The sequence below is a fragment of the Myxine glutinosa genome (genome assembly GCF_964187855.1).
Source record: "Myxine glutinosa chromosome 6 unlocalized genomic scaffold, kmMyxGlut1.1 SUPER_6_unloc_1, whole genome shotgun sequence".
Classification (NCBI taxonomy): Eukaryota; Metazoa; Chordata; class Myxini; order Myxiniformes; family Myxinidae; genus Myxine; species Myxine glutinosa.
Genome location: NW_027616353.1, coordinates 125,052 through 197,140, shown reverse-complemented (window position 1 = coordinate 197,140; position 72,089 = coordinate 125,052). Strand labels below are relative to the sequence as shown.

General features: G+C 42.7%; 1 protein-coding gene across 1 annotated transcript; it reads left to right on the top strand.

Annotated features, from left to right (window-relative positions):
- The first annotated feature begins 38,867 nt into the window (after positions 1–38,867).
- Positions 38,868–61,411, top strand: LOC137415636 (uncharacterized). The gene is made up of 14 exons (XM_078768602.1): positions 38,868–38,918; positions 39,989–40,081; positions 41,077–41,169; positions 42,167–42,259; positions 43,258–43,350; positions 44,346–44,438; positions 46,212–46,304; positions 47,298–47,387; positions 49,359–49,451; positions 49,938–50,021; positions 50,942–51,034; positions 51,349–51,387; positions 56,915–57,047; positions 57,428–61,411. The coding sequence occupies exons 1-14, from the start codon at positions 38,868–38,870 to the stop codon at positions 57,703–57,705; spliced, it is 1,419 nt and encodes a 472-aa protein (XP_078624728.1). The 3' UTR covers positions 57,706–61,411.
- Positions 61,412–72,089: the final 10,678 nt, after the last annotated feature.

The window sequence follows — 72,089 nt, the reverse complement described above, 5'->3', positions numbered from 1 at the left end:
AAAACCACTTTTCGCACTTGTGTTAGTGTTGAAAAACCACTTTTTGCACTTGTGTTAGTGTTGAAAAACCACTTTTCGCACTTGTGTTGGTGCAGGAAACCACTTTTGCACTTGTATTAGTGTGGAAAAAACACTTTTTGCACTTGTGATAGTGTTGAAAAACCACTTTTCGCACTTGTGTTAGTGTTGAAAAACCACTTTTCGCACTTGTGTAGGTGCAGGAAACCACTTTTGCACTTGTATTAGTGTTGAAAAACCACTTTTCGTACTTGTGTTAGTGTTGAAAAACCACTTTTCGCACTTGTGTTGGTGCAGGAAACCACTTTTGCACTTGTATTAGTGTGGAAAAAACACTTTTCGCACTTGTGTTAGTGTTGAAAAACCACTTTTCGCACTTGTGTTAGTGTTGAAAAACCACTTTTCGCACTTGTGTTGGTGCAGGAAACCACTTTTGCACTTGTATTAGTGTGGAGAAACCACTTTTCGCACTTGTGTTAGTGTTGAAAAACCACTTTTCGCTCTTGTGTTAGTGTTGAAAAACCACTTTTCGCACTTGTGTTAGTGTTGAAAAACCACTTTTCGCACTTGTGTTAGTGTTGAAAAACCACTTTTCACACTTGTGTTGGTGCAGGAAACCACTTTTGCACTTGTACTAGTGTGGAAAACCACTTTTCGCACTTGTGTTAGTGTTGAAAAACCACTTTTCGCACTTGTGTTAGTGTTGAAAAACCACTTTTCGCACTTGTGTTGGTGCAGGAAACCACTTTTGCACTTGTATTATTGTGGAAAAACCACTTTTCGCACTTGTGTTAGTGTTGAAAAACCACTTTTCGCACTTGTGTTGGTGTTGAAAAACCACTTTTCGCACTTGTGTTAGTGTTGAAAAACCACTTTTCGCACTTGTGTTGGTGCAGGAAACCACTTTTGCATTTGTACTAGTGTGGAAAAACCACTTTTCACACTTGTGTTAGTGTTGAAAAACCACTTTTCGCACTTGTGTTGGTGCAGGAAACCACTTTTGCACTTGTATTAGTGTGGAAAAACCACTTTTCGCACTTGTGTTAGTGTTGAAAAACCACTTTTCGCTCTTGTGTTAGTGTTGAAAAACCACTTTTCGCACTTGTGTTAGTGTTGAAAAACCACTTTTCGCACTTGTGTTGGTGCAGGAAAAATACTTTTCGCACTTGTGTTAGTGTTGAAAAACCACTTTTCGCACTTGTGTTAGTGTTGAAAAACCACTTTTCACACTTGTGTTAGTGTTGAAAAACCACTTTTCGCACTTGTGTTGGTGCAGGAAACCACTTTTGCACTTGTATTAGTGTGGAAAAAACACTTTTCGCACTTGTGTTAGTGTTGAAAAACCACTTTTCGCACTTGTGTTAGTGTTGAAAAACCACTTTTCGCACTTGTGTTAGTGTTGAAAAACCACTTTTCGCACTTGTGTTGGTGCAGGAAACCACTTTTGCACTTGTACTAGTGTGGAAAACCACTTTTCGCACTTGTGTTAGTGTTGAAAAACCACTTTTCGCACTTGTGTTCGTGTTGAAAAACCACTTTTCGCACTTGTGTTGTTGCAGGAAACCACTTTTGCACTTGTATTAGTGTGGAAAAACCACTTTTCGCACTTGTGTTAGTGTTGAAAAACCACTTTTCGTACTTGTTAGTGTTGAAAAACCACTTTTCGCACTTGTGTTGGTGCAGGAAACCACTTTTGCACTTGTATTAGTGTGGAAAAAACACTTTTCGCACTTGTGTTAGTGTTGAAAAACCACTTTTCGCACTTGTGTTAGTGTTGAAAAACCACATTTCGCACTTGTGTTGGTGCAGGAAACCACTTTTGCACTTGTGATAGTGTTGAAAAACCACTTTTCGCACCTGTGTTAGTGTTGAAAAACCACTTTTCGCACTTGTGTTGGTGCAGGAAACCACTTTTGCACTTGTATTAGTGTGGAAAAAACACTTTTCGCACTTGTGTTAGTGTTGAAAAACCACTTTTCGCACTTGTGTTAGTGTTGAAAAACCACTTTTCGCACTTGTGTTAGTGTTGAAAAACCACTTTTCGCACTTGTGTTGGTGCAGGAAACCACTTTTGCGCTTGTGATAGTGTTGAAAAACCACTTTTCGCACCTGTGTTAGTGTTGAAAACCCACTTTTCGCACTTGTGTTGGTGCAGGAAACCACTTTTGCACTTGTATTAGTGTGGAAAAAACACTTTTCGCACTTGTGTTAGTGTTGAAAAACCACTTTTCGCACTTGTGTTAGTGTTGAAAAACCACTTTTCGCACTTGTGTTGGTGCAGGAAACCACTTTTGCACTTGTATTAGTGTGGAAAAACCACTTTTCGCACTTGTGTTAGTGTTGAAAAACCACTTTTCGTACTTGTGTTAGTGTTGAAAAACCACTTTTCGCACTTGTGTTAGTGTTGAAAAACCACTTTTCGCACTTGTGTTAGTGTTGAAAAACCACTTTTCGCACTTGTGTTAGTGTTGAAACACCACTTTTCGCACTTGTGTTGGTGCAGGAAACCACTTTTGCACTTGTATTAGTGTGGAAAAACCACTTTTCGCACTTGTGTTAGTGTTGAAAAACCACTTTTTGCACTTGTGTTAGTGTTGAAAAACCACCTTTCGCACTTGTGTTAGTGTTGAAAAACCACTTTTCGCACTTGTGTTGGTGCAGGAAACCACTTTTGCACTTGTATTAGTGTGGAAAAAACACTTTTTGCACTTGTGATAGTGTTGAAAAACCACTTTTCGCACTTGTGTTAGTGTTGAAAAACCACTTTTCGCACTTGTGTTGGTGCAGGAAACCACTTTTGCACTTGTATTAGTGTGGAAAAACCACTTTTCGCACTTGTGTTAGTGTTAAAAAACCACTTTTCGCTCTTGTGTTAGTGTTGAAAAACCACTTTTCGCACTTGTGTTAGTGTTGAAAAACCACTTTTCGCACTTGTGTTGGTGCAGGAAAAACACTTTTCGCACTTGTGTTAGTGTTGAAAAACCACTTTTCGCACTTGTGTTAGTGTTGAAAAACCACTTTTCACACTTGTGTTAGTGTTGAAAAACCACTTTTCGCACTTGTGTTGGTGCAGGAAACCACTTTTGCACTTGTATTAGTGTGGAAAAAACACTTTTTGCACTTGTGTTAGTGTTGAAAAACCACTTTTTGCACTTGTGTTAGTGTTGAAAAACCACTTTTCGCACTTGTGTTGGTGCAGGAAACCACTTTTGCACTTGTATTAGTGTGGAAAAACCAGTTTTCGCACTTGTGTTAATGTTGAAAAACCACTTTTCGCACTTGTGTTGGTGCAGGAAACCACTTTTGCACTTGTATTAGTGTGGAAAAACCAGTTTTCGCACTTGTGTTAGTGTTGTAAAACCACTTTTCACACTTGTGTTAGTTTTGAAAAACCACTTTTCGCACTTGTGTTAGTGTTGAAAAACCACTTTTCGCACTTGTGTTGGTGCAGGAAACCACTTTTGCGCTTGTATTAGTGTGGGAAAAACACTTTTCGCACTTGTGTTAGTGTTGAAAAACCACTTTTCGCACTTGTGTTAGTTTTGAAAAACCACTTTTCGCACTTGTGTTAGTGTTGAAAAACCACTTTTCGCACTTGTGTTGGTGCAGGAAACCACTTTTGCACTTGTATTAGTGTGGAAAAAACACTTTTTGCACTTGTGATAGTGTTGAAAAACCACTTTTCGCACTTGTGTTAGTGTTGAAAAACCACTTTTCGCACTTGTGTTGGTGCAGGAAACCACTTTTGCACTTGTATTAGTGTGGAAAAAACACTTTTTGCACTTGTGATAGTGTTGAAAACCACTTTTCGCACTTGTGTTGGTGCAGGAAACCACTTTTGCACTTGTATTAGTGTGGAAAAAACACTTTTTGCACTTGTGATAGTGTTGAAAAACCACTTTTCGCACTTGTGTTAGTGTTGAAAAACCACTTTTCGCACTTGTGTTGGTGCAGGAAACCACTTTTGCACTTGTATTAGTGTGGAAAAACCACTTTTCGCACTTGTGTTAGTGTTGAAAAAACACTTTTCGCTCTTGTGTTAGTGTTGAAAAACCACTTTTCGCACTTGGGTTAGTGTTGAAAAACCACTTTTCGCACTTGTGTTGGTGCAGGAAAAACACTTTTCGCACTTGTGTTAGTGTTGAAAAACCACTTTTCGCACTTGTGTTAGTGTTGAAAAACCACTTTTCACACTTGTGTTAGTGTTGAAAAACCACTTTTCGCACTTGTTGGTGCAGGAAACCACTTTTGCACTTGTATTAGTGTGGAAAAAACACTTTTTGCACTTGTGTTAGTGTTGAAAAACCACTTTTTGCACTTGTGTTAGTGTTGAAAAACCACTTTTCGCACTTGTGTTGGTGCAGGAAACCACTTTTGCACTTGTATTAGTGTGGAAAAACCAGTTTTCGCACTTGTGTTAGTGTTGAAAAACCACTTTTCGCACTTGTGTTGGTGCAGGAAACCACTTTTGCACTTGTATTAGTGTGGAAAAACCACTTTTCGCACTTGTGTTAGTGTTGAAAAACCACTTTTCGCTCTTGTGTTAGTGTTGAAAAACCACTTTTCGCACTTGTGTTAGTGTTGAAAAACCACTTTTCACACTTGTGTTGGTGCAGGAAAAACACTTTTCGCACTTGTGTTAGTGTTGAAAAACCACTTTTCGCACTTGTGTTAGTGTTGAAAAACCACTTTTCACACTTGTGTTAGTGTTGAAAAACCACTTTTCGCACTTGTGTTGGTGCAGGAAACCACTTTTGCACTTGTATTAGTGTGGAAAAAACACTTTTTGCACTTGTGTTAGTGTTGAAAAACCACTTTTCGCACTTGTGTTAGTGTTGAAAAACCACTTTTCGCACTTGTGTTGGTGCAGGAAACCACTTTTGCACTTGTATTAGTGTGGAAAAACCACTTTTCGCACTTGTGTTAGTGTTGAAAAACCACTTTTCGTACTTGTGTTAGTGTTGAAAAACCACTTTTCGCACTTGTGTTAGTGTTGAAAAACCACTTTTCGCACTTGTGTTAGTGTTGAAAAACCACTTTTCGCACTTGTGTTAGTGTTGAAACACCACTTTTCGCACTTGTGTTGGTGCAGGAAACCACTTTTGCACTTGTATTAGTGTGGAAAAACCACTTTTCGCACTTGTGTTAGTGTTGAAAAACCACTTTTTGCACTTGTGTTAGTGTTGAAAAACCACCTTTCGCACTTGTGTTAGTGTTGAAAAACCACTTTTCGCACTTGTGTTGGTGCAGGAAACCACTTTTGCACTTGTATTAGTGTGGAAAAAACACTTTTTGCACTTGTGATAGTGTTGAAAAACCACTTTTCGCACTTGTGTTAGTGTTGAAAAACCACTTTTCGCACTTGTGTTGGTGCAGGAAACCACTTTTGCACTTGTATTAGTGTGGAAAAACCACTTTTCGCACTTGTGTTAGTGTTGAAAAACCACTTTTCGCTCTTGTGTTAGTGTTGAAAAACCACTTTTCGCACTTGTGTTAGTGTTGAAAAACCACTTTTCGCACTTGTGTTGGTGCAGGAAAAACACTTTTCGCACTTGTGTTAGTGTTGAAAAACCACTTTTCGCACTTGTGTTAGTGTTGAAAAACCACTTTTCACACTTGTGTTAGTGTTGAAAAACCACTTTTCGCACTTGTGTTGGTGCAGGAAACCACTTTTGCACTTGTATTAGTGTGGAAAAAACACTTTTTGCACTTGTGTTAGTGTTGAAAAACCACTTTTTGCACTTGTGTTAGTGTTGAAAAACCACTTTTCGCACTTGTGTTGGTGCAGGAAACCACTTTTGCACTTGTATTAGTGTGGAAAAACCAGTTTTCGCACTTGTGTTAATGTTGAAAAACCACTTTTCGCACTTGTGTTGGTGCAGGAAACCACTTTTGCACTTGTATTAGTGTGGAAAAACCAGTTTTCGCACTTGTGTTAGTGTTGTAAAACCACTTTTCACACTTGTGTTAGTTTTGAAAAACCACTTTTCGCACTTGTGTTAGTGTTGAAAAACCACTTTTCGCACTTGTGTTGGTGCAGGAAACCACTTTTGCGCTTGTATTAGTGTGGGAAAAACACTTTTCGCACTTGTGTTAGTGTTGAAAAACCACTTTTCGCACTTGTGTTAGTTTTGAAAAACCACTTTTCGCACTTGTGTTAGTGTTGAAAAACCACTTTTCGCACTTGTGTTGGTGCAGGAAACCACTTTTGCACTTGTATTAGTGTGGAAAAAACACTTTTTGCACTTGTGATAGTGTTGAAAAACCACTTTTCGCACTTGTGTTAGTGTTGAAAAACCACTTTTCGCACTTGTGTTGGTGCAGGAAACCACTTTTGCACTTGTATTAGTGTGGAAAAAACACTTTTTGCACTTGTGATAGTGTTGAAAACCACTTTTCGCACTTGTGTTGGTGCAGGAAACCACTTTTGCACTTGTATTAGTGTGGAAAAAACACTTTTTGCACTTGTGATAGTGTTGAAAAACCACTTTTCGCAATTGTGTTAGTGTTGAAAAACCACTTTTCGCACTTGTGTTGGTGCAGGAAACCACTTTTGCACTTGTATTAGTGTGGAAAAACCACTTTTCGCACTTGTGTTAGTGTTGAAAAAACACTTTTCGCTCTTGTGTTAGTGTTGAAAAACCACTTTTCGCACTTGGGTTAGTGTTGAAAAACCACTTTTCGCACTTGTGTTGGTGCAGGAAAAACACTTTTCGCACTTGTGTTAGTGTTGAAAAACCACTTTTCGCACTTGTGTTAGTGTTGAAAAACCACTTTTCACACTTGTGTTAGTGTTGAAAAACCACTTTTCGCACTTGTTGGTGCAGGAAACCACTTTTGCACTTGTATTAGTGTGGAAAAAACACTTTTTGCACTTGTGTTAGTGTTGAAAAACCACTTTTTGCACTTGTGTTAGTGTTGAAAAACCACTTTTCGCACTTGTGTTGGTGCAGGAAACCACTTTTGCACTTGTATTAGTGTGGAAAAACCAGTTTTCGCACTTGTGTTAGTGTTGAAAAACCACTTTTCGCACTTGTGTTGGTGCAGGAAACCACTTTTGCACTTGTATTAGTGTGGAAAAACCACTTTTCGCACTTGTGTTAGTGTTGAAAAACCACTTTTCGCTCTTGTGTTAGTGTTGAAAAACCACTTTTCGCACTTGTGTTAGTGTTGAAAAACCACTTTTCACACTTGTGTTGGTGCAGGAAAAACACTTTTCGCACTTGTGTTAGTGTTGAAAAACCACTTTTCGCACTTGTGTTAGTGTTGAAAAACCACTTTTCACACTTGTGTTAGTGTTGAAAAACCACTTTTCGCACTTGTGTTGGTGCAGGAAACCACTTTTGCACTTGTATTAGTGTGGAAAAAACACTTTTTGCACTTGTGTTAGTGTTGAAAAACCACTTTTTGCACTTGTGTTAGTGTTGAAAAACCACTTTTCGCACTTGTGTTGGTGCAGGAAACCACTTTTGCACTTGTATTAGTGTGGAAAAAACACTTTTCGCACTTGTGTTAGTGTTGAAAAACCACTTTTCGCACTTGTGTTTGTGTTGAAAAACCACTTTTCGCACTTGTGTTAGTGTTGAAAAACCACTTTTCGCACTTGTGTTGGTGAAGGAAACCACTTTTCGCACTTGTGTTAGTGTTGAAAAACCACATTTCGCACTTGTGTTGGTGCAGGAAACCACTTTTGCACTTGTGATAGTGTTGAAAAACCACTTTTCGCACCTGTGTTAGTGTTGAAAAACCACTTTTCGCACTTGTGTTGGTGCAGGAAACCACTTTTGCACTTGTATTAGTGTGGAAAAAACACTTTTCGCACTTGTGTTAGTGTTGAAAAACCACTTTTCGCACTTGTGTTAGTGTTGAAAAACCACTTTTCGCACTTGTGTTAGTGTTGAAAAACCACTTTTCGCACTTGTGTTGGTGCAGGAAACCACTTTTGCACTTGTGATAGTGTTGAAAAACCACTTTTCGCACCTGTGTTAGTGTTGAAAACCCACTTTTCGCACTTGTGTTGGTGCAGGAAACCACTTTTGCACTTGTATTAGTGTGGAAAAAACACTTTTCGCACTTGTATTAGTGTTGAAAAACCACTTTTCGCACTTGTGTTAGTGTTGAAAAACCACTTTTCGCACTTGTGTTGGTGCAGGAAACCACTTTTGCACTTGTATTAGTGTGGAAAAACCACTTTTCGCACTTGTGTTAGTGTTGAAAAACCACTTTTTGCACTTGTGTTAGTGTTGAAAAACCACTTTTCGCACTTGTGTTAGTGTTGAAAAACCACTTTTCGCACTTGTGTTGGTGCAGGAAACCACTTTTGCACTTGTATTAGTGTGGAAAAAACACTTTTTGCACTTGTGATAGTGTTGAAAAACCACTTTTCGCACTTGTGTTAGTGTTGAAAAACCACTTTTCGCACTTGTGTTGGTGCAGGAAACCACTTTTGCACTTGTATTAGTGTGGAAAAACCACTTTTCGCACTTGTGTTAGTGTTGAAAAACCACTTTTCGCTCTTGTGTTAGTGTTGAAAAACCACTTTTCGCACTTGTGTTAGTGTTGAAAAACCACTTTTCGCACTTGTGTTGTTGCAGGAAAAACACTTTTCGCACTTGTGTTAGTGTTGAAAAACCACTTTTCGCACTTGTGTTAGTGTTGAAAAACCACTTTTCACACTTGTGTTAGTGTTGAAAAACCACTTTTCGCACTTGTGTTGGTGCAGGAAACCACTTTTGCACTTGTATTAGTGTGGAAAAAACACTTTTTGCACTTGTGTTAGTGTTGAAAAACCACTTTTTGCACTTGTGTTAGTGTTGAAAAACCACTTTTCGCACTTGTGTTGGTGCAGGAAACCACTTTTGCACTTGTATTAGTGTGGAAAACCAGTTTTCGCACTTGTGTTAGTGTTGAAAAACCACTTTTCACACTTGTGTTAGTTTTGATAAACCACTTTTCGCACTTGTGTTAGTGTTGAAAAACCACTTTTCGCACTTGTGTTGGTGCAGGAAACCACTTTTGCGCTTGAATTAGTGTGGAAAAAACACTTTTCGCACTTGTGTTAGTGTTGAAAAACCACTTTTCGCACTTGTGTTAGTGTTGAAAAACCACTTTTCGCACTTGTGTTAGTGTTGAAAAACCACTTTCGCACTTGTGTTAGTGTTGAAAAACCACTTTTCGCACTTGTGTTGGTGCAGGAAACCACTTTTGCACTTGTATTAGTGTGGAAAAAACACTTTTTGCACTTGTGATAGTGTTGAAAACCACTTTTCGCACTTGTGTTGGTGCAGGAAACCACTTTTGCACTTGTATTAGTGTGGAAAAAACACTTTTCGCACTTGTGTTAGTGTTGAAAAACCACTTTTCGCACTTGTGTTAGTGTTGAAAAACCACTTTTCGCACTTGTGTTAGTGTTGAAAAACCACTTTTCGCACTTGTGTTGGTGCAGGAAACCACTTTTGCACTTGTATTAGTGTGGAAAAAACACTTTTTGCACTTGTGATAGTGTTGAAAAACCACTTTTCGCACTTGTGTTAGTGTTGAAAAACCACTTTTCGCACTTGTGTAGGTGCAGGAAACCACTTTTGCACTTGTATTAGTGTTGAAAAACCACTTTTCGTACTTGTGTTAGTGTTGAAAAACCACTTTTCGCACTTGTGTTGGTGCAGGAAACCACTTTTGCACTTGTATTAGTGTGGAAAAAACACTTTTCGCACTTGTGTTAGTGTTGAAAAACCACTTTTCGCACTTGTGTTAGTGTTGAAAAACCACTTTTCGCACTTGTGTTGGTGCAGGAAACCACTTTTGCACTTGTATTAGTGTGGAGAAACCACTTTTCGCACTTGTGTTAGTGTTGAAAAACCACTTTTCGCTCTTGTGTTAGTGTTGAAAAACCACTTTTCGCACTTGTGTTAGTGTTGAAAAACCACTTTTCGCACTTGTGTTAGTGTTGAAAAACCACTTTTCACACTTGTGTTGGTGCAGGAAACCACTTTTGCACTTGTACTAGTGTGGAAAACCACTTTTCGCACTTGTGTTAGTGTTGAAAAACCACTTTTCGCACTTGTGTTAGTGTTGAAAAACCACTTTTCGCACTTGTGTTGGTGCAGGAAACCACTTTTGCACTTGTATTATTGTGGAAAAACCACTTTTCGCACTTGTGTTAGTGTTGAAAAACCACTTTTCGCACTTGTGTTGGTGTTGAAAAACCACTTTTCGCACTTGTGTTAGTGTTGAAAAACCACTTTTCGCACTTGTGTTGGTGCAGGAAACCACTTTTGCATTTGTACTAGTGTGGAAAAACCACTTTTCACACTTGTGTTAGTGTTGAAAAACCACTTTTCGCACTTGTGTTGGTGCAGGAAACCACTTTTGCACTTGTATTAGTGTGGAAAAACCACTTTTCGCACTTGTGTTAGTGTTGAAAAACCACTTTTCGCTCTTGTGTTAGTGTTGAAAAACCACTTTTCGCACTTGTGTTAGTGTTGAAAAACCACTTTTCGCACTTGTGTTGGTGCAGGAAAAATACTTTTCGCACTTGTGTTAGTGTTGAAAAACCACTTTTCGCACTTGTGTTAGTGTTGAAAAACCACTTTTCACACTTGTGTTAGTGTTGAAAAACCACTTTTCGCACTTGTGTTGGTGCAGGAAACCACTTTTGCACTTGTATTAGTGTGGAAAAAACACTTTTCGCACTTGTGTTAGTGTTGAAAAACCACTTTTCGCACTTGTGTTAGTGTTGAAAAACCACTTTTCGCACTTGTGTTAGTGTTGAAAAACCACTTTTCGCACTTGTGTTGGTGCAGGAAACCACTTTTGCACTTGTACTAGTGTGGAAAACCACTTTTCGCACTTGTGTTAGTGTTGAAAAACCACTTTTCGCACTTGTGTTCGTGTTGAAAAACCACTTTTCGCACTTGTGTTGGTGCAGGAAACCACTTTTGCACTTGTATTAGTGTGGAAAAACCACTTTTCGCACTTGTGTTAGTGTTGAAAAACCACTTTTCGTACTTGTTAGTGTTGAAAAACCACTTTTCGCACTTGTGTTGGTGCAGGAAACCACTTTTGCACTTGTATTAGTGTGGAAAAAACACTTTTCGCACTTGTGTTAGTGTTGAAAAACCACTTTTCGCACTTGTGTTAGTGTTGAAAAACCACATTTCGCACTTGTGTTGGTGCAGGAAACCACTTTTGCACTTGTGATAGTGTTGAAAAACCACTTTTCGCACCTGTGTTAGTGTTGAAAAACCACTTTTCGCACTTGTGTTGGTGCAGGAAACCACTTTTGCACTTGTATTAGTGTGGAAAAAACACTTTTCGCACTTGTGTTAGTGTTGAAAAACCACTTTTCGCACTTGTGTTAGTGTTGAAAAACCACTTTTCGCACTTGTGTTAGTGTTGAAAAACCACTTTTCGCACTTGTGTTGGTGCAGGAAACCACTTTTGCGCTTGTGATAGTGTTGAAAAACCACTTTTCGCACCTGTGTTAGTGTTGAAAACCCACTTTTCGCACTTGTGTTGGTGCAGGAAACCACTTTTGCACTTGTATTAGTGTGGAAAAAACACTTTTCGCACTTGTGTTAGTGTTGAAAAACCACTTTTCGCACTTGTGTTAGTGTTGAAAAACCACTTTTCGCACTTGTGTTGGTGCAGGAAACCACTTTTGCACTTGTATTAGTGTGGAAAAACCACTTTTCGCACTTGTGTTAGTGTTGAAAAACCACTTTTCGTACTTGTGTTAGTGTTGAAAAACCACTTTTCGCACTTGTGTTAGTGTTGAAAAACCACTTTTCGCACTTGTGTTAGTGTTGAAAAACCACTTTTCGCACTTGTGTTAGTGTTGAAACACCACTTTTCGCACTTGTGTTGGTGCAGGAAACCACTTTTGCACTTGTATTAGTGTGGAAAAACCACTTTTCGCACTTGTGTTAGTGTTGAAAAACCACTTTTTGCACTTGTGTTAGTGTTGAAAAACCACCTTTCGCACTTGTGTTAGTGTTGAAAAACCACTTTTCGCACTTGTGTTGGTGCAGGAAACCACTTTTGCACTTGTATTAGTGTGGAAAAAACACTTTTTGCACTTGTGATAGTGTTGAAAAACCACTTTTCGCACTTGTGTTAGTGTTGAAAAACCACTTTTCGCACTTGTGTTGGTGCAGGAAACCACTTTTGCACTTGTATTAGTGTGGAAAAACCACTTTTCGCACTTGTGTTAGTGTTGAAAAACCACTTTTTGCTCTTGTGTTAGTGTTGAAAAACCACTTTTCGCACTTGTGTTAGTGTTGAAAAACCACTTTTCGCACTTGTGTTGTTGCAGGAAAAACACTTTTCGCACTTGTGTTAGTGTTGAAAAACCACTTTTCGCACTTGTGTTAGTGTTGAAAAACCACTTTTCACACTTGTGTTAGTGTTGAAAAACCACTTTTCGCACTTGTGTTGGTGCAGGAAACCACTTTTGCACTTGTATTAGTGTGGAAAAAACACTTTTTGCACTTGTGTTAGTGTTGAAAAACCACTTTTTGCACTTGTGTTAGTGTTGAAAAACCACTTTTCGCACTTGTGTTGGTGCAGGAAACCACTTTTGCACTTGTATTAGTGTGGAAAACCAGTTTTCGCACTTGTGTTAGTGTTGAAAAACCACTTTTCACACTTGTGTTAGTTTTGAAAAACCACTTTTCGCACTTGTGTTAGTGTTGAAAAACCACTTTTCGCACTTGTGTTGGTGCAGGAAACCACTTTTGCGCTTGAATTAGTGTGGAAAAAACACTTTTCGCACTTGTGTTAGTGTTGAAAAACCACTTTTCGCACTTGTGTTAGTGTTGAAAAACCACTTTTCGCACTTGTGTTAGTGTTGAAAAACCACTTTCGCACTTGTGTTAGTGTTGAAAAACCACTTTTCGCACTTGTGTTGGTGCAGGAAACCACTTTTGCACTTGTATTAGTGTGGAAAAAACACTTTTTGCACTTGTGATAGTGTTGAAAACCACTTTTCGCACTTGTGTTGGTGCAGGAAACCACTTTTGCACTTGTATTAGTGTGGAAAAAACACTTTTCGCACTTGTGTTAGTGTTGAAAAACCACTTTTCGCACTTGTGTTAGTGTTGAAAAACCACTTTTCGCACTTGTGTTAGTGTTGAAAAACCACTTTTCGCACTTGTGTTGGTGCAGGAAACCACTTTTGCACTTGTATTAGTGTGGAAAAAACACTTTTTGCACTTGTGATAGTGTTGAAAAACCACTTTTCGCACTTGTGTTAGTGTTGAAAAACCACTTTTCGCACTTGTGTAGGTGCAGGAAACCACTTTTGCACTTGTATTAGTGTTGAAAAACCACTTTTCGTACTTGTGTTAGTGTTGAAAAACCACTTTTCGCACTTGTGTTGGTGCAGGAAACCACTTTTGCACTTGTATTAGTGTGGAAAAAACACTTTTCGCACTTGTGTTAGTGTTGAAAAACCACTTTTCGCACTTGTGTTAGTGTTGAAAAACCACTTTTCGCACTTGTGTTGGTGCAGGAAACCACTTTTGCACTTGTATTAGTGTGGTGAAACCACTTTTCGCACTTGTGTTAGTGTTGAAAAACCACTTTTCGCTCTTGTGTTAGTGTTGAAAAACCACTTTTCGCACTTGTGTTAGTGTTGAAAAACCACTTTTCGCACTTGTGTTAGTGTTGAAAAACCACTTTTCACACTTGTGTTGGTGCAGGAAACCACTTTTGCACTTGTACTAGTGTGGAAAACCACTTTTCGCACTTGTGTTAGTGTTGAAAAACCACTTTTCGCACTTGTGTTAGTGTTGAAAAACCACTTTTCGCACTTGTGTTGGTGCAGGAAACCACTTTTGCACTTGTATTATTGTGGAAAAACCACTTTTCGCACTTGTGTTAGTGTTGAAAAACCACTTTTCGCACTTGTGTTGGTGTTGAAAAACCACTTTTCGCACTTGTGTTAGTGTTGAAAAACCACTTTTCGCACTTGTGTTGGTGCAGGAAACCACTTTTGCATTTGTACTAGTGTGGAAAAACCACTTTTCACACTTGTGTTAGCGTTGAAAAACCACTTTTCGCACTTGTGTTGGTGCAGGAAACCACTTTTGCACTTGTATTAGTGTGGAAAAACCACTTTTCGCACTTGTGTTAGTGTTGAAAAACCACTTTTCGCTCTTGTGTTAGTGTTGAAAAACCACTTTTCGCACTTGTGTTAGTGTTGAAAAACCACTTTTCGCACTTGTGTTGGTGCAGGAAAATACTTTTCGCACTTGTGTTAGTGTTGAAAAACCACTTTTCGCACTTGTGTTAGTGTTGAAAAACCACTTTTCACACTTGTGTTAGTGTTGAAAAACCACTTTTCGCACTTGTGTTGGTGCAGGAAACCACTTTTGCACTTGTATTAGTGTGGAAAAAACACTTTTCGCACTTGTGTTAGTGTTGAAAAACCACTTTTCGCACTTGTGTTAGTGTTGAAAAACCACTTTTCGCACTTGTGTTAGTGTTGAAAAACCACTTTTCGCACTTGTGTTGGTGCAGGAAACCACTTTTGCACTTGTACTAGTGTGGAAAACCACTTTTCGCACTTGTGTTAGTGTTGAAAAACCACTTTTCGCACTTGTGTTCGTGTTGAAAAACCACTTTTCGCACTTGTGTTGGTGCAGGAAACCACTTTTGCACTTGTATTAGTGTGGAAAAACCACTTTTCGCACTTGTGTTAGTGTTGAAAAACCACTTTTCGTACTTGTTAGTGTTGAAAAACCACTTTTCGCACTTGTGTTGGTGCAGGAAACCACTTTTGCACTTGTATTAGTGTGGAAAAAACACTTTTCGCACTTGTGTTAGTGTTGAAAAACCACTTTTCGCACTTGTGTTAGTGTTGAAAAACCACATTTCGCACTTGTGTTGGTGCAGGAAACCACTTTTGCACTTGTGATAGTGTTGAAAAACCACTTTTCGCACCTGTGTTAGTGTTGAAAAACCACTTTTCGCACTTGTGTTGGTGCAGGAAACCACTTTTGCACTTGTATTAGTGTGGAAAAAACACTTTTCGCACTTGTGTTAGTGTTGAAAAACCACTTTTCGCACTTGTGTTAGTGTTGAAAAACCACTTTTCGCACTTGTGTTAGTGTTGAAAAACCACTTTTCGCACTTGTGTTGGTGCAGGAAACCACTTTTGCGCTTGTGATAGTGTTGAAAAACCACTTTTCGCACCTGTGTTAGTGTTGAAAACCCACTTTTCGCACTTGTGTTGGTGCACGAAACCACTTTTGCACTTGTATTAGTGTGGAAAAAACACTTTTCGCACTTGTGTTAGTGTTGAAAAACCACTTTTCGCACTTGTGTTAGTGTTGAAAAACCACTTTTCGCACTTGTGTTGGTGCAGGAAACCACTTTTGCACTTGTATTAGTGTGGAAAAACCACTTTTCGCACTTGTGTTAGTGTTGAAAAACCACTTTTCGTACTTGTGTTAGTGTTGAAAAACCACTTTTCGCACTTGTGTTAGTGTTGAAAAACCACTTTTCGCACTTGTGTTAGTGTTGAAAAACCACTTTTCGCACTTGTGTTAGTGTTGAAACACCACTTTTCGCACTTGTGTTGGTGCAGGAAACCACTTTTGCACTTGTATTAGTGTGGAAAAACCACTTTTTGCACTTGTGTTAGTGTTGAAAAACCACCTTTCGCACTTGTGTTAGTGTTGAAAAACCACTTTTCGCACTTGTGTTGGTGCAGGAAACCACTTTTGCACTTGTATTAGTGTGGAAAAAACACTTTTTGCACTTGTGATAGTGTTGAAAAACCACTTTTCGCACTTGTGTTAGTGTTGAAAAACCACTTTTCGCACTTGTGTTGGTGCAGGAAACCACTTTTGCACTTGTATTAGTGTGGAAAAACCACTTTTCGCACTTGTGTTAGTGTTGAAAAACCACTTTTCGCTCTTGTGTTAGTGTTGAAAAACCACTTTTCGCACTTGTGTTAGTGTTGAAAAACCACTTTTCGCACTTGTGTTGGTGCAGGAAAAACACTTTTCGCACTTGTGTTAGTGTTGAAAAACCACTTTTCGCACTTGTGTTAGTGTTGAAAAACCACTTTTCACACTTGTGTTAGTGTTGAAAAACCACTTTTCGCACTTGTGTTGGTGCAGGAAACCACTTTTGCACTTGTATTAGTGTGGAAAAAACACTTTTTGCACTTGTGTTAGTGTTGAAAAACCACTTTTTGCACTTGTGTTAGTGTTGAAAAACCACTTTTCGCACTTGTGTTGGTGCAGGAAACCACTTTTGCACTTGTATTAGTGTGGAAAACCAGTTTTCGCACTTGTGTTAGTGTTGAAAAACCACTTTTCACACTTGTGTTAGTTTTGAAAAACCACTTTTCGCACTTGTGTTAGTGTTGAAAAACCACTTTTCGCACTTGTGTTGGTGCAGGAAACCACTTTTGCGCTTGAATTAGTGTGGAAAAAACACTTTTCGCACTTGTGTTAGTGTTGAAAAACCACTTTTCGCACTTGTGTTAGTGTTGAAAAACCACTTTTCGCACTTGTGTTAGTGTTGAAAAACCACTTTCGCACTTGTGTTAGTGTTGAAAAACCACTTTTCGCACTTGTGTTGGTGCAGGAAACCACTTTTGCACTTGTATTAGTGTGGATAAAACACTTTTTGCACTTGTGATAGTGTTGAAAACCACTTTTCGCACTTGTGTTGGTGCAGGAAACCACTTTTGCACTTGTATTAGTGTGGAAAAAACACTTTTCGCACTTGTGTTAGTGTTGAAAAACCACTTTTCGCACTTGTGTTAGTGTTGAAAAACCACTTTTCGCACTTGTGTTAGTGTTGAAAAACCACTTTTCGCACTTGTGTTGGTGCAGGAAACCACTTTTGCACTTGTATTAGTGTGGAAAAAACACTTTTTGCACTTGTGATAGTGTTGAAAAACCACTTTTCGCACTTGTGTTAGTGTTGAAAAACCACTTTTCGCACTTGTGTAGGTGCAGGAAACCACTTTTGCACTTGTATTAGTGTTGAAAAACCACTTTTCGTACTTGTGTTAGTGTTGAAAAACCACTTTTCGCACTTGTGTTGGTGCAGGAAACCACTTTTGCACTTGTATTAGTGTGGAAAAAACACTTTTCGCACTTGTGTTAGTGTTGAAAAACCACTTTTCGCACTTGTGTTAGTGTTGAAAAACCACTTTTCGCACTTGTGTTGGTGCAGGAAACCACTTTTGCACTTGTATTAGTGTGGAGAAACCACTTTTCGCACTTGTGTTAGTGTTGAAAAACCACTTTTCGCTCTTGTGTTAGTGTTGAAAAACCACTTTTCGCACTTGTGTTAGTGTTGAAAAACCACTTTTCGCACTTGTGTTAGTGTTGAAAAACCACTTTTCACACTTGTGTTGGTGCAGGAAACCACTTTTGCACTTGTACTAGTGTGGAAAACCACTTTTCGCACTTGTGTTAGTGTTGAAAAACCACTTTTCGCACTTGTGTTAGTGTTGAAAAACCACTTTTCGCACTTGTGTTGGTGCAGGAAACCACTTTTGCACTTGTATTATTGTGGAAAAACCACTTTTCGCACTTGTGTTAGTGTTGAAAAACCACTTTTCGCACTTGTGTTGGTGTTGAAAAACCACTTTTCGCACTTGTGTTAGTGTTGAAAAACCACTTTTCGCACTTGTGTTGGTGCAGGAAACCACTTTTGCATTTGTACTAGTGTGGAAAAACCACTTTTCACACTTGTGTTAGCGTTGAAAAACCACTTTTCGCACTTGTGTTGGTGCAGGAAACCACTTTTGCACTTGTATTAGTGTGGAAAAACCACTTTTCGCACTTGTGTTAGTGTTGAAAAACCACTTTTCGCTCTTGTGTTAGTGTTGAAAAACCACTTTTCGCACTTGTGTTAGTGTTGAAAAACCACTTTTCGCACTTGTGTTGGTGCAGGAAAAATACTTTTCGCACTTGTGTTAGTGTTGAAAAACCACTTTTCGCACTTGTGTTAGTGTTGAAAAACCACTTTTCACACTTGTGTTAGTGTTGAAAAACCACTTTTCGCACTTGTGTTGGTGCAGGAAACCACTTTTGCACTTGTATTAGTGTGGAAAAAACACTTTTCGCACTTGTGTTAGTGTTGAAAAACCACTTTTCGCTCTTGTGTTAGTGTTGAAAAACCACTTTTCGCACTTGTGTTAGTGTTGAAAAACCACTTTTCGCACTTGTGTTGGTGCAGGAAAAACACTTTTCGCACTTGTGTTAGTGTTGAAAAACCACTTTTCGCACTTGTGTTAGTGTTGAAAAACCACTTTTCACACTTGTGTTAGTGTTGAAAAACCACTTTTCGCACTTGTGTTGGTGCAGGAAACCACTTTTGCACTTGTATTAGTGTGGAAAAAACACTTTTTGCACTTGTGTTAGTGTTGAAAAACCACTTTTTGCACTTGTGTTAGTGTTGAAAAACCACTTTTCGCACTTGTGTTGGTGCAGGAAACCACTTTTGCACTTGTATTAGTGTGGAAAACCAGTTTTCGCACTTGTGTTAGTGTTGAAAAACCACTTTTCACACTTGTGTTAGTTTTGAAAAACCACTTTTCGCACTTGTGTTAGTGTTGAAAAACCACTTTTCGCACTTGTGTTGGTGCAGGAAACCACTTTTGCGCTTGAATTAGTGTGGAAAAAACACTTTTCGCACTTGTGTTAGTGTTGAAAAACCACTTTTCGCACTTGTGTTAGTGTTGAAAAACCACTTTTCGCACTTGTGTTAGTGTTGAAAAACCACTTTCGCACTTGTGTTAGTGTTGAAAAACCACTTTTCGCACTTGTGTTGGTGCAGGAAACCACTTTTGCACTTGTATTAGTGTGGATAAAACACTTTTTGCACTTGTGATAGTGTTGAAAACCACTTTTCGCACTTGTGTTGGTGCAGGAAACCACTTTTGCACTTGTATTAGTGTGGAAAAAACACTTTTCGCACTTGTGTTAGTGTTGAAAAACCACTTTTCGCACTTGTGTTAGTGTTGAAAAACCACTTTTCGCACTTGTGTTAGTGTTGAAAAACCACTTTTCGCACTTGTGTTGGTGCAGGAAACCACTTTTGCACTTGTATTAGTGTGGAAAAAACACTTTTTGCACTTGTGATAGTGTTGAAAAACCACTTTTCGCACTTGTGTTAGTGTTGAAAAACCACTTTTCGCACTTGTGTAGGTGCAGGAAACCACTTTTGCACTTGTATTAGTGTTGAAAAACCACTTTTCGTACTTGTGTTAGTGTTGAAAAACCACTTTTCGCACTTGTGTTGGTGCAGGAAACCACTTTTGCACTTGTATTAGTGTGGAAAAAACACTTTTCGCACTTGTGTTAGTGTTGAAAAACCACTTTTCGCACTTGTGTTAGTGTTGAAAAACCACTTTTCGCACTTGTGTTGGTGCAGGAAACCACTTTTGCACTTGTATTAGTGTGGAGAAACCACTTTTCGCACTTGTGTTAGTGTTGAAAAACCACTTTTCGCTCTTGTGTTAGTGTTGAAAAACCACTTTTCGCACTTGTGTTAGTGTTGAAAAACCACTTTTCGCACTTGTGTTAGTGTTGAAAAACCACTTTTCACACTTGTGTTGGTGCAGGAAACCACTTTTGCACTTGTACTAGTGTGGAAAACCACTTTTCGCACTTGTGTTAGTGTTGAAAAACCACTTTTCGCACTTGTGTTAGTGTTGAAAAACCACTTTTCGCACTTGTGTTGGTGCAGGAAACCACTTTTGCACTTGTATTATTGTGGAAAAACCACTTTTCGCACTTGTGTTAGTGTTGAAAAACCACTTTTCGCACTTGTGTTGGTGTTGAAAAACCACTTTTCGCACTTGTGTTAGTGTTGAAAAACCACTTTTCGCACTTGTGTTGGTGCAGGAAACCACTTTTGCATTTGTACTAGTGTGGAAAAACCACTTTTCACACTTGTGTTAGCGTTGAAAAACCACTTTTCGCACTTGTGTTGGTGCAGGAAACCACTTTTGCACTTGTATTAGTGTGGAAAAACCACTTTTCGCACTTGTGTTAGTGTTGAAAAACCACTTTTCGCTCTTGTGTTAGTGTTGAAAAACCACTTTTCGCACTTGTGTTAGTGTTGAAAAACCACTTTTCGCACTTGTGTTGGTGCAGGAAAAATACTTTTCGCACTTGTGTTAGTGTTGAAAAACCACTTTTCGCACTTGTGTTAGTGTTGAAAAACCACTTTTCACACTTGTGTTAGTGTTGAAAAACCACTTTTCGCACTTGTGTTGGTGCAGGAAACCACTTTTGCACTTGTATTAGTGTGGAAAAAACACTTTTCGCACTTGTGTTAGTGTTGAAAAACCACTTTTCGCACTTGTGTTAGTGTTGAAAAACCACTTTTCGCACTTGTGTTAGTGTTGAAAAACCACTTTTCGCACTTGTGTTGGTGCAGGAAACCACTTTTGCACTTGTACTAGTGTGGAAAACCACTTTTCGCACTTGTGTTAGTGTTGAAAAACCACTTTTCGCACTTGTGTTCGTGTTGAAAAACCACTTTTCGCACTTGTGTTGGTGCAGGAAACCACTTTTGCACTTGTATTAGTGTGGAAAAACCACTTTTCGCACTTGTGTTAGTGTTGAAAAACCACTTTTCGTACTTGTTAGTGTTGAAAAACCACTTTTCGCACTTGTGTTGGTGCAGGAAACCACTTTTGCACTTGTATTAGTGTGGAAAAAACACTTTTCGCACTTGTGTTAGTGTTGAAAAACCACTTTTCGCACTTGTGTTAGTGTTGAAAAACCACATTTCGCACTTGTGTTGGTGCAGGAAACCACTTTTGCACTTGTGATAGTGTTGAAAAACCACTTTTCGCACCTGTGTTAGTGTTGAAAAACCACTTTTCGCACTTGTGTTGGTGCAGGAAACCACTTTTGCACTTGTATTAGTGTGGAAAAAACACTTTTCGCACTTGTGTTAGTGTTGAAAAACCACTTTTCGCACTTGTGTTAGTGTTGAAAAACCACTTTTCGCACTTGTGTTAGTGTTGAAAAACCACTTTTCGCACTTGTGTTGGTGCAGGAAACCACTTTTGCGCTTGTGATAGTGTTGAAAAACCACTTTTCGCACCTGTGTTAGTGTTGAAAACCCACTTTTCGCACTTGTGTTGGTGCAGGAAACCACTTTTGCACTTGTATTAGTGTGGAAAAAACACTTTTCGCACTTGTGTTAGTGTTGAAAAACCACTTTTCGCACTTGTGTTAGTGTTGAAAAACCACTTTTCGCACTTGTGTTGGTGCAGGAAACCACTTTTGCACTTGTATTAGTGTGGAAAAACCACTTTTCGCACTTGTGTTAGTGTTGAAAAACCACTTTTCGTACTTGTGTTAGTGTTGAAAAACCACTTTTCGCACTTGTGTTAGTGTTGAAAAACCACTTTTCGCACTTGTGTTAGTGTTGAAAAACCACTTTTCGCACTTGTGTTAGTGTTGAAACACCACTTTTCGCACTTGTGTTGGTGCAGGAAACCACTTTTGCACTTGTATTAGTGTGGAAAAACCACTTTTTGCACTTGTGTTAGTGTTGAAAAACCACCTTTCGCACTTGTGTTAGTGTTGAAAAACCACTTTTCGCACTTGTGTTGGTGCAGGAAACCACTTTTGCACTTGTATTAGTGTGGAAAAAACACTTTTTGCACTTGTGATAGTGTTGAAAAACCACTTTTCGCACTTGTGTTAGTGCAGGAAACCACTTTTGCACTTGTATTAGTGTGGAAAAAACACTTTTTGCACTTGTGTTAGTGTTGAAAAACCACTTTTTGCACTTGTGTTAGTGTTGAAAAACCACTTTTCGCACTTGTGTTGGTGCAGGAAACCACTTTTGCACTTGTATTAGTGTGGAAAAACCAGTTTTCGCACTTGTGTTAGTGTTGAAAAACCACTTTTCGCACTTGTGTTGGTGCAGGAAACCACTTTTGCACTTGTATTAGTGTGGAAAAACCAGTTTTCGCACTTGTGTTAGTGTTGAAAAACCACTTTTCACACTTGTGTTAGTTTTGAAAAACCACTTTTCGCACTTGTGTTAGTGTTGAAAAACCACTTTTCGCACTTGTGTTGGTGCAGGAAACCACTTTTGCGCTTGTATTAGTGTGGGAAAAACACTTTTCGCACTTGTGTTAGTGTTGAAAAACCACTTTTCGCACTTGTGTTAGTTTTGAAAAACCACTTTTCGCACTTGTGTTAGTGTTGAAAAACCACTTTTCGCACTTGTGTTGGTGCAGGAAACCACTTTTGCACTTGTATTAGTGTGGAAAAAACACTTTTTGCACTTGTGATAGTGTTGAAAAACCACTTTTCGCACTTGTGTTAGTGTTGAAAAACCACTTTTCGCACTTGTGTTGGTGCAGGAAACCACTTTTGCACTTGTATTAGTGTGGAAAAAACACTTTTTGCACTTGTGATAGTGTTGAAAACCACTTTTCGCACTTGTGTTGGTGCAGGAAACCACTTTTGCACTTGTATTAGTGTGGAAAAAACACTTTTTGCACTTGTGATAGTGTTGAAAACCACTTTTCGCACTTGTGTTAGTGTTGAAAAACCACTTTTCGCACTTGTGTTGGTGCAGGAAACCACTTTTGCTCTTGTATTAGTGTGGAAAAACCACTTTTCGCACTTGTGTTAGTGTTGAAAAACCACTTTTCGCTCTTGTGTTAGTGTTGAAAAACCACTTTTCGCACTTGTGTTAGTGTTGAAAAACCACTTTTCGCACTTGTGTTGGTGCAGGAAAAACACTTTTCGCACTTGTGTTAGTGTTGAAAAACCACTTTTCGCACTTGTGTTAGTGTTGAAAAACCACTTTTCACACTTGTGTTGGTGCAGGAAAAACACTTTTCGCACTTGTGTTAGTGTTGAAAAACCACTTTTCGCACTTGTGTTAGTGTTGAAAAACCACTTTTCACACTTGTGTTAGTGTTGAAAAACCACTTTTCGCACTTGTGTTGGTGCAGGAAACCACTTTTGCACTTGTATTAGTGTGGAAAAAACACTTTTTGCACTTGTGTTAGTGTTGAAAAACCACTTTTTGCACTTGTGTTAGTGTTGAAAAACCACTTTTCGCACTTGTGTTGGTGCAGGAAACCACTTTTGCACTTGTATTAGTGTGGAAAAACCAGTTTTCGCACTTGTGTTAGTGTTGAAAAACCACTTTTCGCACTTGTGTTGGTGCAGGAAACCACTTTTGCACTTGTATTAGTGTGGAAAAACCACTTTTCGCACTTGTGTTAGTGTTGAAAAACCACTTTTCGCTCTTGTGTTAGTGTTGAAAAACCACTTTTCGCACTTGTGTTAGTGTTGAAAAACCACTTTTCACACTTGTGTTGGTGCAGGAAAAACACTTTTCGCACTTGTGTTAGTGTTGAAAAACCACTTTTCGCACTTGTGTTAGTGTTGAAAAACCACTTTTCACACTTGTGTTAGTGTTGAAAAACCACTTTTCGCACTTGTGTTGGTGCAGGAAACCACTTTTGCACTTGTATTAGTGTGGAAAAAACACTTTTTGCACTTGTGTTAGTGTTGAAAAACCACTTTTTGCACTTGTGTTAGTGTTGAAAAACCACTTTTCGCACTTGTGTTGGTGCAGGAAACCACTTTTGCACTTGTATTAGTGTGGAAAAACCAGTTTTCGCACTTGTGTTAGTGTTGAAAAACCACTTTTCGCACTTGTGTTGGTGCAGGAAACCACTTTTGCACTTGTATTAGTGTGGAAAAAACACTTTTCGCACTTGTGTTAGTGTTGAAAAACCACTTTTCGCACTTGTGTTAGTGTTGAAAAACCACTTTTCGCACTTGTGTTGGTGCAGGAAACCACTTTTGCACTTGTATTAGTGTGGAAAAACCACTTTTCGCACTTGTGTTAGTGTTGAAAAACCACTTTTCGTACTTGTGTTAGTGTTGAAAAACCACTTTTCGCACTTGTGTTAGTGTTGAAAAACCACTTTTCGCACTTGTGTTAGTGTTGAAAAACCACTTTTCGCACTTGTGTTAGTGTTGAAACACCACTTTTCGCACTTGTGTTGGTGCAGGAAACCACTTTTGCACTTGTATTAGTGTGGAAAAACCACTTTTCGCACTTGTGTTAGTGTTGAAAAACCACTTTTTGCACTTGTGTTAGTGTTGAAAAACCACTTTTCGCACTTGTGTTAGTGTTGAAAAACCACTTTTTGCACTTGTGTTGGTGCAGGAAACCACTTTTGCACTTGTATTAGTGTGGAAAAAACACTTTTTGCACTTGTGATAGTGTTGAAAAACCACTTTTCGCACTTGTGTTAGTGTTGAAAAACCACTTTTCGCACTTGTGTTGGTGCAGGAAACCACTTTTGCACTTGTATTAGTGTGGAAAAACCACTTTTCGCACTTGTGTTAGTGTTGAAAAACCACTTTTCGCTCTTGTGTTAGTGTTGAAAACCACTTTTCGCACTTGTGTTAGTGTTGAAAAACCACTTTTCGCACTTGTGTTGGTGCAGGAAAAACACTTTTCGCACTTGTGTTAGTGTTGAAAAACCACTTTTCGCACTTGTGTTAGTGTTGAAAAACCACTTTTCACACTTGTGTTAGTGTTGAAAAACCACTTTTCGCACTTGTGTTGGTGCAGGAAACCACTTTTGCACTTGTATTAGTGTGGAAAAAACACTTTTTGCACTTGTGTTAGTGTTGAAAAACCACTTTTTGCACTTGTGTTAGTGTTGAAAAACCACTTTTCGCACTTGTGTTGGTGCAGGAAACCACTTTTGCACTTGTATTAGTGTGGAAAAACCAGTTTTCGCACTTGTGTTAGTGTTGAAAAACCACTTTTCGCACTTGTGTTGGTGCAGGAAACCACTTTTGCACTTGTATTAGTGTGGAAAAACCAGTTTTCGCACTTGTGTTAGTGTTGAAAAACCACTTTTCACACTTGTGTTAGTTTTGAAAAACCACTTTTCGCACTTGTGTTAGTGTTGAAAAACCACTTTTCGCACTTGTGTTGGTGCAGGAAACCACTTTTGCGCTTGTATTAGTGTGGAAAAAACACTTTTCGCACTTGTGTTAGTGTTGAAAAACCACTTTTCGCACTTGTGTTAGTTTTGAAAAACCACTTTTCGCACTTGTGTTAGTGTTGAAAAACCACTTTTCGCACTTGTGTTGGTGCAGGAAACCACTTTTGCACTTGTATTAGTGTGGAAAAAACACTTTTTGCACTTGTGATAGTGTTGAAAAACCACTTTTCGCACTTGTGTTAGTGTTGAAAAACCACTTTTCGCACTTGTGTTGGTGCAGGAAACCACTTTTGCACTTGTGTTAGTGTTGAAAAACCACTTTTCGCACTTGTGTTAGTGTTGAAAAACCACTTTTCGCACTTGTGTTGGTGCAGGAAACCACTTTTGCACTTGTATTAGTGTGGAAAAAACACTTTTTGCACTTGTGTTAGTGTTGAAAAACCACTTTTCGCACTTGTGTAGGTGCAGGAAACCACTTTTGCACTTGTGATAGTTTTGAAAAACCACTTTTCGCACCTGTGTTAGTGTTGAAAAACCACTTTTCGCACTTGTGTTGGTGCAGGAAACCACTTTTGCACTTGTATTAGTGTGGAAAAAACACTTTTCGCACTTGTGTTAGTGTTGAAAAACAACTTTTCGCACTTGTGTTAGTGTTGAAAAACCACTTTTCGCACTTGTGTTGGTGCAGGAAACCACTTTTGCACTTGTGATAGTGTTGAAAAACCACTTTTCGCACCTGTGTTAGTGTTGAAAACCCACTTTTCGCACTTGTGTTGGTGCAGGAAACCACTTTTGCACTTGTATTAGTGTGGAAAAAACACTTTTCGCACTTGTGTTAGTGTTGAAAAACCACTTTTCGCACTTGTGTTAATGTTGAAAAACCACTTTTCGCACTTGTGTTGGTGCAGGAAACCACTTTTGCACTTGTATTAGTGTGGAAAAACCACTTTTCGCACTTGTGTTAGTGTTGAAAAACCACTTTTCGTACTTGTGTTAGTGTTGAAAAACCACTTTTCGCACTTGTGTTAGTGTTGAAAAACCACTTTTCGCACTTGTGTTAGTGTTGAAAAACCACTTTTCGCACTTGTGTTGGTGCAGTAAACCACTTTTGCACTTGTATTAGTGTGGAAAAACCACTTTTCGCACTTGTGTTAGTGTTGAAAAACCACTTTTCGCACTTGTGTTAGTGTTGAAAAACCACTTTTCGCACTTGTGTTAGTGTTGAAAAACCACTTTTCGCACTTGTGTTGGTGCAGGAAACCACTTTTGCACTTGTATTAGTGTGGAAAAACCACTTTTCGCACTTGTGTTAGTGTTGAAAAACCACTTTTTGCACTTGTGTTAGTGTTGAAAAACCACTTTTCGCACTTGTGTTAGTGTTGAAAAACCACTTTTCGCACTTGTGTTGGTGCAGGAAACCACTTTTGCACTTGTATTAGTGTGGAAAAAACACTTTTTGCACTTGTGATAGTGTTGAAAAACCACTTTTCGCACTTGTGTTAGTGTTGAAAAACCACTTTTCGCACTTGTGTTGGTGCAGGAAACCACTTTTGCACTTGTATTAGTGTGGAAAAACCACTTTTCGCACTTGTGTTAGTGTTGAAAAACCACTTTTAGCTCTTGTGTTAGTGTTGAAAAACCACTTTTCGCACTTGTGTTAGTGTTGAAAAACCACTTTTCGCACTTGTGTTAGTGTTGAAAACTACTTTTCACACTTGTGTTGGTGCAGGAAGCCACTTTTGCACTTGTATTAGTGTGGAAAAACCACTTTCCGCACTTATGTTAGTGTTGAAAAACCACTTTTCGCACTTGTGTTAGTGTTGAAAAACCACTTTTCGCACTTGTGTTGGTGCAGGAAACCACTTTTGCACTTGTATTAGTGTGGAAAAAACACTTTTCGCACTTGTGTTAGTGTTGAAAAACCACTTTTCGCACTTAGGTTAGTGTTGAAAAACCACTTTTCGCACTTGTGTTAGTGTTGAAAAACCACTTTTTGCACTTGTGTTGGTGCAGGAAACCACTTTTGCACTTGTGTTAGTGTTGAAAAACCACTTTTCGCACTTGTGTTAGTGTTGAAAAACCACTTTTTGCACTTGTGTTGGTGCAGGAAACCACTTTTGCACTTGTGTTGGTGCAGGAAACCACTTTTGCACTTGTATTAGTGTGGAAAAAACACCTTTTGCACTTGTGATAGTGTTGAAAAACCACTTTTCGCACTTGTGTTAGTGTTGAAAAACCACTTTTCGCACTTGTGTTGGTGCAGGAAACCACTTTTGCACTTGTACTAGTGTGGAAAAACCACTTTTCGCACTTGTGTTAGTGTTGAAAAACCACTTTTCGCACTTGTGTTAGTGTTGAAAAACCACTTTTCGCACTTGTGTTAGTGTTGAAAAACCACTTTTCGCACTTGTGTTTTGGTGCCGGAAACCACTTTTGCACTTGTATTAGTGTGGAAAAAACACTTTTCACACTTGTGTTAGTGTTGAAAAACCACTTTTCGCACTTGTGTTAGTGTTGAAAAACCACTTTTCGCACTTGTGTTAGTGTTGAAAAACCAGTTTTCGCACTTGTGTTGGTGCAGGAAACCACTTTCGCACTTGTATTAGTGTGGAAAAACCACTTTTCGCACTTATGTTAGTGTTGAAAAACCACTTTTGCACTTGTATTAGTGTGGAAAAACACTTTTTGCACTTGTGATAGTGTTGAAATGAAGAAGGGCACATGCCAGCTCGGTCGGCGCGGGGCTGCTCAATGTGCATACCAGGGAGCTGAAGGTTTCGGCGTTGATTGAACGACGCCGTTGGACGTCCACCAGCAGTCCGTGTGCGCAGAGGAAGTCGGCGCCTAGCAGAGCCATGGGCACGTTTGCGGTTATAAACGTCCAAGCAAAGCGTTGACCGCCGAAGCAGAGGGTGACGTTGCGTGGGCCGAAGGTGTGGATGGCCGATCCGTTGGCCGCAACCAAGGAGGGGCCGCAAACCGTGGACTGCCTGTCCTGGTCAGAGGCGGGTATGACGCTCAGTTGGGCGCCGGTGTCGCACAGGAAGCGCCATCCGGACGCTTTATCCATGATGAACAGTAAGTTGCCCATGTGGCCGGCGCTCTTGGCTGGTAATGAACGTCGGCCCGGCCGTTTCCTGGCCTGCCGAAGGTGCACGGGGGTCGGCATGTCCGGGCCTTCTGTCCGAACCTGGCATGATAGTAACACCACGCTTGGTCAGGTGGAGGCCCCGGTCGTCGTGCTGGAGGTGGTCGGCTCGGTGTAGCGGCCGCCAATTGCGTCGGCAGTTCGGTCGTCGACTGTGCCGGGTGCTCTGGCGCCATGGGTGTTGCGTCGGACGGCGGTGGGCCCCAGGTCGCTGCTGCGATGCGCTGGCCTGCGGCGGAGATCTTGTCGGCTTCCCTGGCAAGGGCATGGGGATCCGTGATCGTCGTGCTTGCCAGGGTGAGGCATACTGGGCTAGGCAGCTGACGGAGGAACAGCTCCCTGAACAGGAATGCCGGATAGTGCTCGCCGAGCAGCGAAAGCATGTAGTCCATTCGCTCGGAAGGGCACGTGTCGCCGAGCTCGGGCAGGTCGAGCAGGCGCCGTGCGCGTTCCGCTGATGGGAGGGCAAAAGCGTTGAGGTGAAGCTTTTTAATCGCGCTGTATTTGTCAGCGGCTGGCGGGCTCTCGAGGAGGCTCAGGGCGCGGGCCGCGGTGGCTGAACCGAGCGCTGCTACCACATGGTGGAAGTGGGTGTCGTCGGCCGTGATGCCTCGCAGGGCGAACAGGGAGTCCGCCTGTGCGAACCAAACCGCCGCGTGAGCCTCCCAGAAGGTAGGCAGTTTAAGGGCCACTGCCGTGTCCATGTCGGTAGGTCACCAATGAAGGAGCTCGGGCTCCCACGTCGATCGGAAGAATGGACGCGACAAAAAGCTGGAATTCGTCCGAGTTGCTTTATTCAAACAAAACACTCAGGTACTCTGAAAAGCCCGTTTATCGGGCAGCAATATATTGTTGCGGATATGGGATTTGCATCCATCCATATCCGCTTGTAAATATTCCCCTATTTCCTCAATACTTCCCAACTATCCCCAATCCCCCATTCCCTAGTCCCATTTTCTGTAAACAACACTCTGTAGACCCGACCTCCCCCTATTTCCCCCATTAAATGTCGCACCCAGGTTCACCACATCTCATGTAAGACAACTATAGGACATCTTGCTAGTTATTCTTAGTCTATGTCAGTTAAGGACTCGTTTCCATTAATTCTGACTCTTCGTTGCACCAGAATGTGATTGTATGGCACCGTTAGGAAGTTTAGGACCTCCCAATACCTCCCCGCAGCTCTTCCTCACGGTTCAGCAACAACAACAACAACAACAGCAGCGGCGGGCGCGGGGAGTGTGCGTCCTCACTCCGGCTTGGTTGGTAGGGGGTGTTGGGAGGGCACCAGGCCTTTCCAACGAGCCGCCATCGAACATGTGCTCGACGGGGTTACCAAATAGGGGCTCCCTGTCAGCTCCTCGTCAAGGGCGGAGCCCGGTAACCCCCGCACCCAATAGAAGCGGCGGACCGGTCCCATCTGGGGCGGAGCCAACCAGCCGAGGGCGTGTCACTCCCCGCTGAGCATGCGCAGGAAGAGGGAGGTGACGTCAGATGCGCGCTGAGCTTGGAGAAAGAAAGACGCCACCTCCGAGCGCTGTGAGGCCTCCCTGCATCTCTTGGACCGTGCTTGATCCTGTCCCCGAGCCAAGGTGCACCTTGTGCTATCAAACTACCTGTCCTTCCCTGCCATCAATCCCTGTGTAAGTCAGCCTTGTCCCGTTTGTCTGTGGTCTGTCTGGGTTAAATAAGATTGTATTTAAGTGCCTATCTCTTCTGTGCCTTTACCTCACTACCTTGTAATCTACCCCTTTTCTCCCCCACTGTAATTATATCCTCCTCCGGAGGTCTTGAGAACTGTACCCCTTGCGTCGTTTCATCTATCCCAGTCGTTGTGTCCTTTCCATCATTGATTTAGCATCGCGCGATTTGGTCAACGTTTGGGTGGAATCGGGGTCTAGTCGGGGAATAACTGTTAGGTCGCGGTAATACACGACCGCTCGGTCGAAATAACATCTAACCGCGATCCGTAACAATTGGTGTCGAGGAGTGAGATTCGAGGCCCGAACCAAATTTTTAAAAAAAACATCTAGGAAAAAATTTGGTCAAAATTATAAAGACACCGAAATTTGATTTTGTTTTACAAAAAACCCGAATTTTGAAAGTCGCGCTATGGCAGATCAAGACGGCTGGGTTCCGGTAGAGGAGAGTGAGGCAGGGTCGATCCAGGACCAAATTGAGGGACATGAGGAGAGCGAAGCAGTGAGGGCGGCAGGTTCGCAAAATGGCGTCCTCGCGCACGAGGTTACGGGCGCGCAAAATGGCGCCTCGCACATGGCTACGGCGGCCGCACCCGCTGCACAAGTGGGAGGGATGGCCCAAATGCAGGCCCTCATGGAGCAATTTATGGTACAAATGCAGGCGTCCCTCAACCTGCAGAAGGACGAGATGAGGGCTGATAGTGAGCGATTGGGGGGCAGAATGGGGGGCAAAATGGGAGAAATGGGGGAACGGTTAGAACAAAGGATGGGGTCCAATAGCGAGAAATTGAGGGATGACATGGGAAACCAGATCGGGGGTTTAAGGAATGACATGGGGGCCCAGATCGGAGGGTTAGGGAGTAGAATAGAGGGATTAGACAATAGATTAGGGGAAATACAGGTGGGGTTAACGGGGGTAGAAAACAGAATGGCCGCTCAAGAGAATCAAATGGAAGGGATGAAAAAGGGGTTAGAGGGGTTAGAAAACAGTATGGAAGGCAAATTGAGGGACATGAGGGACCAAGCGGAAAGGGAAGTTAAAAAAAATGGGGCAGCAGATGGAGGGGGTCAGAATGGGGATAGAAACTAAATTGGATGCTCACAGGGAGGAAATGGAGCAGATGAGGGTGGCATCTGGGCAGGAGATGCAAGTGATGGGAGAGGAGATCAGAAGAGGTGTGAGTGAGGAGGTCGGAGGAGTGCGCGAGGAGGTGAGGCACTGTAAGGAGCGCATGGAGAAGGAGGTGAGAAAGGGGACTGTAAAATTGCAAGGTGGTATAGAGGAGTTGACGCTGGGAGTAGAACAACTGACAGTGGGACAAAAGGAGTTGGGGGACCAGGTAAAGAAGAACACAGCGGTAATAGAGGGTTTAAAATCGACACAGAAGGAGATGAAAAAGGACGTAGGGGTAATTAAAAAAGAGTGTCAGACGGTACATGAGGACCTGACGAGGAAAATGAACAAGGTGGTACAGGTGATGGAGGTTAAAGAGCGGGAGGTGCGGGAGCACATAGAAAAAAATAAGGTGGAGTTAGAGGAAGAACTTAAGGGGGCGCACGAGGAGATGAAGGAGGTGAAGCAGAAATTAGAAGAAGTGGGAGAAGGGGTGAGCGAAATTAAGAAGCGATGGAGAGAGGATAAAAAAGAGATAAAGGAGGAAGTAAAAGAATTGGTCCAAAGTCTGTGTTCGGATCGTGATGATGTGCTCATTAACCAGATGAGGGATTCGCAGGTGATGGAGGAGAAGCGAAGAGAAAGAGGACCCGGTGTAAGTGGTGACCAATATGGTCGTGCGTATGATGCGCCAGGTGATTTAATAAGCTTGGGGGTCGAGATGGACCCGGATGTTCGTGAGAGGCCAAGAGTGAGGTGTATGGCTGGTCCGGAGGGTATGGAACGAGGGTGCTAGCGAGAGGGTCCGGTGATGGGAGAGGTGCGAGGTGTGAGTGAGCAAGGTTGTGGTGGTATGGAATGGGTAGCGGGTTGCGGAAGTGTGACCCATGCATCGACACCAACAGGGGTAGTTTTTAGAGGGACAGGGGAGGCACGGGAGACCCTTGGGGGTAATGTACTGTGGGGGCCCGGCCGGTTCGGCCCCGCGCTGACCCCGCAAGGGGCGACGCACGGGGTCCGGCAGGCGGGCAACGACTCACATACGAGGTGGTCCCACAAGGTCCCACTCGCGCCGTATGACGGTGGGTAAGGGTGGCATCCCTGCCACCCTTCCCATGAAGGGGGGCAAAGGAGCACTAGATTAGGGGGTGTATGGCAGTGAAAACTAGCCCGGGTGGGTTAGGATATTGTGTGTAGGGATCTAGCGAAGATGACATTAGGTAACGTTAAGGTTAGTTAGTGACAAGGATACCTGTAGAGGGGACGCAGGTAGATTAGAGTGGATGATAATGACGAGGGAGTGCAATAGTTTAAAGGGACGACTGGGAAGCGCAAGTTTCAGAGGGGAGTAGTTAGATGAGATGATGCTGTGTGAGAACTGGACAGGTGTGTGGAGCAGTGTATGAGTAGTGAGTGTTGTGGATCAGCGCGAATGCGCTTGGGGGAGAGAAGGGTGCAGGCGGCACCAGGTATGAGAGCACAGGTGTGCAAGCACAGGTGTGTGGAATATATGGAGCGGAGAATGAGTGGTGTGGGGAGAGTTGGAGTAAGTGGTACGGAGTGGTGTGCATGGTGCGAAGGTGTGGATGGGGGAAGAGTGGACCCCTTTTCACGAGTACCCGGGGAGGGTAGTTTAAAGAATAGTTAGAAGGTATAGGTAAATTGTGGTTGGATATTGGCATTTGTGGTGCGGTTGCAGAATGGTATTGTGGATGGGTGCATTGGTGTGGTGAAATTGGCTGGTCGTGTGGCCTGTTAGTATGAGTGTGAATGGTTGGGCACTGCGCCACTGTTAGATGTTGGCCAGGTGAGGCCGCAGGTGGGCTCTGGGAGCCGTTAGTGTCAGTGGGTGCCTGAGGATCCCGGGTGTGGATCGGTCAGCCCGTGCCAGAGAGGGCACTGAGGGGTGAGAGTGCGAGAGGGCCTTCCCCAGTTAGTTAGGTTAGGGTGAGGAGCAGGTGAGCTCGGTAGGCAACAACAGTGGTGGAGGTGTGCAGGTGGGCGGACCAGCTGGGAGCGTCACACGACCCAGCCACCGAAATTGTGCGGGGGCACCGAGTGTTGAATCGGGGGAGTGAGACCCCAACTTGAGAAGCACCACAGTTTGGTCAATGGGAATTGGTTTTTAGAACCCATAGTGTAAGTTGGCCAATGGATTGGCAGGGAAAGACCCCGGGTAATGTAAAGTTGTTAAAGTCATTTAGGAAATAGTTAGGATTGATGAACCTGTCGCACCATACGCAGCCACTTACCTGAGGTGATGATGATGACTCCACACCTGTGTTCCTTTGTTCTGTGTTGCAGGAAAGGAGAATTGCTGTGTGGATTTGTGAGATGCATCACGACGTGGATAAGACATTGGGGTGATTCCATCTCTCCCTCCTTAGGAGGGACTGATGATGAATTGGTGATGGCAGATTTTGATGTTGAGTTGGAGATGGCAGATTTTGATGAGAGTTGGAAATGGCAAATTTGATTGGTTAGGAGGGAGAGAAGACGAATTTGGTTTATGGGAGGAACGGGGAAGACAGTAGGGACGTTTGTTGATGTGTAAAGTAGATGTTTATGGGTAGTGTTGTGTTTTGTGGATACAGTAAGGGGTAAGGGAGGGGCAATGTAGGTTACCTGGTGGGGGGGGGGGGGGCGTACGGTAGGAACGTACCTGTCTCACCTGGTTCCCATGTGCCCCCAGTGTGCATTACCTAGTACTGCGTGCACTTTTGCGCCCTTACCACCTTACTCACTTGTCTTCTTTTGTCTCCCACCTCCGAGGATCTGGCTTTGGGGCAGAGAGAGAGGAGAGAGAGGTGCTGGCTCCGCAGTTGTGGGCCTGTACTTCCGCTGCTTGCTGCCTGGATCGATACACCATATGGACCGCAATTTTGGTGGCCGCCCACAATGGACCGCAGTTCTTTCGCGGTCAAGCACCACCCGTGGATGGACCTCTGGGTCAACGTGGCACCTATGCCATACAGGTGAACCACTTTTAGTTGGCCCCCCTGACGGCCACAATTTAGAAATGGACGCGGTTGGCGCCTTTCTTTATTTCTAAAGAAGCCAGAAGGCCAAGTGCACTCCAAGAAGGCAAGACCAGCGGCAGAACATCGGCCGGCTGCGACACCACCGGTTACCATGGACACTTAATTGTGCATTGTTACTGAACACTTTATTGGTGCACCGGATGGTGCTGACTGTGCATAATGGGGTGGTGCTTTTGGTGCTTGGACGGGGTGCTCTGCACATTATTAAAGGCCGTAGGGCCACAGGGCACTCGTGGGTTGGTGTATCGATGCTGGCATGCGTGCTCTCTCTCTCTATGCATAACATCTGCATGTGTTCCTCAAAGAACAGGTCCTGGATCGTAGTGTAAATATCAGTGTAGTCTTGTGTAAATGATGCTCCCTACCGGCTGTATGTTTAGTTTGAGGATGCTTTCCACGATTCGGTTATCCTGTGGGTGTGTTTCTGTTAGGAGAAGGGTGCATCGTCGCAGGGGGACATATTTACTCATTTGTGAACATCTGTAAAACTGTCGCACTCAGGGTTGAGTTAATAGTAGAGGGAACTACATCTGAGTGCCACACTAACATAGGTAAAAATTTATCGGGTCGGGACGCCCCGAGGTAGAGAAGGGTGCAATGTTGCGGATATGGGATTTGCATCCATCCATATCCGCTTGTAAATATTCCCCTATTTCCTCAATACTTCCCAACTATCCCCAATCCCCCATTCCCTAGTCCCATTTTCTGTAAACAACACTCTGTAGACCCGACCTCCCCCTATTTCCCCCATTAAATGTCGCACCCAGGTTCACCGCATCTCATGTAAGACAACTATAGGACATCTTGCTAGTTATTCTTAGTCTATGTCAGTTAAGGACTCGTTTCCATTAATTCTGACTCTTCGTTGCACCAGAATGTGATTGTATGGCACCGTTAGGAAGTTTAGGACCTCCCAATACCTCCCCGCAGCTCTTCCTCACGGTTCAGCAACAACAACAACAACAACAACAACAACAACAGCAGCGGCGGGCGCGGGGAGTGTGCGTCCTCACTCCGGCTTGGTTGGTAGGGGGTGTTGGGAGGGCACCAGGCCTTTCCAACGAGCCGCCATCGAACATGTGCTCGACGGGGTTACCAAATAGGGGCTCCCTGTCAGCTCCTCATCAAGGGCGGAGCCCGGTAACCCCCGCACCCAATAGAAGCGGCGGACCGGTCCCATCTGGGGCGGAGCCAACCAGCCGAGGGCGTGTCACTCCCCGCTGAGCATGCGCAGGAAGAGGGAGGTGACGTCAGATGCGCGCTGAGCTTGGAGAAAGAAAGACGCCACCTCCGAGCGCTGTGAGGCCTCCCTGCATCTCTTGGACCGTGCTTGATCCTGTCCCCGAGCCAAGGTGCACCTTGTGCTATCGAACTACCTGTCCTTCCCTGCCATCAATCCCTGTGTAAGTCAGCCTTGTCCCGTTTGTCTGTGGTCTGTCGGGGCTGAAATAAGATTGTATTTAAGTGCCTATCGCTTCTGTGCCTTTACCTCACTACCTTGTAATCTACCCCTTTTCTCCCCCACTGTAATTATATCCTCCTCCGGAGGTCTTGAGAACTGTACCCCTTGCGTCGTTTCATCTATCCCAGTCGTTGTGTCCTTTCCATCATTGATTTAGCATAGCGCGATTTGGTCAACGTTTGGGTGGAATCGGGGTCTAGTCGGGGAATAACTGTTAGGTCGCTGTAATACACCACCGCTCGGTCGAAATAACATCAACCGCGATCCGTAACAATATATACACGCATTATCCCGGAGCGTTTGCCCAGGAAAGGCGAGATGGGGCGTGGCTGAGCATCCTGGCTGCGGCCTGGCAAGTTGAGGGCGAGCCTGCCCGGGCGTCCTGGACGAGCCCGGCATGGTGATCGCTCCGCGTCCTTCATAGGTGCAAGGCGATTGTGAAAACCCAGCGGTAGCCGCTACAGTGTTATGATTTATTGGAGCGAGACATGGGTAATGAACGTAGAGCAACAACATAGGTTGGAAAGGGTGGAAATGCGAATGGTTCGGTGGATATGCGGAGTTTCTTTGAGAGAGAGGAAGACAAATGATGAATTGCGAAAGATGATGGGAATAGAGCCGGTGATGGATGCTGTGAAGAGGAAGAGGTTGAGATGGTTTGGTCACGTGTTGAGGAAGGATGAAAGTGACTGGTTGAGAAGAGTGATGGAAATGAATGTAGAAGGAAGTAGAGGACGGGGAAGACCGAGAAAGACTTGGCTAAAGATGGTGGAAGAAGAAATGCGGGTAAGGGGGTTAACAAGGAGAGATGCAGAAAATAGGGCAAAATGGAGAAGATAGTCATGGGGCTCGCAAGGCTAACCCCCGCTCGAGCAGGGAAAATGGCCTTAAAATGCATGTTGTTGTTGTTGTTGATGTATGTAGATTACTATATGTAGATATATCCAGATAATACTATGTCGAGATGTACAAACATTGGTGAGCGATAGCAAGCCGCTCGTTAATGGACCACACTCCTGTTTATTTGTTTTTGTTCTGGGGTTATTTACAGATTTAATGGTTGAAAAACATCAGGAATGCAATTCGAATCGATGCACATCTGTTGCCATGGGGATGAGCGGACGACGGAATGAAAAATTAGCTCCATTCGTTCAATTGAAGGATATAAATTAAAATTAAAATATTTAAATGACCGTTTATTATTAAAATTGTTCATCTAGTAAATGTTAATTGTTTTAATTTTGAATTATATTCTCTTAATGTTTAGTTATTTATCATTAAACTTCCGATTTCGTTATCCAATGACGTCATTGTCGCCGTCACAATGGTTCTCGGTGTTATATAATTGACCCACAAACGCTGTTCCACTCATTGTTCGTGAGAAGAGAAGCATGAAGTGTGTATCTCTGATCATTGTGCTATTTTTGTTTGTACTGTCCACCATTACCATCTTTCACCCCATTTTCCACCATGGACGCGGTGACATCTTCAAAGAGGTAAGTTTTCAACTGACAGTTTCTTTATGGAATTCTCCCGACATTTATCGACCGAGTTCTCTGTCCAATGTTGTCGATTAAATGAATATAGTGTTGATGTAACGTCGGCTTGATGGGCCGAATGACGTCCTCCTCCTCCTGCGTCAAAGTTCCTATCGTGTCCTTCATGTGTTCAAGTACCGAGAAGGTTCGCTCGTTCGACACGTTCGTGCCCCTTTTCCACAATAATGTCGACCCCGTGCGGTGGGCGTTGTGCGTTTCCGGGATGTTTTCTCTGTCCGCATTTGCGACGTGTCGACGTCATGCCGTACTTGGCGCCCTTCTGCAGAGGTTTGAACGGACGGTTCGTCTCCTGCTGTGGAACCTTCGAGCAGCTCGCAGTCTGACATCCCGCGTTTTCGTGTCGTGGGGACGTCGTGAGGTGAAGAACAGGTTTATTTATTTCAGTGGATCAGTTGTTCACTGATGTAGTAAACTTATAATAAAATGTTCTTTGAAAGGTTAAATTTAGTGATCCGATCTGACGTAAATTTAAATCCCTTGGTGATTATGTTTTTAATGTTTCCGCCGACAAAGTCTCCGGAGGCTTTATGTATTCGGGTTGTCCATCCATACGGGATAAACCGCGTTTTTCTCAGCAACCATATGTCCGATTGAGACAACTTTCAGGGTGGGAGTGACACCCATGCATGCACAATGTCTTCATGATAATTGTGACGTCAAAGGTTACGTTGTATGGCAGCCATCTTCGATTAAAAGCAAATAATTAAAAAATTATTTATCGGAAACTGCTGACTGGAAAAATTTGAAACTTGGCACATTGTCAAGTACTCCCAATGGGGAACAAAAGCATGATAATGATATCATAGGTGAAGTGGTATACCAGCCAAAAATGTTTCAATCGAATTCCTTCTCCTAAAAATCTGAAATTGCATGCACATGATCTCTGACCCATTTGTATTGAAATATTAAATTTATGACATCATAGGTCACATGGTTTGACAGCCATATTGGATTGAAGGAAAATATTAAATAATTATATCTCCGAAACCGCTCACCCTATCAATGCGGGATTTTACAAATATCATATAACAGCACTGTTGCATATAGTTTGAAAATGATGATGTCGTAGGTCACGTGCTTTGGCAGCCATCTTGGATAGAAAAACGAACCTTATCCGATCAACACGAATCCTCACAAACGTGATCTCCCACCCATACTTGTGCAGAGTGTACATTTTAAAAAGTCTTATGTCACATGGTGTGGCAGCCATATTAGCTTGAAAGCCGATATTTAAACAAAATCCCTTCTCTGAAACTGCTTCACCGATCAATGTGAAACCTGTCATGTGATACTTGAGAACAGCTGAAGGGATTTAAATCAAACCTCTTTATTTTTTGGACAGTGAACCAGGGCATCTACCCCTTGTGGGACTATTGGCAACAGTCGCATTCTTTGAGTTTTTTATGGGATATGGCCCACCACAAAGCCTATAGGGCCACTCGAGGTGGGGGCTACACAAAGAAAACAAAAGCAGAACAACCAGCCCCTTGGATTGAAACAAGACAAATGAAGAAAGTTGTCTCTGCACAGAACAAAAAGGGCTGGGAGGGGTAAACTAGTCTGCTTTGAGACAACAGTGCCTCTACCCCCATTTTTGGAAGACTGCCAACCAAGGCTAATGAGCTCAACCCACCCGGGTTTGGGATCAGAATTGTCCTTCTTCTAGGCAGATTGCTGGCCAAGGCTAACGAGTTCCACCCACCGGGAGCAAGCTTGGTTTTAAGATGCCAAACACCCGCCTTTCACACCTCCACATTTTGTTAAAACAGGGGTCGGCACGAGAAGCCATGCGGTAGGAGTTTGATCAGGAGAGGCTATTTGAGATGCAGACAATATGGGATATTTTATGGATGAGGAGTTGCTCAGTTCTCCACCACCATATTCAGTGAAATATCTTTCATTAATAATCACTTATTGTTTTCTTAATAACTGAAATATCGTTCCGACCTGCTGTCTGAAGGTATGATCGCACACGCACATCACTCCACAAACACACACACGATAATCCTGGAGGACATAAATGATACCACGACCTGTTGGTCGTGCATGTCTGTCCATGATACCAGGGCAGACATGCACGACCAACAAAGAGGTCCACACTTTCCAACAGACGAGGGCAACCACATATGTAACCACACTTCCACCCGCACAAATCTATGACTGTTGAGGAAACGAAACACTTTTCAGGCTCTCCAGTTTCAAGGAACCGGTGGGGTGCATTTGATCCGTTACTTCCTTATTGCACCAACAATGGCCACTTAGATCCTGTGCGGTGGTCGTTGCATACTTCCTGAAGGTTTTCATTGTGCGCATTTGCGACCTGTGGATGTCACTGCGTTATGACGTAACACGCTCAAACTTGGCGCCCGATCTCATGGTGGTTCAACAAACAATTAATCTCCTGCAGTAGAACCTTTGAGCAGCTCAATGTCTGACATTCTGCGTATGGGTGTTATGAGGACGTTTTTAGACTAAGAACAGGATTATTTATTTCAGAGGATGAGTTGTTCATTTGTGAAGTAAATTTAAAATAAAGTGTTCCAGGAAAGGATAAATTTAGCGAACTGATCTGCCAGAAAGTTAAAGTTCATCAATGGAGATCTTGGTGATATTCTTTCGATCCAACACCCTACTCCTCCCTGAATCAGACTGTGATCAGCACTTGCACCCTTTTGGGTCGGACCTGCATTCTCAACCTGACAAATGCATCACAGAAGGGATTATGAGTTCACCTTTCCTGGTGTAGTTGATACATCCTGCCAGTCCTCACGTGTGGATGATTCCAAAAGAATTCTACCACTCGTCCAATCCTACCAACAACACCAGGAATCTCATACCAAACGATTATCGATAAAATGTTCCTCTGAGTGACCCTTACCGTCAACATTTATCACCATTTCAGTGAAATATCTTTCATGAATCATCACCTCTTCTTCTCTTGCATCCATCACACAGGAAACTGTTCCATCTGTTCCTCAGAAGAATGAAGGAGTTTTCAGCTATTTGTACAAAGGAATTCAGAACATCGTTTCGAGCTCCTTTCTGAAGGTATGATCGCACACGCACATCACTCCACAAACACACACACGATAATCCTGGAGGACATAAATGATACCACGACCAGTTGGTCGTGCATGTCTGTCCATGATACCAGGGCAGACATGCACGACCAGCAAAAAGGTCCACCCTTTCCAACAGACGAGGGCAACCACATATGTAACCACGCTTCTACCCGCACAAATCTATGACTGTTGAGGAAACGAAACACTTTTCAGGCTCTCCAGTTTTAAGGAACCGGTGGGGTGCATTTGATCCGTTACTTCCTTATTGCACCACCAATGGCCACTTAGATCCTGTGCGGTGGTCGTTGCATACTTCCTGAAGGTTTTCATTGTGCTCATTTGCGACCTGTGGATGTCACTGCGTTATGACGTACCACACTCAAACTTGGCGCCCGATGTCATGGTGGTTCAACAAACAATTAATCTCCTGCAGTAGAACCTTTGAGCAGCTCAATGTCTGAAATTCCGCGTATGGGTGTTATGAGGACGTTTTTAGACAAAGAACAGGATTATTTATTTCAGAGGATGAGTTGTTCATTTGTGAAGTAAATTTAAAATAAAGCGTTCCAGGAAAGGATAAATTTAGCGAACTGATCTGCCAGAAAGTTAAAGTTCATCAATGGAGATCTTGGTGATATTCTTTCGATCCAACACCCTACTCCTCCCTGAATCAGACGGTGATTAACACTTGCACCCTTTTGGGTCGGACCTGCATTCTCAACCTGACAAATGCATCACAGAAGGGATTATGAGTTCACCTTTCCTGGTGTAGTTGATACATCCTGCCAGTCCTCACGTGTGGATGATTCCAAAAGAATTCTACCACTCGTCCAATCCTACCAACAACACCAGGAATCTCATACCAAACGATTATCGATAAAATGTTCCACTGAGTGACCCTTACCCTCAACATTTATCAACATTTCAGTGAAATATCTTTCATGAATCATCACTTCTTCTTCTCTTGCATCCATCACACAGGAAACTGTTCCATCTGTTCCTCAGAAGAATGAAGGAGTTTTCAGCTATTTGTACAAAGGAATTCAGAACATCGTTTCGACCTCCTTTCTGAAGGTATGATCGCACACGCATATCACTCCACAAACACACACACGATAATCCTGGAGGACATAAATTATACCACGACCAGTTGGTCGTGCATGTCTGTCCATGATACCAGGGCAGACATGCACGACCAACAAAGAGGTCCACACTTTCCAACAGACGAGGGCAACCACATATGTAACCACGCTTCCACCCGCACAAATCTATGACTGTTGAGGAAACGAAACACTTTTCAGCCTCTCCAGTTTTAAGGAACCGGTGGGGTGCATTTGATCCGTTACTTCCTTATTGCACCACCAATGGCCACTTCGATCCTGTGCGGTGGTCGTTGCATACTTCCTGAAGGTTTTCATTGTGCGCATTTGTGACCTGTGGATGTCACTGCGTTATGACGTAACACACACAATCTTGGCGCCCGATCTCATGGTGGTTCAACAAACAATTAATCTCCTGCAGTAGAAACTTTGAGCAGCTCAATGTCTGACATTCCGCGTATGGGTGTTTTGAGGACGTTTTTAGGCTAAGAACAGGATTATTTATTTCAGAGGATGAGTTGTTCATTTGTGAAGTAAATTTAAAATAATGTGTTCCAGGAAAGGATAAATTTAGCGAACTGATCTGCCAGAAAGTTAAAGTTCATCAATGGAGATCTTGGTGATATTCTTTCGATCCAACACCCTACTCCTCCCTGAATCAGACTCTGATCAGCACTTGCACCCTTTTGGGTCGGACCTGCATTCTCAACCTGACAAATGCATCACAGAAGGGATTATGAGTTCACCTTTCCTGGTGTAGTTGATACATCCTGCCAGTCCTCACGTGTGGATGATTCCAAAAGAATCCTACCACTCGTCCAATCCTACCAACAACACCAGGAATCTCATACCAAACGATTATATCAATAAAATGTTCCTCTGAGTGACCCTTACCCTCAACATTTATCACCATTTCAGTGAAATATCTTTCATGAATCATCACTTCTTCTTCTCTTGCATCCATCACACAGGAAACTGTTCCATCTGTTCCTCAGAAGAATGAAGGAGTTTTCAGCTGTTTGTACAAAGGAATTCAGAACATCGTTTCGACCTCCTTTCTGAAGGTATGATCGCACACGCACATCACTCCACAAACACACACACACGATAATCCTGGAGGACATAAATGATACCACGACCAGTTGGTCGTGCATGTCTGTCCAGGATACCAGGGCAGACATGCACGACCAACAAAGAGGTCCACACTTTCCAACAGACGAGGACAACCACATATGTAACCACGCTTCCACCCGCACACATCTATGACTCTTGAGGAAATGAAACACTTTTCAGGCTCTCCAGTTTTAAGGAACCGGTGGGGTGCATTTGATCCGTTACTTCCTTATTGCACCACCAATGGCCACTTAGATCCTGTGCGGTGGTCATTGCATACTTCCTGAAGGTTTTCATTGTGCGCATTTGCGACCTGTGGATGTCACTGCGTTATGACGTAACACACTCAAACTTGGCGCCCGATCTCATGGTGGTTCAACAAACAATTAATCTCCTGCAGTAGAACCTTTGAGCAGCTCAATGTCTAACATTCCACGTATGGGTGTTATGAGGACGTTTTTAGGCTAAGAACAGGATTATTTATTTCAGAGGATAAGTTGTTCATTTGTGAAGTAAATTTAAAATACAGCGTTCCAGGAAAGGATAAATTTAGCGAACTGATCAGGCCAGAAAGTTAAAGTTCATCAATGGAGATCTTGGTGATATTCTTTCGATCCAACACCCCACTCCTCCCTGAATCAGACTGTGATCAGCACTTGCACCCTTTTGGGTCGGACCTGCATTCTCAAACTGACAAATGCATCACAGAAGGGATTATGAGTTCACCTTTCCTGGTGTAGTTGATACATCCTGCCAGTCCTCAAGTGTGGATGATTCCAAAAGAATTCTACCACTCGTCCAATCCTACCGACAACACCAGGAATCTCATACCAAACGATTATCGATAAAATGTTCCACTGAGAGACCCTTACCCTCAACATTTATCAACATTTCAGTGAAATATCTTTCATGAATCATCACTTCTTCTTCTCTTGCATCCATCACACAGGAAACTGTTCCATCTGTTCCTCAGAAGAATGAAGGGGATTTCAGCTATTTGTACAAAGGAATTCAGAACATCGTTTCGACCTCCTTTCTGAAGGTATGATCGCACACGCACATCACTCCACAAACACACACACGATAATCCTGGAGGACATAAATGATACCACGCCCAGTTGGTCGTGCATGTCTGTCCATGATACCAGGGCAGACATGCACGACCAACAAAGAGGTCCACACTTTCCAACAGACGAGGGCAACCACATATGTAACCACGCTTCCACCCGCACAAATCTATGACTCTTGAGGAAACGAAACACTTTTCAGGCTCTCCAGTTTTAAGGAACCGGTGGGGTGCATTTGATCCGTTACTTCCTTATTGCACCACCAATGGCCACTTAGATCCTGTGCGGTGGTCATTGCATACTTCCTGAAGGTTTTCATTGTGCGCATTTGCGACCTGTGGATGTCACTGCGTTATGACGTAACACACTCAAACTGGGCGCCCGATCTCATGGTGGTTCAACAAACAATTAATCTCCTGCAGTAGAACCTTTGAGCAGCTCAATGTCTGACATTCCACGTATGTGTGTTAGGAGGACGTTTTTAGGCTAAGAACAGGATTATTTATTTCAGAGGATGAGTTGTTCATTTGTGAATTAAATTTAAAATAAAGTGTTCCAGGAAAGGATAAATTTAGCGAACTGATCTGCCAGAAAGTTAAAGTTCATCAGTGGAGATCTTGGTGATATTCTTTCGATCCAACACCCTACTCCTCCCTGAATCAGACTGTGATCAGCACTTGCACCCTTTTGGGTCAGACCTGCATTCTCAACCTGACAAATGCTTCACAGAAGGGATTATGAGTTCACCTTTCCTGGTGTAGTTGATACATCCTGCCAGTCCTCACGAGTGGAGGATTCCAAAAGAATCCTACCACTCGTCCAATCCCACCAACAACACCAGGAATCTCATACCAAACGATTATCGATAAAATGTTCCTCTGAGTGACCCTTACCCTCAACATTTATCACCATTTCAGTGAAATATCTTTCATGAATCATCACTTCTTCTTCTCTTGCATCCATCACACAGGAAACTGTTCCATCTGTTCCTCAGAAGAATGAAGGAGTTTTCAGCTGTTTGTACAAAGGAATTCAGAACATCGTTTCGACCTCCTTTCTGAAGGTATGATCGCACATGCACATCACTCCACAAACACACACACGATAATCCTGGAGGACATAAATGATACCACGACCAGTTGGTCGTGCATGTCTGTCCATGATACCAGGGCAGACATGCACGACCAACAAAGAGGTCCACACTTTCCAACAGACGAGGGCAAACACATATGTAACCACGCTTCCACCAGCAACAAATCTATGACTGTTGAGGAAACGGAACACTTTTCAGGCTCTACAGTTTTAAGGAACCGGTGGGGTGCATTTGATCCGTTACTTCCTTATTGCACCACCAATGGCCAACTTCGATCCTGTGCGGTGGACGTTGCATACTTCCTGAAGGTTTTCATTGTGCGCATTTGCGACCTGTGGATGTCACTGCGTTAGGACGTAACACTCTCAAACTTGGTGCCCGATGTAATGGTGGTTAAACAAAAAATAAATCTCTTGCAGTCGAACCTTTGAGCAGCTCAATGTCTAACATTCCACGTATGGGTGTTATGAGGACGTTTTTAGGCTAAGAACAGGATTATTTATTTCAGAGGATAAGTTGTTCATTTGTGAAGTAAATTTAAAATACAGCGTTCCAGGAAAGGATAAATTTAGCGAACTGATCTGCCAGAAAGTTAAAGTTCATCAATGGAGATCTTGGTGATATTCTTTCGATCCAACACCCCACTCCTCCCTGAATTTTTTTTTTTTTTTTTTTTTTTTTCTATACTGAATCGAGGCTCGTGAAAGAGCTGACAACCGCGAGGGAAAGACAAAAGACAGCACATGGGGACCACGAGGGAAAGACAAAGACAGCACATGGGGACCACGAGGGAAAGACAAAGACAGCACATGGGGACCACGAGGGAAAGACAAAGACAGCACATGGGGACCACGAGGGAAAGACAAAGACAGCACTGGGGGACCACGAGGGAAAGACAAAGACAGTACAGTGGGACCACGAGGGAAAGACAAAGACAGCACATGGGGACCACGAGGGAAAGACAAAGACAGCACATGGGGACCACGAGGGAAAGACAAAGACAGCACATGGGGACCGCGAGGGAAAGACAAAGACAGTACAGGGGGACCGCGAGGGAAAGACAAAGACAGTACATGGGGACCGCGAGGGAAAGACAAAATCAGCACATGGGGACCGCGAGGGAAAGACAAAGACAGTACAGGGGGACCGCGAGGGAAAGACAAAAACAGCACATGGGGACCGCGAGGGAAAGACAAAGACAGTACAGTGGGACCACGAGGGAAAGACAAAAACAGCACATGGGGACCGCGAGGGAAAGACAAAGACAGTACAGTGGGACCACGAGGGAAAGACAAAAACAGCACATGGGGACCGCGAGGGAAAGACAAAGACAGTACAGGGGGACCGCGAGGGAAAGACAAAGACAGCACATGGGGACCGCGAGGGAAAGACATAGACAGTACATGGGGACCTTTGCTCTTTAACCTTTTGGTCAGACTTTGATCAGCACTTGCACCCTTTTGGGTTGGACCTGCATTCTCAACCTGACAAATGCATCACAGAAGGGATTATGAGTTCACCTTTCCTGGTGTAGTTGATACATCCTGCCAGTCCTCACGTGTGGATGATTCCAAAAGAATTCTACCACTCGTCCAATCCTACCAACAACACCAGGAATCTCATACCAAACGATTAACGATAAAATTTTCCTCTGAGTGACCCTTACCCTCAACATTTATCAACATTTCAGTGAAATATCTTTCATGAATCATCACTTCTTCTTCTCTTGCATCCATCACACAGGAAACTGTTCCATCTGTTCCTCAGAAGAATGAAGGAGTTTTCAGCTATTTGTACAAAGGAATTCAGAACATCGTTTCGACCTCCTTTCTGAAGGTATGATCGCACACGCATATCACTCCACAAACACACACACGATAATCCTGGAGGACATAAATGATACCACGACCAGTTGGTCGTGCATGTCTGTCCATGATACCAGGGCAGACATGCACGACCAACAAAGAGGTCCACACTTTCCAACAGACGAGGGCAACCACATATGTAACCACGCTTCCACCCACACAAATCTATGACTGTTGAGGAAACGAAACACTTTTCAGGCTCTCCAGTTTTAAGGAACCGGTGGGGTGCATTTGATCCGTTACTTTCTTATTGCACCACCAATGGCCACTTAGATCCTGTGCGGTGGTCGTTGCATACTTCCTGAAGGTTTTCATTGTGCGCATTTGCGACCTGTGGATGTCACTGCGTTATGACGTAACACACTCAAACTTGGCGCCCGATCTCATGGTGGTTCAACAAACAATTAATCTCCTGCAGTAGAACCTTTGAGCAGCTCAATGTCTGACATTCCGCATATGGGTGTTATGAGGACGTTTTTAGGCTAAGAACAGGATTATTTATTTCAGAGGATGAGTTGTTCATTTGTGAAGTAAATTTAAAATAAAGTGTTCCAGGAAAGGATAAATTTAGCGAACTGATCTGCCAGAAAGTTAAAGTTCATCAATGGAGGTCTTGGTGATATTCTTTCGATCCAACACCCTACTCCTGCCTGAATCAGACTGTGATCAGCACTTGCACCCTTTTGGGTCGGACCTGCATTCTCAACCTGACAAATGCATCACAGAAGGGATTATGAGTTCACCTTTCCTGGTGTAGTTGATACATTCTGCCAGTCCTCATGTGTGGATGATTCCACTTGAATACCACTCGTCCGATCCTACCCATAACACCAGGAATCTCATACCAAACGGTTATTAATAAAATGCTCCTCTGAGTGCCCCCTCACCCTCAACATTTATCACCATTTCAGTTAAATATCTTTCGTGAATCATCAATTCTTGTTCTCTTGTGTCCATCACACAGCAAACTGTTCCAGCTGTTCCTCAGAAGATTAAAGGGGTTTTCAGATATTTGTACAATGGTATTTATGTCATTCCGACATCCTTTCTGAAGGTATGAACACACACCCATCACTAGAAACATGCACACTTTAATGCCAGAGGATATAATTTATACCAGGACAGACACGCACACCCACCTGAGCATGCAGACACTTCATAAAAGGCAGGACAACCACATACACAACAACATAGCAACTCGCAGAATCACATATGTACTGTTTTGGCCAAAAATATTGGCACCTTTGCACTTCTTTCAAACAATGCACCATTTCTTTCAGAAAATTGTTGAAATTCAAAAAAAATTGGTATCCACAAATGTACGTCTTTGGTTTGCAGTGGAACAAAACAAAAAAAAGCTGAAGATATTCCTAAATCTTAGCTTATTCCACACAAAAATCCTAAAATGGCCCGGACAATATTATTGGCACGTTTTAGAAGTTGTCAGAAACAATTGGATTTCAAGCAGGTGATTCTCCTTTGCTTTGGAATTGAACTCGCCTTTGGTGAGTTGCAGGTGCCTGCAATATAAGAATCACTCTTTCAACCAGTTTGAATGGAGAAAAGGAGTCATTCTGCTGTTTTGTGTCACTGTGTGTACCGCAATGAGCATGGAGAAAAGAAAGAAAACCAGAGAATTGTCTGAGTAGGTCAGACACACGATTGTACCCAAGCACGGACAATCTCATAGCTTCAAGTCCATCTCCAGAGACCTTGATGTTCCTGTGTCCACTGTACGCAATGTTATCAGGAAGTTTGAGGCCCATGTCACTGCAGCCAACCTCCCTGGACGTGGCCGCAAGAGAAAACTTGATCGAAGATTGCAGCGAACGATTGATCGAATTATGGAGAAAGCATCTCGATCAACTGCCAAACAGATTCAAGCTGACCTTCAGACACAGAGGATATAAATTTCAACACAGTCAGTCAATTAAATCACAACACAGTATTACAATATAAACTCGCACCATCCGTCGCCAACTCAATGAAATGGGGTTCTTTGGTAGGAGACCCAGGAGGACTCCACTGCTGAGAGAGAAACATATGAAAGCACGACTGGAGTTTGGCAAAACACACCTGAACAAGCCAAAATCATTCTGGGTAAATGTCCTATGGACAGATGAGACCAAATTAGAGCTTTTTGGTAAAGCACGTCATCTCTATGTTTACAGAAAACAAAGTGAAGCATTCAAAGAAAGGAACACCTTCCCTACAATCAAACATGGAGGAGGTTCAGTGATGTTTTGGGGTTGCTGTGCTGCCTCTGGCACTGGGTGACTTGAATGTGTGCATGGCATCATTAAATCAAGAGATTACCAAGGCATTTTGGAGCGCAATGTTCAACCCAGTGTCAGAAATCTGGGTCTCCGTCGAAGGTCATTGGTCTTCCAGCAGGGCAATGACCCCAAACACACTTCAAAAAGCACCCTGGAATGGTTCAAGACAAAATGCTGGACTGTTCTGAAGTGGCCAGCAATGAGTCCAGATCTAAATCCCATTGAACACCTGTGGGGAGATCTGAAAACAGCAGTTGGGAGAAGGCACCTTTCAAATCTGGCAAAACCGGAGCAGTTTGCACAAGAAGAGTGGCCCAAACTACCAGTAGCGAGGTGTAGAAACTCATTCATGGCTATAGGAAGCGCTTGAGTGCAGTTATTTTGTCCAAAGGCTCTGCTACCAAATATTAAGTATAGGGTGTCAATAATTTTATCAACAGCATTTCTTTTTATTTTATGATTTCAAAGGATATATTAAGTTCTGAATGAAAAACAATGGTTCTGTAAAATTAACAGTGAAATCGAGAATTGTGGAAGCCAAATACTTTTGTCCATTTGAACTTAGTTTTTGAGAAAATTGAGTTATTTGAAAAAGGTGCAAGGGTGCCAATATTTTTGGCTTCGGCTGTAACCTCACACCATCCATAACATATCCCTGACTGCTAAGGGATCACTGATCATTTGTGGCCACTTTGGTGAAATATCTTTCGTAAATTCTCAATTCTTCTTCTCTTGTGTCCATCACACAGGAAACTGTTCCATCTGTTCCTCAGAAGATTATAGGGGTTTTCAGGTATTTGTGCAATGGAATTCATAACATCGTTCCAACCTCCTTTCTGAAGGTATTATCACATAAACATCATTCCAGAAACATGCACACTTTAATGCCACAGGATATAATTTATACCAGGACAGACATGCACACCCACCTGAGCATGTAGACACTTCATAAAACGCCAGGACAACCACATACGCAACAACATAGCAACTCGCAGAATCAGATATGTGCTGTTGTGGCCAAAAATATTGGCACCCTTGCACTTCTTTCAAACAATGCACCATTTCTTTCAGAAAAGTGTTGAAATTTAAAAAAAATTGGTTTCCACAAATGTATGTCTTTGGTTTGCAGTGGAACAAAACAAAAAAATGCTGAAGATATTCCTAAATCTTAGCTTATTCCACACAAAAATCCTAAAATGGCCCGGACAATATTATTGGCACGTTTTAGAAGTTGTTAAAAATAATTGGATTTCAAGCAGGTGATTCTCCTGCTTTATTATTGTTCTGCTGTAATTCTCAATTATTGTTCTCTTGTGTCCATCACACAGAAGGTTGTGTCTGTGGAGCCCCAAGACATTTCCAGGTCTTTGTGTGAAACAATCTGTAACATCGTTCCGACCTCCTTTCTGAAGGTATGTTCGCATATATGTCACTCCAGAAACACACACGTTTTAATGCCGGGGAATATAAATTATACCAGGGCAGACATGCTCGTCCAACAAAGTGTTTCCACACTTTCCAAAAGACGAGGGCAACCACATATGTAACCACGCTTCCACCCACACAAATCTATGACTGTTGAGGAAACGAAACACTTTCAGGCTTTTCAGTTTAAAGGAATCAGAGGGGCCGTTTGATCCGTTACTTCTCGACTGCACCACCAATGGCCACTTCGATCTTGTGCGGTGTTCATTGCACACTTCCTAAAAGTTTTCATTGTGCGCATTTGTGACCTGTGGACATCACGGCGTTTTGATGTAACACACTTAAACTTGGCATTCTATACATCTCAAGGTGTTTCAATAGTCAATAATTCATCTCCTGCGATTTGGGTGTTGCGAGGACGTTATTCGGCTAAGAACATATTTATATATCTCAGAGGATGAGTTGTTCATTTATGAAGTAAATTTACAATAAAATGTTCAAATAAAGGTTACATTTAGTGATCCGATCTGCCAGGAACTTAATTTTCACTAATGGAGATTTTGGGGATGATTTTTCGATCCAAAACCCCACTCCCTGAACCAGACTTATCAGCACTTGTACCCTTTTGGGTCGGACCTGCATTCTCAACCTGACAAATGCATCACAGAAGGGATTATGAATTTACCTTTCCTGGTGTTGTTGATACATCCTGTCAGTGCTCACGTGTGGATGATTCCAATAAGCATATCACTCGTCCAATCCTACTGAGAACACAACTAATCTCATACCAAACGAATATCGACAAAATGCTCCTCTGAGTGCCCCCTCACCCTCAATACTGATCACGATTTCAGTGAAATACCTTTGATTAATTCTCAATTATGCTCCTCTTGTGTCCATCACACAGGAAACTGTTCCATCTGTTCCTCAGAAGATTATAGGGGTTTTCAGGTATTTGTACAATGGAATTCATAACATCGTTCCGACCTCCTTTCTGAAGGTATGGTCACACACATCATTCGAGAAACACACACACTTTAATCCCAGAGGATATAAATACCACCATAACATACATGCAGAGCCAACTGAACATGTACACACTTCATAACAGGCCAGGACAACCACATACGCAGTGACATAGCCACTCGCAAAACCACATCTGTAACCACACACACCATGCAGAATATATCCCTGACTGTTGAGAGATAACTGATCATCTGTGGCCACTTTGTTGAAATATCTCTCATTAATTCTCAATTATTGTTTTCTTCTGTCCAACACACATTTTTTCATGTCCCTTTTCATGTCTCTCAGAAGTCCGAAGTTAACATCCTTCCAACCTCCTTTCTGAAGGTATGATCGCAAACACATCACTCAAACACACGCTTTAATCCCAGAGGGGTCCTGACTTAACACACTCAAACATGGCGTCCTAGCTCAAGAGGGTTGAACGCACGGTTAGTTTCCTGCAGTAGAATCATCAAGCAACTCATGGGCCGAAATTACACGTGTGGGTTTTGCGAGATTGTGTGATGTCTAGAACAGGTTTACTTATTTCAGTGGATGAGTTTTTTTTTTTTTTTTTTTTTTTTTGTATACAAGATCGAGGCTCGTGAAAGAGCGAAAATTAATCACACAGAAAGACAAACAGACACATAAAACAAATAACATCGGGAGCGGTAGACAAGATGGGGGGAGAGGGGGAAGGACACAAACACAACATTTGAGAGCAGGGACCGAGAGACATGGAGACATCGAGAGATCTGTGGGAGGGAGAGGGCTTTGGGGGGGAGGCATGTGAAGGGGGGAGGCATGTGAAGGGGGGGAGGCATGTGAAGGGGGGGGGTGGGAGAGGTATAAACATATGGACACTGCCAGGATTTCCAGGAAATAAGTTGGAATTTCAAACAAGGTGGATCTGGGGTGAATTAGTGGGGGTAGAAAAGATCAAGGTTATGGATGGGGGAAGATAAGAGATGGTGGTGAACAGCTGTTTTAAAGACCTGGAGGGAGGAGAGGGATTGAAGGGAGTGTGGGAGTTTGTTCCACAGGCGGGAGAAAAGAGGAATGAAAGAGTGAAGGTGAGCAGAGAGCCGAGATTTCGGCAGTTTAACCATCAGAGGGTTGCTGGCAGATCTTGTGCGACCTGTAGGAATATTTGGGGGACAGAGCACGGAGAGAGCTGGGGGAGCAAGGCCGGAGAGGAGTCGGTAGAAGACAGAAAGACCACCTACCTGCCTGCGGTGAGTGAGTGAAAGGCCCTCAGAGATAGCTTCATCGCGGGAGATTCCAATGATTTTGAAAGCTTTGGATTCAACAGCGTGAAGCCGAGCCAGGTGTGAGGCAGGAGCACCAGCCCATAGGGGAGAACAGTATTCCATTGAGCTGCGGATGAAAGCCTTGTATGTGGTGAGGAGCTCAGGTGTGCCGAGGAAGGACTTCGCACGACGGAGGATGCCCAGTCGGCGACTGGCTTTGGAGGCCAGCTTGGAAATGTGGTTTTCCCAAGAAAGATCATGGCAGATAGTGAGACCCAAAAGCTTGAGTGACAGAACTTCTTGGAGAGGATTGTTGAGAAAGTAGATGGGAGGGTTGTCCAGTCGATCTTTTCGGAGAGACATAGTAAGAGAGTGAGATTTGGCAGGATTGAAAGACATGTTCCACTTGTTTGAACAGTCTGTGATTTTGTCCAGGTCTTCAGAGAGTGAGGAGGCTGCAGACTGCCTATCTGAGGGAAGAGGAATGGAGCGGCAGAGAGTGGAGTCATCAGCAAAGAGATAGAGAGGATTTTCCAGAGAGTCAGAGAGATCATTGATAAAGACCAGAAAAAGCACAGGGCCCAGCACACTTCCTTGGGGAACTCCAGCCTGAACAGGAAGGGGAGATGAGAGAAATCCATTCAGGGCCACACGTTGACTACGACCAGAGAGGAAGTCCGCAAGCCATGCATGGAGATTTCCATGGATACCATAGGAGGAGAGTTTGGTGAGCAGAGCTGAGTGCCAGACCGTATCAAAGGCCCTTGATATGTCAAGGGAGACAGCTCTGATTTCCTGTTTGGCATTCAGGACCTCCATCCATTGTTGAGACAGCAGAAGCAGCATGTCCAGAGTAGAGTGACCTGGTCTGAAACCAAATTGATGATCAGAGATCAAGCCATTGGAGAAGAGGAAAGATTTCATATCCGAAGCAATGATGGATTCCATGACTTTGCTGATAATTGGGAGCAGGCTGATTGGTCTGTAGTTGCAAGGATCTGTTTTTGCACCTTTTTTGTGTAAAGCGGTAATGTTAGCTGATTTCCAGGATGCTGGCAGATGACCTTGAGCAAAAGATAGGGTGAAAAGAACAGAGAGAGGGTGAGATAGAGCGGCAGAGCAGGATTTTAGGACCCGTGGGCTGATGCCGTCTGGTCCAGTTGCAGAATCAGAGTCGAGGTTTGACAAAAACTCCTCCACCTTGTCAGGAGAGAAGGACACAGAGTCCAGGAGCATTTGGGTTCGACTGGGAAAGGTGGGAACAGAGAGAGATGGGTTTGGGACTAAGGATTTCGAGGCGAACACAGAGTTGAGGCATTCGGCTTTGTCACGTGCGATGTCAACTGTGTGGCCATTTGAGGTAAGGGAGGGGATGGAGGGGGAACAAACACCAGAAACGGATTTGACCAGACGCCACCAGGATTTGGAGGAAGGAGACAGGTTTGAGAGTTCATTCTTGAGTGAGGAGAGATAGTGCTTCCTGGCACTCCTGAGGGTAGACACACACTTGTTCCGAGCTTGGTGGAAGGAACTGAGATTTCCTTCAGTTGGATTAGCCTTCCAAGAGGCAAAGGCAAGTTGTTTCAGGGCAACTGCCTCACCACAAGATTCAGTGTACCATGGACGGGAGGAAGGGTAAGACAATTGAAGGCGAGATGGGATAAATCTGTGCATGAGAGAGATCAGTTTGCTTTGGAAGAATTCCCAGGAAGAATTGATGTCAGAGGCAGTGGAGATGGGAGACCAATCCAGACGATTGATGGCTGCTTGAAGACCGTCCCAGTCGGCCTGAGTGAAATGCCAGACTCGTCGAATGCCAGTTATTCATTTATGAAGTAAATTAAAATTAAAATGTTCCTCCATAGGTTAAATTTAGCGATCTGGTCTGCCCGAAATTTATGGAGATCTTGGTGATGATCATTAGATCCAAGACCAGACTCGTCACCGGGGTGGTCCCTCATCATCACTTGTACCATTTAGGGTCAAACCTGCATTCTCAACCTCTTATAACGAAACAGAAGTAAAGCAGCAGAGGTTGTGAGTGCAGAGGACAATGTAAAAGATACAGGTGATGTGATGAAGATGGCTAATGGACATCAAAAGGCAAATTCGGAAAAGTATCACCGCTCAAAAAGAGCTTGAGCGAATGTAGAAAAATAAATGTTTTCCCGGTGTTACCAGTGTTGCTTCGTTTGGGTTGAAGTCGCGTGAACGGAAATGGACAGTTTGTGTTGAAATCACTTTGACGAGTATGGGTTAGTTTGGGTTGAAATGACGATTACGAGTATTGGTTAGTTTGGGTTAAAATCACTTTGACAGGTGTTATTAATTATAATAACTAGAACTGCCACTTTGTAACTGTTGGCAGTGATGGTCGGGTGCAAAGACATCCCACTTTGATCAGACACGTGACCAATGAAATCCTCTTAAAAAAAAAACTCGATTCAGAATTTGATTTTTAAAATGAAATTTAAAGGAAGTCAAACAATACTCAGATTCAAAATAATTTTTAATAATGGCTGCCAGAAATGCAAACGCCGATGTTTAAATTACCAAACTGTATTCCAAAATACTCGTTAATAATGTGTGTGAAGTTTCACATCGTTCTTTTAAGCCGTACTGGAGTGTAAAAATAATTCTTTTTCTTCATCATAAAGGTTTCTTCTTCTTCACATATATATAATATCCTGGCTGCCAGACCATATGATCTATCACATTTAAATTTTGTAAAGTTTGACTTCAACAGCATAAGCCATTTCATGGAAAGTTCTTTATTTATTTTACTTTGATCCAATATGGCTGCCCAACCACATGGCCTTTGAGATAAAAAAAAAAAGTCTGCCGCCGAGGATTGGGAAGGAGTTCATGTGTGTGATTTTTGTGTTCATCGGATAAGGTTCGTTTTTTTAAATCCAATATGGCTGACAAACAATGTGACCTATGATTTGATCGTTTTCAACATATATTTCCCAAGGCTGTTAGATCATATGTGTGGCGTTTCACATCGATCTAGTGAGCCGTTTTGGAGAAGGTTTGCATTTTCAAGCCAATATGGCTGCCGAATCATGCGACCAATGACATGATCAATACGAGAACGGCACTCGGTGGAGAGCACACCTCCGCCTAGTTGGCCATATCAATCAATTGTGAAGAATCCCTTAAAAAATTCTGCAAGCTGAATCGGATCTGGATCTTCACCAAAATTGAATCGATTCTTCTTTGTCTCACACACACAACCTGTCCAACAAGTTTCGTCCAAATCCATCCATAAACTTTTGAGATATCCTGCTATGCATCGTTTTTGGCCCTATCTCCCAATGGTGAAGAATCACTTGAAAAAAATAAATAATTATCATATCCGAATCCATATTCAGATCTTCACCAAAATCCAATTGAATCGTCCTCGTCAGACACCCAACCAATCCACAAAGTTTCGTCCAAATCCGTCTATAACTTTTTGAGATATCCAACTATGTATTGTTTGGGCCCTATCTCCCAAAGGTGAAGAATCACTTTAAAATTCTAATAGCCGGATCCAAATCCGGATCTTCACCAAAATCTAATCATTTCGTCCTTGTCACATACGCTACATCTCTGACATATTTCGTCCGAATCCGTCCACAACTTTTCGAGATATTTTGTTCACAGACAAAAGGACAGACAAACAGACAGGGGTGAAAACATAACCTCCATCCACCTTTGGTGGCGGAGGTAATAATTCTCCCATACAATTTTTGCCTAGATTACGCTCAATACATTTCAAACTGATTGGATTAAGCATTGTACTTATGACCGGATTAAGTCTTGTATATGAAGGCACTGATGATGTCATGATCAACATATATTTTACTCCTCATGGGGAGTTCTTGACAATGTGTCAATTTTCAATTTTTTTCATGGAGCGTTTTCAGAGATACAGAGGTGCAAAGTTTTTTGTTTTTTTTCCTTTCCAAAAATGGCACCCGCACCTCGTGACCTATGATATCATTCTTATCATTTAAAAAAATCTACTGCATGAGGTGCTCCTTTGGTGAAAATTCCGTGGCAATCGCTCAAGCGGGTTGCAGAGAAAATGAATTTAAAAGTAAAATAAACGTGCAAAAACGGGAGAATAAAAAATATTAATAAACTTAACAAAAACAATTAGGTTCCAGTGTTCTGTCATTGTGTTCATTGAAACTGTCATTCTGGTGTTTCACAGGCAGGTTGTTTCATCAATGTATATGTCGTCCTTCAGATGTCGGTAAACCTGGTCATCCCGTTTGTCGGCATGAGTTAATGGACATTAAATATCCCATGGTGTCATTCGCGAAGAGTTGGCAACCTATCACTGGCACCATGAACAAATTACAAATTTCTTATACAACTATTGCTGGGAAGGTAATGGCAAACCACCCAGTATAACCTTTACAAAAAAACTGCTTACATTTATATATATATATAGATATATAGATATATAGATATAGATATGAGTAAATGTGCATGTATTTGTATCATGTGTAAGGGTAAGTGGGATCCATAGCTATAATGTATGAAGGATTTAATAATGCTTTGTCTAAATGCATTGTGGGACTAAAACATTTTTCCTAAACTCAGTTTTCTGACTTTTTTTTTTTTTTTAGATCGAACCTGACACCTGCCCATGGGAGCCCTCCATATGGAGCTCCCCAAAGTGCGCTCCAACACATTGGTTGACCCCAGCAACTGAGATCCCTGGAAATGAAACCGCATGTCTGGATGATATGGATGTTCACCGTAAGTTGATTTTGATGCTGAATGTAAAATATGTTGAGAGAACAAGAAAATGGTAGTGATTTGTAAGTTGGGCGGACTGATTTTGATCCGTTGATCTGATCGGTTGGGCGGACTGACTGATCATTGCATTACCTTTTGTAATAATTTATTCATTGCAGATATAACAACAGGTTGAGAATTACTTGTATAACTGTGATTTTAGTGATTTTAAATGATATTTGGCCTCGTTTTATTTTCACACTGAAATGTTGGAATCATAATTGATTATGATTTATTGATTAGGAACGGCTGATCTGCGTTTGTTTTGCTTAATTTGATTTCAAAGTCATCCAAGTAAAATTTTCTCTTTCTTTTGCTCATTGCAAACCCAAACCCTTCAGAATGTCTGGAGTTCATTTCAATGGAAGATCAGGAAGAAGAGATGGTGGAGATTAACATCTACGAAATCATCTTTCAGGTTGTGTGCAATTCTTTGGCAATTCGCTGGATTATTTTCTGTTTTACAAAGTTGATAAAGAGGCTGAAAAAGATGTACACCAATAAAATGCACCACAAAAAGAGGAAGAGGCGATGCACTTGCAAGCTTGAAAGCAAAGGACCAACCCTATGGTCAAGTTCCTGGGGTAAGGTGCTGCAGGATATGTGGGCAAGAAGCTGACCCAATCATGGAGCATTACCATGATTGTCCCCTACAACGAGCACACCCTACAACGACAACGACACCCACACCCTAAAACGAGCTGACCCAGTAATGGAGCATTACCTTGATGCTCCTCTACAACGAGCAGAACCCTACAACGACAACGACACCCACACCCTACAACAATGACATGATGCTCCCCTACAACGAGCTGACCCAGTCATGGTGCTTTACCTCAAGCTTGAGAGGGGTTGGATGACGTGATGCTTCCCTACAACAAGCTGCACAGAAACTTGCGGCAATGTTCCAGGCAGCCATGGTAGCCAATCCGCAAATGTAATAATACAAATGTAACTAATACATACAAATGTAACTAATACATACAAATGTAACTAATACATACAAATGTAACTAATACATACAAATGTGACGAATACATACAAATGTAACTAATACATACAAATGTAACTAATACATACAAATGTAACTAATACATACAAATGTAACTAATACATACAAATGTAACTAATACATACAAATGTAACTAATACATACAAATGTAACTAATACATACAAATGTGACGAATACATACAAATGTAACTAATACATACAAATGTAACTAATACATACAAATGTGACGAATACATACAAATGTAACGAATACATACAAATGTAACAGTAATACATACAAATGTAACTAACACATACAAATGTAACAGTAATACACACAAATGTAACTAATACATACAAATGTAACTAATACATACAAATGTACGGTAACTAATACATACAAATGTAACTAATACATACAAATGTAACTAATACGTACAAATGTAACAGTAATACATACAAATGTAACTAATACATACAAATGTAACCAATACGTACAAATGTAACAGTAATACATACAAATGTAACTAATACATACAAATGTAACTAATACGTACAAATGTAACAGTAATACATACAAATGTAACTAATACATACAAATGTAACTAATACATACAAATGTAACTAATACATACAAATGTAATACATACAAATGTAACTCACACATACAAATGTAACTAATACATACAAATGTAACTAATACATACAAATGTGACGAATACATACAAATGTAACTAATACATACAAATGTAACTAATACATACAAATGTGACGAATACATACAAATGTAACTAATACATACAAATGTATCAGTAATCTATCTATAATTCCAGTAATCTCTGTCTGTACGTTTGTACGTTTGTACGTTTGTCTGTGACCGCTGTTTCTCGACAACCACGGGTCCGATATACTTTTAACTTGCCAGGTATATTGCTGGGGACCCGAGGATGTGCCTTTTCAAGGTTTCATATTAATCGGACAATTACTTACCGAGCTATGTCCAAAAAACGATTCAACCAATCAGAGAGCAGCGAACGATCGCGTGTGCCGAACGTGGCGGGCACACTCTGCCTCGGATGGCACATTTGAGAGCGTATTCATTTATTTCACGTTTGCAAACTATGTTGGCGTTAAACTATGTTTTACAACTAATAAAAACGAATTTGCGATTCATTCGCTTTCCTGCGCGTTTGTGCACGCGATGGCGATTTCTTTACCAAACTCCGGAAGCCGTTCGCTTTGGACCAAACCATTGCATGTAAATAGAGGGGGGGGGATTGTCACCACTCGCAAGCCGTTCGCTTTGGACCAAACCATTTCATGTAAATAGAGGGGGGGGATATAATTTTAGATATAGATATAGTACGGGCATGCCCTAGTACATACAAATGTAACTAATACATACAAATGTAACAGTAATACATACAAATGTAACTAATACATACAAATGTGACGAATACATACAAATGTAACTAATACATACAAATGTAACTAACACATACAAATGTAATACATACAAATGTAACTCACACATACAAATGTAACTAATACATACAAATGTAACTAATACATACAAATGTGACGAATACATACAAATGTAACTAATACATACAAATGTAACTAATACATACAAATGTGACGAATACATACAAATGTAACAGTAATACATACAAATGTAACTAATACATACAAATGTAACAGTAATACATACAAATGTAACTAATACATACAAATGTGACGAATACATACAAATGTAACTAATACATACAAATGTAACAGTAATACATAAAAATGTAACTAATACATACAAATGTAACAGTAATACATACAAATGTAACTAATACATACAAATGTAACTAATACATACAAATGTACGGTAACTAATACATACAAATGTAACTTATACATACAAATGTGATGAATACATACAAATGTAACTAATACATACAAATGTAACTAATACGTACAAATGTAACAGTAATACATACAAATGTAAGTAATACATACAAATGTAACCAATACGTACAAATGTAACAGTAATACATACAAATGTAACTAATACATACAAATGTAACTAATACGTACAAATGTAACAGTAATACATAGAAATGTAACTAATACATACAAATGTAACTAATACATACAAATGTAATACATACAAATGTAACTAATACATACAAATGTAACAGTAATACATACAAATATCATCGCAGTAATTTGTGTGGTCATTATGACATTAATACATATAAATGTAACAGTAATACATACAAAATGTAACTAATACATACAAATGTAACTAATACATACAAATGTAACTAATACAAACAAATATAACAGTAATACATACAAATGTAACAGTAATACATACAAATGTAAATAATACATACATATGTAACTAATACATACAAATATAACTAATACATACAAATGTGACGAATACATACAAATGTAAGTAATACATACAAATGTAACAGTAATACATACAAATATCATCGCAGTAATTTGTGTGGTCATTATGACATTAATACATATAAATGTAACAGCAATACATATAAATATAACAGTAATACATACAAATATAACAGTAATACATTCAAATGTAACAGTAATACATACAAATGTAACTAATACATACAAATGTAACAGTAATACATACAAATGTAACTAATACATACAAATTTAACAGTAATACATACAAATGTAACTAATACATACATATGTAACTAATACAAACAAATATAACAGTAATACATTCAAATGTAACAGTAATACATACAAATGTAACTAATACATACAAATGTAACAGTAATACATACAAATGTAACTAATACATACAAATTTAACAGTAATACATACAAATGTAACTAATACATACATATGTAACTAATACATACAAATTTAACTAATACATACAAATGTGACGAATACATACAAATGTAACTAATACATACAAATATAACAGTAATACATACAAATGTAACAGTAATACATACAAATGTAACTGTAATACATACAAATGTAACAGTCATTAAATTTGGCCCACATACCATGTATGACCCGGGGATTGTCCGAAGGGTATTTTAAGTGCTCCAATGGAACGGTTGATAAGGAACAGCTGGCTTCGCAAGTGACAAGTAATTCGGACTTGTGAAGATCAGGCATTCGAAGATGAGCGCTTGGGGTTCACTCGTCCGTCGTTGCTTTAATCATTGTAATCCTCCACAATCGTAATCCACAATCATTGTAATTGTAATCTATTGTAAATAACCCTGTATGGTTAAGCACTTTTAATAAACTGTAATCACTGTCCTTCAATAAACATTGTAAACAGTAGCTGGTGTCATCGTTTTTTTATTTATTATTTAAGCATATTTTATGAAACTAATCATGTGCATTCATGGTTGCAGACATTTTTGTAACTTTAAAAATTTTCCCCTATGCATGAGGAAATGCCGGGAACAAATCCCTCTCTTCCTCATTGAAACAATGTGCCCTGACATTCACGGTGTTGACATTTTTGGATATTTCCCCTATGAATCAGGAAACGCCGGGAACAAATCCCTCTCTTCCTCATTGAAACAATGTGCCCTGACATTCACGGTGTTGACATTTTTGGGTATTTCCCCTATGAATCAGGAAATGCCGGGAACAAATCCCTCTCTTCCTCATTGAAACAATGTGCCCTGACATTCACGGTGTTGACATTTTTGGGTATTTCCCCTATGAATCAGGAAATGCCGGGAACAAATCCCTCTCTTCCTCATTGAAACAATGCCCCGACATTTGCGGTGTCGACATTAATGGGATTTTCCACGAATCAGGATCTGCAGAGAACCTGTGACCCAACCCCCTTTTCCCATTGAAACAATGCCCCCACATTTGTGAATTCGACATTTGCAGCATTTTCCAGGAACGTATCCACCACTAATGTCGGGGCCTGACTTTATATAAACTACAGCGGCACTTGGAAGAGCACATACCTCCACCAGTCGGAACAGTTTATACTTCGTATGCCATTGACAGGCCGCATCTGGATCCCGATCTGAACCAAAATCCAATCGCCTTTTTCTTGTCACCTAACCAACTCATCCAATAAGTTATCATAATCTGTCCATATATTTTTGAAAAATCATGCTGTACTAGCCAAAACCCGTGGAACATCCACGGAAGGGAGGATGTGGTGTATGGATAGAGTGTACCATTATGGATGGCATAGGGGATTTGCTTGTCCGAGTAAGAGTTAGGAAGAAAGATGAGAATGAAGAGTGCGTATATGAACAACGATCGCTGACACCGGCACAAATGCATGCTCTGGATTGTCCACTCAGTGGACGGCTTGCTTTCGCCTTCGCCTGTCCAATCAGATGAGACAGCTGGCTTAACGTCCTCTGATGCGACGTCACACCTGCGAGGTATCAGGAGGCGGGAACTGAATCCAAAACAGAAGCTAAAGTAAAGACCATCTGAGATCTCCTGCGGCAGCGTTTCTAACCGATGTGGTAAAGTACAGTACGTCCAGTAAAGGACATTCTCATTGATCCGTTGATTAACTATAACTGACCTGCGCCACCCTGCTGTAGCTTGACATATTAGCAGGTACTCTGACCTTTTTCACAACTTCAAATGGCGTTTCATAAAATCCTGCTGTGACTCGACATGCGCCACACCATAATCATTGGCTCATAAAACCCTACCTACAGAGGATTATACTACCACCGGAAGCCGGCACTTGGTTGTCCACAGAGGGAGGGAAGAAACACACCATGTAGAATGAAAAACAAAATGCTTTAAAATATTCAAGAAAGAAACATTTTTTTTCATTTAATATTCCGTAAGTATTTATTGTACGACTAACGATTGTCAAAATAAGAACCTGCTTTGGGCAATCGCACACTATACCGTCGAGGCCGCTTTTACAGTATAAGAAGGAAATAATTAAATTAATGCTTTCCTATTTACATCGTTGAGTCAATACGTCAAAAAATCATTTTTTAAACCTGTAATCACTGGTTGTAGGGAATGCAGATTTGACGATCAGCTGATTTATGTGTGTGTGTGGGTGTGTATTTTAGACTTGGACAATATAAGAAGGAAAATTGCTTTGCAATACATGCCCATTTGCAAGTTTCAGATCAATATCAGTAAGCAGTAAGCACGGCCCATTATTTAATGACACCACTCGACTGTCCAATCAGTGGACAGCTCGCATCGCCGTCGCCCAGCAGACGCCAATACGATGGCGTCGTAAGATGGCGTCGCATCGGCCGTTAATCGGATGCTTTTGGGCCCCAAAGTCGACTAATTCAGATTTTTCGAGTCTGGCTGTACGTGATAAACAAAGAGTGCGGTTCGTAGATCGTAAATCCATTAGTGCCGTGGGCATCGGGTCACTGGGTGCGGCGTAAAAGGGATAACAAAGTCGAGTCCTTACGGTATTATTATATAGATATCGGTTTTGGCCCCATATCTCAATGGTGAATAATCAAATAAAAATGAAAAAGCTCCTGTTTTCCGGATTCGGATCTTTATGGGAGATAGGGCCAAAAACAATACATAGCAGGATATCTCAAAAAGTTATGGACGGATTTGGACGAAACTTGGTTGACAGGATGGGTGTGTGACAAAGACGAAACAGTTAGATTTTGGTGAAGATCAGAATTTGGATTCGGATACGAGAATTATTTAAAATTGTAAGTGATTCTTCACCATTGAGAGATCGGATGAAGAGCGACAAACAACGTTATATTTGAAAAAGTTATGGACGAGTTATGACTAAACTTGGGATGTGTTGATTCGGTGACAAAAAAGCCGATTCGATTTTGGTTCAGGTCCGAATCCAGATCCGGCCTTTCAGTGGGATACAAAACGTACCTGGCGGAGGAATGCTCTCTACTGAGTGCCGTTCTAGTTATTACTTTTCTTGATGGTGCATCACCAACTTGGAAATGTCTTCTGAATTATCTTTGTGTCATGATCGTAGAATATCTAAGGAGAAATACTGCTCAACCACAAATGTCCAATTTGCCATTCCTGAGGATTCATTGGTTGTTTGTTTTTAATCTTCAGTTCGTCTGATACAACCTGAAAGAAAACAAAAAACAATAATTACCTTGCATTATCATGGAATTATTCCACCCTGAAATCTGTCCCATATTTTTACCACACCCTGTATAAGGAAAAGGTCATCGACTGCATCATGCACGTATTACTTAATTGGACTAATACCCTTGATGACCACAAGTACCAAAACGAAGAATAGACAAAAGAGTAGGGACACAAATCTAAAAAGACTACTACATGTCATGCCACAAAGAGGTTTTAAAAAGGGAAACATATGACCAGGTGTATATATGGATGAGGTGGCATTGGGATAAAAAGGACACATTTGTACCACCAGCAGCAGCTTCATAGACTGGATTGTCTGCACAGGATATATGGACCATTGTAGAAAATGGGGGTTCAATACAATGATCACGTGATGCAAATGGCGTTCAGTGCTTGATGTGATTTTTAACACAACTGAATCCTTCCATCATTTGCTAACAGTCAGCATTTTTAAAAGGGCAGAGCATGGACAAGCATGGACAAGCATAAAAAACCATTGCACAGCCTTGATAAAGGAATATTTTTTTGTATACAAAGTCAAGGCTCATAGAAAAGATAATGCACTGAACAGACCAGGACGTAACCGGACGAAAGAACAGTAGAGAGAGGGGGAAAGCGGGGGACGACACCAACTGCGGAGTTGAAGGACAAGATAGAGGGAGACTTGGAGAAACAATCGGTGTGGGAAGGAATGGGGGGACAGGAAAGGATGCATGGGGTGGACAAGATGAACACAGAAGGAAACTCTCAGGAAGGAAAGGATGCATAGGGTGGACAAGATGAATACAGAAAACTGTAGATTTGTAAGAAAGAGGGCTTGGGGGTGAGGGGAGAGGATAGAGGAGTTAATGAGGATAGAAAAGATCATGGTTTTGGATTGGGGATGATCAGACATTGGTGAACAGCTGTCTTGAATACCTATAGGGAAAAATGAGATTGAAGAAAATGTGGAAGTTGGTTGAACAGGTGGGAAAAAAGAGGAACGGATGAATTTAGGTGAGAAATGATCCCGGATTTAGGGAGTTTCACCAGAAAGGGGTTGATGGTGGACCGTGTGTGCCCTGCAGAAACCTGAGGGGGAAGGACAAAGCACAGAAAGAGCAGAGGGTGCAAGACTAGAAAGAAGATGGTAGAAGACAGAGAGACCACAGATCTGTCTGTGAAGGTGAAACGCTCATCTCTTAGACTCAGCTTCATCATGTGAGATTCCATTGATCTTGAAGGTATTAGTTTTCACTGTGTCAAGCTGAACAAAGTGTGAGGCAACGGACCAGCCCAGAGCGAAGAGCAGTACTCCATCAAGCTGTGGATGAAGGCTTTGTTGGTGGATAGGAATTCAGGTGTACCAAAGAAGGACTTTGTACGACGGAGGATGCCCAGTCCGGCGACTAGCTTTAGAGGCCAACTTTTAAATGTGGTTTGCCGAAGAAAAATTGTGGCTGATAGTGAGAACAAAGGAGGTTGAATGACTGAACTTCCTCAAGAGGATTGTTAAGAAAGTAGATAGGAGGGTTTCACTCATGGTCCTTTTGGAGCGAGAGAATGAGAGTGGCATTTGTCTGGATTGAAAGACATATTCCAAGTGTGATCAGCTTGTGAATTTGTCATGGCTGCTGCCTGCCTATTTGAAGGATGAGGAGTGGCAGATGGTGGAGTTATCGACAAATAGATAAAAGGGATTTCCCAGAAAGTGAGAGAGATCATTAATGAAGGTTAGGAATAAGACTGGGCCCAGAACACTCCCCTGGGGCACTCCAGCCTTGACAGGGAGAGAAGATGAAAGGATTCTGTTGAGAGCTACATATTGGTTATGAGTAGAGGAAGTCACTAAGCCCTGATTGTGTGGAGTTGGCCTTGGATGCCATTGTTAGAGAGTTTGGAGAGGAAGGCAGGATGCCAGACTGTATCAAGAGATATGTCTAGACAGAAAGCCCAGATCTCATGTTCACATTGAGGGCCTCCATCCATTATTGGGTGAGGGTGAATAGCCACAGAATGTCCAAGGTAGACCTGGTCTGAATACATATTGGTGATCTGAGATGAGGCTGTTAGAGAAAATGAAGGATTTCATATCAACTGCGATTATGGATTTCATGACTTTGCTGATGATTGGAAGTACGTTGATAGGGCTGCCGTAAAGGGGGTCCGTTTTGCACCCTGTTATCCATTGCATGTGAATCGAAAAGGGGGGTAAAGCAATTGTTTCACTTCTGTCTGTCTGTCTACAAACATCAGTTTATGATTGAGGAACTTGATTTCAAATGAATGTTATATTTTGTCATAGAATGTTAAGGTGTTGAGGTGGAGGAGCCGGGGTGAAGAAAATGGGCGATTGAAAGGTGTTTCGCTGAGTGCTGCAGGTTTCTATGCAGCAAAACATCATCCAACCCCCTATTGAACGGGAGGTACTGCTCCATCACTGGGTCGGCATCTTGCAACTTGTCAGCGACTGACCTCATATCCTGCAACACCTCAGCTAGGAACTTGATGGTCAAGTTGGGCCTTGCAACCTCTTCCCCCTCTTCACTGCCCTCCTCCTCATCCTCCACCTCCTCGGAAGCCCTGGTGATGGCCTCCAACTCCTCCTTATTCAGCTCCTCGCCATTCGAGGCTATGCACTCCTCCAATTCCTCAGGCTCCATGTTGTCGAAACCTTCCTCTCCCACTTGTCGTGCCAACCCGGCAATTTGCCACCTGTCTTCCATGCTGTCTGGAAAGCCTCTAAAGTATTTGACTGCCTGTGGCCATAGATTTTGCCAGCAAGCATTGATGGTGGAGGCATTGACTTCGTCGATAGAGTCCATGATGGCGCTGATACAGTGCGCTATGTCGAAGTTCTTCCAACATTTCCCGACGGTAAGTTCAGGGGCAAACACAATAGCATCCAATATGTGATGGAAGGTGTGGCAGGTGTAATGTTTTAAACATTGAAATCACCCCTTGGTCTCGTGGTTAGATCAGGGAGGTGGTGTTGGGTGGCAGGACGATGACCTTGACATTGGCATGGGCCACCCTCGGTGACTCAGGAGAATCTTGAAGGAGAGGTTCTTGTCTGCCATGTGCCTATCCACTTGGACAAAACAGTTGTGGAACCAATCCACAAAAATGGTAGCTATTACCCACGCCTTTCTGTTGGCCATCCAAAATACAGGCAGAGTTTTGCTTGTTTTTTCCCTTGAAAACACGTGGGTTGGGTTCAAGGTACGGCACACCATCAATGGCTTAATCATGCAGTCTGCTTTGACATTGGGGCATAGGAGAAGAGATACCCAATCAATAGCATCCTTGAAGCCTGATGCTGTCCTCTGTCACTTCGAGATGAAAGTCGTCGTGGGCATTTTCTAGCAGAACAGGCCAGTCTCATCTGCAATGAAGACCTGCTCCAGTACATACCCCTTCTCCTCGATTAGCTGTGCAAGTTGAGCAGGGAAAGTTGCAGCTACGTCGTGGTCATATTTTGCACATACCTGCAGGCTCAATCTGTCAGTATGTTCTTCCAACCAAATTGTTGATAGCTCATGGCTTACCAAGCGTCCACTTCCCAAGCGTGCCATAAAGATTGTTGTACCATCTTCAGAGAGTGTAAGTGAGGTCTAGAAGGCCTCAATGATCCACTATAGATCTTAGTTTTGCATTGATTTATTTTACATCAGTCTGTTGATATCAATGTTATCATATCAGATTTGTTAGTCAGCTAACATGGAGCATTGCCTTGCAGATATGTCCATATGTAGAATTGAAGAAGGCAAAAGTTAATGTCGTATGAGGGAGAAATAGTCAAACTGATTGTTGTACTAAATAGTCTCCAGCAGACAGTCTGGAACTTATCTGAACCAGAACAAATCCAAGGTAAAACCAAAGTCTGTGTCCCCAATAGCAAGGGGCAAAGCTTAATGCTGATCATTATTCTATCAAAATAGTGTCCCAATTCCAACCCAACTCTGAACCTGAGCCTAAACACTGAAGCTGAACCAGGTCAAGCAAGATGATGAGGCTACCCAGACCAGCTTGGTTCACATTTAAGTAGTGAGTGCCTGTCCTCGCTGTCTTTGCACTGATGATGGCAAATGGCCAGAAACGTGTATCTGTAAATGGTGCTCCCTTCAGCTGTACTGGTATCAAATTGAGGATTTAAAATCCTCAGTTAGTGCGGTAGATCACCCAGCAAGAGAGAAGTTAATTTTGTTCCTGGCTGTGGATCGGAAGCTTTTCTCTGCCAGTGTCATCAACACTTCAACGGCAAAGGAGTGTAAATGAACACTCAAACACATACACACAACACAGGACTTGCAGGATGGCCTAGGCCCTAGAGGTATGCACACTCCCCTGTGAGCTGTCTCGCCTGTGTTTGAATCCAGACCCAACTATAAACTGTCATCCTGGTGTTTCACATGTAGGGAGATTCATCAGGGTGTGTGCCGCCCCTCGGATGGGATGGATGTTAAACTCGACATCCTAACTGCCAGCATTAGTTGTGGATGTTAAACATCCCACGGTGTCCTTCACGAAGAGTAGGCGAGTTATCCTGAATAGACGGCACCTGAATAAGTAACAAATTCCTGCTCTAACCTACAGGGGGAACTGCAGCAGCGGCACAGGAATCTTCACCACTCCCCCAGAAAATGATGTTATACGCAGGCATGAGCTGTATAAGAAAGAAGGCAAACACTCATGATCAACCAAAAAGTTCTGATACCCTACTACAACTTTTAAAATTAAAAAAACTTCACAATCACAATACAGATTGCATATAGTCTCATTATTTCCTGATAATTGTGGGAGGTACCAAGTTTCTCTCACTATTTGTTTGGGTTCATGATTTAATTGCATCGAGGACATAAAGGATGTGGCTGTGGCAGAAAGTTTCATGAAAGAATATACCTGAGCTCTTGAAGTTGTTATATAAACCCATGGTGATGTGGAAGAAACACGCAAGATGAAAAACACTGAGAAATGTTTGCAATTCTTCCCAAAATTTCTCCACTCTTCGGAACCGTTTACCTACGAGACAGGCCTTCCACCAGACGATGTGAGGACAATGTCTCTTTTATTGACGAACTCTTGCTTCAAGATCAGCATATCATGATTCACAACTTAAAGGCAGACTCGGGAATACCATGTCAACAGTGCATCACGTTGTCACTGAAGATCGAGGAGAGAGAAAGGTGATGGCAAAATGACTGCCACATGTTCGCACGGATGAACAGAAACTCAGCAGGCTTGCTCTCCATGTCTTCAGCATTTTCCTTGGGATATATGAAACTTTCTTGGAACAAATCATTACTGGAAACAAAAAGTGGTGTCGCAACTGTGGTCCAAAACCAACGTCTTGTTCGTCAGAGTAAGGGCTGACCTCTATGCGTCCAAAAACATACCAAACATGCACCAACCAGGGAGAATAGAGGTGCTTCACATCTTTTACAACGACATTGGAATTTTGATAACTTGAATGGTGGATCAGGACTACTATACCTTGGATTTTTAATGAATGAAATATTCATCCCAGGTTTAAAGTTGACACTGAAAGTCATTATTGGCTAACTTACTGAGAATGTCAACAAGCTCTCAGAACGAGGTATAATAGTCTATGAAACGCCACAAAAGATTTTCATATTTAAATACTGTATATTGTAGCGGCTACCGCTGGATGTACATAATCGCCTTGCACCGGCCAGAACACGGCCAGACGCGCCTCTCCCGGGCATGCCCGGACTCACTGTTCCCGGGCACGCCCGAACCTCCCGGGCACGCCCGGTCTCGTCTTTCCCGGGCATGCCCGCTCTCGCCTTTCCAGGGCTCGCCCAGAACGTCCGGGCATGCCCGCTATCGCCTTTCCAGGGCTCACCCAGAGCGTCCGGGCATGCCCGCTATCGCCTTTCCAGGGCACGCCCAGAGCGTCCGGGCATGCCCGCTATCGCCTTTCCAGGGCTCGCCCAGAGCGTCCGGGCATGCCCGCTATCGCCTTTCCAGTGCTCGCCCAGAGCGCTCGGGCACGCCCAGCCTCGACTTGCCAGGCCGCAGCCAAACACGCCCGGGCAGGTCCAGACTCGCCTTTCCAAGGCTCGCCCTTGATACCCGGGCATGCCCGGTATAGCTTTTGCCGGGCAAACTTCCCGACATAAATGTGTATATATATTGTTGCCCGAAAAACGGGCTTGTCAGAATACCTGAGCTGTTTTGTTTCAATAAAGCAACTCGGACGAATTCCGTCTTTGGTCGCGTCAATTCTTTCGACTCGCGTTGGAGCGCAGTTCCTTCATTGGTGACCTACCGACATGGATACGGCAGTGACGCTTAAACTGCCTACCTTCTGGGAGACTCACCCGGCTGTTTGGTTCGCCCAGGCGGACTCCCAGTTCGCCCTGCGAGGCATCACCGCGGACGACACCCGCTTCCACCATCTTGTGGCGGCGCTCGGTTCCACCACCGCGGCCCGCGCCTTGAGCCTCCTCCAGCACCCGCCGGCTGCTGACAAATACGACGCGCTGAAGACGCTCCTCCTCGGCGCTTTCGCCCTCTCACCAGCAGCACGCGCACGGCGCCTGCTTGACCTGCCCGAGCTCGGCGACACGCGCCCGTCCGAGCGCATGGACTATATGCTCTCGTTGCTCGGCGAGCACTCTCCGGCATTCCTGTTCCGGGAGCTGTTCCTCCGTCAGCTGCCTAACCCGGTACGCCTCGCCCTGGCTGGCACGTTGATCACGGATTCCCGCGCCCTCGCCAGGGAAGCCGATAAGATCTCCTCGGCGGGCCAACACATCGGCGCGGTTACCTGGAGCCCGCCGCCGTCCGAGGCGACGCCCACGACGCCCGAGCGCCCTGCGTGGTTGGAGGCCGAACTGCCGGTGCAACTGGCGGCCGCCACGCCGCACCGCCCGCTTCCGACACGACGGCCGGGGCCTCCACCTGACCGGGCGTGGTGTTATTACCACGCCAGGTTCGGACACAAGGCTCGGACGTGCCGGCCCTCGTGCACTTTCGGCAGGTCGGGAAACGGACGGGCCGGCGTTCACTCCCAGCCATGAGCGCCGGCCACTCGGGCAACTTGCTGTTTATTCGGGACAAAGCGTCTGGACGGCGTTTCCTGTGCGACACCGGCGCCCAACTGAGCGTCATACCTGCCTCCGAGCAGGACAGGCTGGACGCAGTTTGCAGCCCCTCTTTGGTCGCTGCTAATGGCTCGGCCATATGCACATTCGGCCCACGCGTCGTCACCCTCTGCTTCGGCAGCCAGCGCTTTCAATGGACTTTTGTTACCGCCAGCGTCCCCGTGGCTTTGCTGGGCGCCGACTTCCTCTGCGCGCACGGGCTGCTGGTCGACGTCAAACGACGTCGCCTTGTCCACGCCGAGACCTTCAGCTCCCTGGCGTGCACAATGAGCAGCTCCGCGCCGACCGAACTGGCGTGCGCCCTCCCGGCAACGAACGAGTTCGCTCGCCTGCTCGTGGAATTCCCGGCCCTCACGCGGCCGACGTTTTCGGCCGTCGCGGTGCGGCATGGGATCGAGCACCACATACCCACTACGGGCCCACCGGTCTACGCCAGGGCCCGCCGCCTCGACCCAGCCAAGCTCGCCGTGGCAAAGGCCGAATTCGACGCGTTGGAGCACCTCGGCATCGTGCGGCGCTCCGATAGCGCGTGGGCCTCGCCACTGCACATCGTGCCAAAGCCGGGGGGTGGATGGTGCCCGTGCGGCGACTACCGCCGTCTCAATGACGCTACCACCCCCGACAGGTACCCGATCCCGCATATTCAGGACTTTTCCGCCTGTTTGGCGGGACAGGTCATCTTTTCGAAAATTGACCTGATACGGGGCTACCACCAGGTACCTGTCCGGGCAGCCGACGTCCCGAAGACGGCCGTCATCACGCCGTTCGGCCTGTTCGAATTTTTGCGGATGCTGTTT

Bases quoted from the DNA above. Each gene is read 5' to 3' on its own strand.
- LOC137415636 (XM_078768602.1), top strand. From the start codon at position 38,868: ATGGGATATTTTATGGATGAGGAGTTGCTCAGTTCTCCACCACCATAT. The intron at 42,260-43,257 runs GTATGATCGCAC...TCCATCACACAG, and splicing joins TTTCGACCTCCTTTCTGAAG to GAAACTGTTCCATCTGTTCC. The intron at 50,022-50,941 runs GTATGTTCGCAT...TCCATCACACAG, and splicing joins TTCCGACCTCCTTTCTGAAG to GAAACTGTTCCATCTGTTCC.